Source organism: Gossypium arboreum, chromosome 3 (assembly GCF_025698485.1).
Source record: "Gossypium arboreum isolate Shixiya-1 chromosome 3, ASM2569848v2, whole genome shotgun sequence".
In the NCBI taxonomy this organism is placed as follows: Eukaryota; Viridiplantae; Streptophyta; class Magnoliopsida; order Malvales; family Malvaceae; genus Gossypium; species Gossypium arboreum.
Window position 1 is genome coordinate 119976414 of NC_069072.1, and position 72089 is coordinate 120048502.

The 72089-nt window shown below is 32.7% G+C and overlaps 1 protein-coding gene and 1 pseudogene across 1 annotated transcript; one reads left to right on the top strand and one right to left on the bottom strand.

Moving 5' to 3' along the window:
* Positions 1-3308: 3308 nt before the first annotated feature.
* Positions 3309-29997, bottom strand: LOC108477461 (receptor-like protein kinase 7; annotated as a pseudogene).
* A 6426-nt stretch (positions 29998-36423) lies between these two features.
* LOC108478528 (receptor-like protein kinase 7) lies at positions 36424-39861 on the top strand. The gene is made up of 2 exons (XM_017780989.2): positions 36424-39097; positions 39170-39861. The coding sequence occupies exons 1-2, from the start codon at positions 36562-36564 to the stop codon at positions 39559-39561; spliced, it is 2928 nt and encodes a 975-aa protein (XP_017636478.1). The 5' UTR covers positions 36424-36561; the 3' UTR covers positions 39562-39861.
* Positions 39862-72089: the final 32228 nt, after the last annotated feature.

The window sequence follows — 72089 nt, forward strand, 5'->3', positions numbered from 1 at the left end:
CAAATAAACTGTCTTACAATCCTTTCTATCTCGTCACACACCTCTTTTGGGACTAACAAGGACTGCATGAAATAGTTAGGAATAGCTAGAAGGACAGATTGTGCAAGAGTAACCCGTCCTGCAAAGGAGAGTTTTCGGGCTTCCCAATTTTGAAGTTTCCTCCTCACTTTTTCGACCACAAAATTCAGAGTACTCTTAGTAACACGATCATGGAGAAGAGGTACCCCTAAATAACTGCCAAGATTTAAAACTTTCTAAAAGCCAAAAAGTTGGCTAATCTGATCACCTAGAATAGTGTTAACACCTTTTGAGAAAAAAATTTTACTCTTCATTGAGCTAATCTTATGACCAAAAAAATCACAGAAATTATTAAGGATTTCCTTCAACAAAAGGACTTGGTCCATCTGTACTTTGCCTAAAATGACTAGATCATCAGCAAAAAAAAGATGGGATAAATCCGGTCCCGATCTAAATAACCGAATAGGATGCCACCTACCATTTGTGATCTCAGATCTGAATAGATGACCTAACCATTCCATACAAAGTACGAAAAGATAGGGCGATAAAGGACAACCCTGTCTAATCCCTCTTACAGGTTTAAAAGAATTAGACGGGACTCCATTCCAAAGAATCTGCATGGTAGAGGAGGAAATAGCATCCATAATAACCTTTCTAAGTACCTCAAGAATCCCAGCAGCACCAAGGGATACATCGATGAAATCCCAGCTAATCTTATCATATGCTTTCTCCAAGTCCAACTTAATGGCCATCGAGTTCCTATCAGCTTTCCTACGACGCATTGAATGAATAACTTCCTGCGTAATAATGACATTATCCGATATGTTCCTCCCAGCAATAAACCCTGCTTACTCAGGTGAAATAAAATTCGGAAACACCACTTTAAATCTATTGGCAATCACCTTCATCACCAACTTGTATAAAACCGAACAAAGACTGATTGGTCGAAATTGACTGAAGTCTTCTAGACGATCCTTCTTCGGAATAAGCACAATAAAAGTGTTATTAAGAGCCTCCTCAATTTTATTGCCAGCAAAAATTCCCTGAACCCACTCACAGACCGCTCCTCCAAGTAAATCCCACTGACTTTGGAAGAAGTGCGCATGGAAACCATCACTTCCTGGAGCTTTCAACGGAGCCATGTCAAAAAGGGCCTTATTGATCTCGTCATTCAACACTGGCTTTTTGAGAAAATCAATATCTTGCTCCTTAAAGAGGGAAAAAATATTTAATGGAGTAGACTTGGCACTTGGTTTTTCACCATATAATTTCTTAAAAAACTTGGCGGCCTCATCACTGAGAATAGACTGATCCGAACACCACTCCCCATTACTAATGCGTAAGGCTAAAATATGATTAAATTTCCTCCTTTGCATAGTGCGACTATGGAAAAAACTGGTATTTCGGTCTCCAAACTAAAGCCAATCACACCTAGCCTTTTGCCTCCATAAAAGCTCCTCGTGGTTAAGCACACTCTCCAATTCATCACGAACCTCCATTTCCAAATTAGCTAATCTTCTAGATGTGGACTGATCCATGACCTTTTGAATGTTCGCAAGTGACTTCAAGAGTTGCCTTTTACGTGTTCTTAGATGACCATATACGGACCTGTTCTAATCTTTAATGTGAGAGGTAAATTCAGATAATGATTCAGCCATATTACCTGAAAAACTCTATTTGTTAGAATCAAAATCCTTGAAATTCGAGTGCTTCGTCCAACCTGCAAGGAAACGAAATGGTCTCCCTCTCCGACCACTGAACTTAGGATTGGTTTTTAAAAGAATGGGCCTATGATCCGATTTAATACGAGGCAGATGATAGACAAGCGTATACGGAAAGACAGAAAGCCAATCATCATTCACTAGGGCTCGATCTAACCGCTCACGGGTATTACCTCTTTACAAGTAAAAGAAGGCCCTATAAATCCAAGATCCTGCAAATTACATGATTCGACAAAATTACCAATAAAATTAAATCTCTTACCTTTTGACTGGTCACTTTTTTTATCCATGGGAGAGAGAATGGCATTGAAATCGCCCATCAACAACCATGGAAAAGGATCTTGAGGTAAAATACCCATTAAATCGGTCTATGGGGATTTCCTCTTAGCTCTGTCTGGACTTCCATACATAAAAAAATAAAAAAAATCATTATAACAATTATTCCCATGAACACAAAGAAGCATAAACTGAGGATGGTTATGAATAATACTAATGTAAATAAAATCCTTCCATCCGACCCATATGCCACCTGAAAAACCAACAGACTCAATGTGATGAAAACGATCAGAACCCAATTTATCAATGATAAAATTAGCTTTATTACCACTGACTCTTGGCTCCAACAGACACACAATGTTTGGTCTATACTCAAAATTATACTCACGAAAAGCACGGAGAAATTTGCTACTCGCACAACCTTGGCAGTTCCAAGAAAAAATTGAGAGATTTATATCCATAAAAAAGAATTAGAGAAAAACTAACAAACTAAAGCTTCAACAAACATTCCAAATAGAAAAATACAGAGCAAATTTAAAAACCTTTACCCGTACTAGGATCAGGGCCACCTGAATCATAACTTTTAGGCTTGGAAACAGACTGAGCCAGCCTGGACATAGAATGACTCAAAGGAATTTTAGAAGAATTTTTATTTTTAAAATAGTTCCTTTTTGCATACGTGATTTTATTTATTTTCCTAGTGGCCCGAAAACTCCCATCTTTACCTCCCATTAATTTTTCCATACTCTGATTCTTCGTAGCACCAGTTGCTGGTCCTTTTTCTTTAAAAGAAACAGCAGTGTGTTTATTTTGATCTGAACCACCAGAAGAATCAGTTACCTGAAGTTCAACCAGGTCTGACATCAAGGTAGCGGACTTAGAAACCATTGAAGATTCGTCAGTCACATTCACCTCATGTACAACAAAAACTGGATTAAAACATGAATTAATAACTGAATTTGGAATGGAAATATTATCTTTGATATTAAAACCACCCTCTACAGTCTTAAAATTAAGACCCGAGTCAGTCGAGTGTAAATGAGTACTCCCTGCTTCGAAGCCATTATGATCTGCTTTTGTGCGGGTTGGGCCCACCGCAATTATAGCCTGAATCTCTTTATTCTTTAAATAGTCCACTAATGGTCTACTTGATGAAGGCCCGTCTGTAGCATAGGACTCTACACTTGCGCCTATTAACTGTCCCATTAGGCCATTAGGTCCAGTACCTGCCTTATGAGAATTCAAAGGCCTAAGATCCATTTTATCTCCCCTAACTGCACGCTTTTAGAAATGCTAGGGTTCCTTGGTATGGCCATACTTCCCATAGGTAAAACAAATAGTCGGTAACGCTTCATATTCTACTCTTTGCTTCATGCCATTAACAAGGACTTGAGCAATCAAAGGCTTGTCCAAATTGATGTAAACAACCATCCTGGCGAAGCGACCTCTAATCTTGCTGTTTGTGTTAAGGTCTAGCCGAACAACTTTACCAATAGTCCCTCCAATTTCCTTTAGGATTTTTTTCTTGTATAAAAACCCTAGAAGGCCTGGAAACCAAATCCAAGCCAAAACCGTGCTTGGATAGGGCTGTAATGGACTAAACTCTTTTGTCCAAGGTTGAACTGTCAAATATTGACCATATATCAACCAAGGACCTTGCGTCAAAACTTTTGTATAATCGTTAATGGATTGAAATTTAGCCAAAAAATAACCATTCTCTATATCCATGAAATGGAAAGGTTTAGAAGGGTTCCAAAGGCTACTGATTCGGTTATTAAGAGCCTCATACCCAATGTTTCTTCTAAGCAATTTTAGAACTACTGTGCGTTCCATTTCTTTGAACAGAATGTGTTGAATCCTCTCCGAAAAATCGATTGCAGGAATGCCATTAACGATGGATCTGTGAATATTGCCCTCCAAAATCTCAATATCTTCATTAGAATCGGCACTTGAAGACCCCAACTCTTCCTTATCAGACACTCCAGATTTAGTTCCCAGAAGTTTATCCTTCCAGGATAATTTTGGACTCGAATCAGATTCAACCATCATATTCGTGGCTTCCTCATCAGTTCCTCCTTTAAACCGGACTTTCTTGGTAATGCGATCCGCCTCCAAACGAGATCCATCTCCAACATCGACTTCCAGAAGAGGAGTGTTAACACCAGATTTCAGAGAAAATTCTTGCATAACTATCAGATCAGTAATGAAATCAAGTATTTAAGTCTTCTATATCTAGTTAATGCAGCTTATAGATAAAACGTTATATTATTTATTTTAATTACTTTATATAAAATTAGAAAACAATGGATAAAATCATTTTTCTTTCCATTGTTTTTCTCTCTCCACCAAGTCATAATTAATTACATAAAAGTTTGTATGTTAAAAAAGCCTTTTTAAAAAATGTAAAAAAATTAATTAAGTTTTTATATTAAATTTGCATCTAATTAAGTCTATTTAGATAATAAAAAATTCATTAAGCTCTTTTGTTAATGGTTTCCTTCATTGACCACATTGATTGTTAAAAAATTAACAGACTAATCGATGATGACATGTGATAACTTTTAATTTAATGTAATATTTTCTCATAAAAATTATTAAAAATTTTTATAAAAATATAAAATATAAAATTTATTAAACATTAAAAATAATAAAATTCATATAAACTTATAAAAATTTTAAAAACATATATTAAAAATATAATAAATTTTAATAAATTATAAAATTTTATAAAATTAATAAAACACATTTCAAATATTCAAAATTTTATAAAATGTATAAAAATTATTAAAAATTATATAAACATATAAAAAATCATAAAAAAATAAACTAGAACTGATCAATCGGTTAGACCGAAATCGACAAAGGCACCTGTCTGAAGAAGGACATTAGATTGGTTAAGCTAGGAGCCAAGTGGTTGAATCGATTTTTTTTAAATTTTTTTTATTTTCAATGTCTTATTTAATTAAAATGGAAGGACCTGTCGAACTGGCAAATCAGTGGCATGATCGGTTCGACCATAGGTTTATTCTGAAAGCCTAGGTCAGAATATTTCATATTAACATATGCTAATAGTTGAATAATGAAATTTTATAAAATTAATAAAATATATTCAAAATTAAGTATTTTTGGTATAGTTAGACCAGCGGTTGAATCGGTCAGGCCACTAGTTTGCCAATTCGACCGGTGAATCCAATTTAATTAAATAAAACATTGAAAATTAAAAAAAATAAAAAATCGGTTCAATCTTCCGGCTCCTAAGTCAACCAATCTAATGGCTTTCTCTCGATCGATACCATTGCCGATTCTCGATCTAACTGTCGATCAACTGATTTGATCTAATTCAAGGTTATATGATTTTTATAATTTTTATAATTTTTATGACTTTTCATAAGTTTTAAGAATTATTATGTGTTTTTCCTAAAATTTTAAATATTTAAATATTTTTATTAATTTTATAAAATTTGAATAAACTATTAGAATTTATTATATTTTTATGATATTTATAAGTTTTTATTAAATTTTTATAAATTTTGTAAGTTTATATTAATTTTAAAAAATTTAATTTCTTTCCTATTTTTACAATTTTTTTTTTATTTTTTATTTTTATCATTTTATGGGAAAATATTATACTAAACTGGAAGGTGCCATCTGTCACCATCTGATTGGTCCATTAGTTTTTTTAACTATCAATGTGATCTATGACAGAAACCATTAATAGAGGAGCTTAATTTATTCTTTTTATTAATGGTAGGGGCTAAATTGAGTGCGAATTGAATAAATACTTAATTGATTTATTTGTATTTTCTTAAAAGCTTTTTTTTACATATAAGCCTTACATAAATAAGTAGTTAACGCAAGCTCACTTTTGACACTTCCATGTTTATCTAAGCCCAAACCATTGGCTCTTTAATATTATTATTAGGATTAAAATATAAATTTATCATTATACTATTGGTGAATGGTGAAGCTAGTCATTATAATTTATTTTGATTAATACTTGTCATTAAATTTTGAGAATATGGTTAAACTTGCCACACAATTTTTATGTGATTGAATTTTCTTGCCATATTTTGAATTTTGCCATTATATTGGTTTTTAATTAAATTTTACAACTTAATATTGATTTAAATGATTTGAAAATAAAATTTAATAAAAATATTATTTTAGATATTTTATTTTAATAATAAAAATAAGTTAATTTATAAAATATTGAAAATCAATATATTAACTTATAATGTTTATTTAATAAAATTAAGACTTGAAAAAAGAGATTAACTTTACTTTTTATAAATAACGTATTTATAATTAACTTAATGGATGCATTAGTAAAATGTTGAATAAGGTACTGAAATTCATGAATTAATGCTTGGGATATTGGCTGAATGTCAAATGCTTATTTTTGGTAGTTAATTTAAAAAGTTGCAGATTGATATTCATTTAGAAATTGCAGAAATAGCATGTGTTATCACGATAAGATTTGAATTCTAGGTTACGGTGTAATGTCGAACTTGCTCGCCGTGATGAGACTAAAATAGTATGTCACGTCGCAACGAGAAACTTCTAACATTGCAACATCAGTTGGAAGTTTCTCAACATTACAATTCAGTCTTAATTTGAAATCGTGTTAGCATTAGAGCTTTTGTAAGCTCATATAAAATCCAGAAATGATTATATGTCGTATCATATGCTTATATTAATTGCATTTACATGTTAACTGGTATTAATTGAATATATTTTTATCGTGGTTGCTTCGACAACGAGTGACACCTTGTAGCTCGGACCTAACGATCGGATCGGGTTTAGGGTGTTACAGTCTTGAGTGTCGGAGTGGATGACTCCTAAAAGATAGAGACATAGATGTGACTGATTAGACTGACAGTACATTGGATAAAATCCAAGTAGAATAGATCCTAGATCTGTTTATAGATTTATTCACTTGTGATGTTCATATTGTGGCATACATTAATCTTGAGTGGATAATGAACTATGTATGCGTGACTCGTATACTTTGATGTAAGTAAAAATCGGAGTTCAAATAGATAAGGAACCAAAAATTGGTGCAGCAGGTATACAACTTCTGCAGTAAATGGAATTCTCTCATTAGATTACATGATAGATGAAAAGTAAATATGGTCACAAGTAATTTGTTTTTGTGATAAATGACTTGATTACTATTTGATAGTAATTGACTTTTCATGAAAGATGATGTAATGGTTACCATGAGACAAAATAGGATCATATTAAGAGAACAAATTTATCCTAAAGAGATTAAGAATATCCTATGAGGGTAACACACCGATAGAAAGGTCATTACGTGAGCATTGAGTAAGTAGCTTTGGTAATTGTATGTAACAAGGGCGAGCTCAGTCACGATCCTATAGTGGAATGACTTCGTGACTAAATAAGTTTATTTGAGCACTAATTACATAAGTCCAATCGATCCCTACACTAGCTCGTTAAAACTAGAAATAAATTGCATGTAAATTCAAACGAACAAAAATGAATAGAAATGATAAAGTTAGAGAAATGGATCACATTAGCAAATTAATGTGTTTTCTCACTAAGTATAGAAATGACTTGACCTTAATTTAAGTTTTTCAATTATTATTTAATTAAATAATTGAAGTTCAAAATGGAATTAAATTAATTAATCATTGTGAATCCGTTAAATACGGAAATTAAATATATTTCTTCATAGATTTTTTACGGTAAAGTTGTCATAGCTTTAATAAAATTAGAATTTGGTTAAAAATAATTTATCTAATTAAATTAGTTAATAAATACTATTTATTTTGGGAAAAAGAAAAACATATATTGGGTTGGATTAAATTATAAAGTATTGGGTTGAAAGTCCAAGAAGCACATATAATTGGACCAAATACAAAAGACGCCCAAATTCCCCTCATATTACGTATAAGGGGTGGCAACCCTAGTGTATTTAACTAATATGTGTTGCTCCCTCTTTTTGTTAGGCTAGAAGACTTATTTTTCTATTAAATAAATATTATTTGTATTTTACTAATTGAATCATCTCTCCCTATAAATAAATGGCACTGGTAGAACTTAAAAATACAAGTTTTACAGAAGTTTCACATAACTTTGAGATATAATTATTATGCAAAAAAGTAGAGAAAATTTATTTTCCAAGTATAAATTTTATTTTCTGGAAATAATAATTATGTCGGTTTCTATTGAGAGAGAATTACATTCCTACTGAAAGTAATAATTTTTTTTTGGTTCTGTGTTTGATTCATGATTCTTCAAGCCCATATTAGAACCGATTTTTGGTACAAGAATAGCGGAGAAGGTTGTTCAATTGAAAAATGAAAACATCTAGAATTTGTCTCATACAAAGCACAAATACTTTTCGGGAAAATTTTATTCTTATAAATAGCACAAACTAACTCGGTTTTTAAAATTTTAATTTTTCGCTGTGACAGAAAACCATTTTATTAAACTATATTTTTCCAACACCACCTACACCCATCAGTTTCATTCCAATACTCGCCCACGTATAGCGTTGGATTTGAAATGGTCGCTTTGTAGTCCACTAACACTTTTAATCTGTAGTCCTTTAATGTAGAAACACAGGACTCCTTATCTAGATATCGCAATCCAACACAACACTCTTTCATTTCCCTATCCTCTGACAATATTTTGAATACTCTTGGAATTTAAGAGCATGTGTCGCATCAGGGTCGACGGTCGTTAAATAATTGGTGGGTTGAAATTGGATTACCATGTCATCCAAATAAATAGTCAAGTACCACGATGAGAAAATGTGTATAATTTAGGTATCAATTTGTAGGTTAAGTCAAAATTTTAAACAAAATTTTTAAACAATAAACATGGAATAACTTTAAAAAAATAAAGAAAAAGAAGTAAAAAATAATTTACCCCATTTATAAATAAATACTTCAAATAAAGAATATCATACATTAAAACCTATAATATGAACATAACTATTTTTTAACCTTATGTTATTATAATATATATAATATTTAAAAAGCCAATTTCTATAATTTCTTTTCTTTTAAAATTACCATCTTCCTTAATTAATCACATCTCTCTCCATAAGCAGAAAATTTTAATAAAATTCTCTTTTAACTCTTACCCCTACCTTCCTCTTTGTCGATGATTTTCTTTTTTAAATTCTTTTGTTACATAAACTTTTCGAAACTCAATATATCCAAAACTAATTTATATTTCATTAAAGATTAAGCTTAAAATCATTTTCTTGGCAACTTGGTCTTAACAATAACAACTACAATCTAAAACCTCAAATCTAAAATATTTTTTTAACAATCAATCACGCTTGCAAATAATATAGTGTAACGCCCCGAAAATGTAAATATTTGATTTGTTAAATTTTATCATAAATAAACATTTGTTTTAGTGGTTAGGGGTTTTAATTGAGTGTTTGGGGTCATGGGTTCAAGTCCCTATCATTATTCTTCTAACTTAAGCACTATTTTCACTTAATTTGTTTTAGAATGAGCTTGCTAGTTCTGGGCTAAGGTGTTAGCTTACTCGTTGATCTTTTGTTCGAATCCCTGCTTGAGTGAATTGGTAATATTTTTATTATTTTCATTTGAGCCGACCACTAATTCTGGCTTTGGAGAATTTGATAAGATATCATAATGTTGGGGCAGTTTAAATATTATTTTATTTTTATCTTATCTTATCTTATTTTTATTTTATTTTGAAATTAGAGAAAAAGGGATTTTCTAAATAAAACTATCCCCACTTTGCACGTTCCCTCTTTTCCCTATTTTGTTCACATTGTTCGTCTCCCTTTTCATGTGAATTATAGCAAGGAAGGTCTTCAATTTTCTTTTCTTTTCCTAATTTTGTGTCCCCAATTTCCTTGTGTTCTTGATTGGTATTTACGCTACTCAATTTCGGTGGTGGGTGTCGATTGAATTGTTGATTACTCGGTTTTTGCGTAAATATGATCATTATTTGTTTCTTCTGTAATTGAAGTTTTTCCTTCCATTATTTTTTATTTTGCTAAGTTGGGGTTTTTAGTGTTGTGTTTCCGTTATTAATCTTCTAGTTTATTTAGGTGAAGGTCACAGAATGATTAATCCACCAAAGGATTAAGGCTTGAGAAGGTGTTGTTTACGTCTAAGGGTAAGGATTTTTTTTGTTAATTTGGAACTGTGGTGGTTGTTGGGTTAATCGCTTTGTGGGTTGGATTGGTAATTTAGGAAAATCGAGAGTATATCCTCTTAAATCTACTCGCTATTGTTGGCTAATTCGCTAAGTGTTTGATGCTTTTAGGTACTGGAATACTCAATTTTTTGGTTTGCATAAAAAACTATCCAGGTGTAATGAAAACCCGAGAAAACAATGAACGACGAAAGCTGAAATTTGGGAATGTCAACGCCATACAACCATGTGCTAGGTTGTGTGGTACGCCGTGTGACAGGCTGTGTACTAAACTGTATGAGCTGCATGGGTGTGTGTGAGGCCACGTGCGAGACGCGTAGGCCCAAATTTTGAAAATTTTCCCTAGGGTCGTATTCATCGTACGAGAAGAATGTAGGCCTTTTGTAGGGTCCGTACGGTATAAATTAGGCTATAAAGCATGAGTTCTAATGTTCTGTTAGTGGTAAATTCGATTTATGTACGTATGATTAATAAGTTATATGTATATAATCTGTTATATGTTAAACATGATCTATATTTTTTATAATAAGCATGTATGTCATATACATTTTTGATATTAGTTTTTTTTGCATGTGCATTGGGGTGGGACATATGTTTGCGAAGGAAGTATGGGTAGTTTAATCTATCTGTTGTATCTGGTGGCTTAGCCACATATATTTTTGTTACTGGCGAATTCTCGCCTTATGATCTGGCAATTAGACTGCAAATGTTCTGAAAAGTGACATAAAGTAACTAAGCAGTATGTAGGACTAGATAGATAAATAATAACCTATATTGTGTGTAGGTATGGTCGAAGATGGTGTGTAGCGGATGAGGGTAGGATTGTGATGCTCGATCTGATATGTTCTATTTCTGCTTTGTAATAAAATATGTCTAAATGATGTTTGAAAGCATGCCTGAAACTAAATCTATGTTTCTTCCTTTTTATAAGTTACACACCGAGCTTGAAAGCTCACCTCTGTCTTTGTTTACTTTCAGGTAACCCCCAGACTTAGGACAGGTCGGTGCGACGGGAGCTCGCTTAAACATTTTTTGTTAATTATGCTATTTTAAATTCCAATTTACTCTGTTTTTGTTTTGTTGAACATTTTGGGACTATTTGGTTTTGGACTTTTATTTGTTGTTTTAAACTGTTTATCGTATTTAAATCAAAATTTCACTATCAATAAAACGTTAAAATTTTCAAAATATGACTTGTGTTCTCCAAATTGATTTTAACTAAGAGTTTCACTGCAAACAAGAACATTTTGTAGATATAAATTTAGTTGAAAAAAATAACAAATTAAATAAGAAAGATATTTTCACTTAAAACAAACCGAGATAGTTTTCGTTAAAATCTGGCATTTTTCTACAAGCTTAAATTATTTCTAGGTTTTCAAGGAGCATCATAGTAGCTTCTTCAGATCTAGCCGTAACATTTAGGCCAAGTTTGGGGTGTTGCATTCAATGGTATCAAAGCTAGGTTCAAAACTCGGGCTGTGATTTTGGGTTCAAATTTTTGTGAAATATATTTCTCAAACAAAATTTATTTTTCTTTAAATTTGAAAAAAAAGACTTCATAGAATCCCGAGTCTCCAATGTCGATCCTATAAGTACTTCTGCCTTAACTAAACTTTTAGTTTAGAAAAGTACTATGATATTAGAATTACTCTGTGGTAGTTGGATACAGTGACAACTCTGTAAACTCTTTTGATAAAGTTTTGGACATAACATATTTGATAATAAACTTCAAAACTTATACATAAAATTCTAGTAATGTAGATAACATACAATGAGTGTGCGTGGAACTCGTGGACGATGTACCCGAGGGCGTGGTGGGGGCCGAAGAGGAGCTCGAGCTGAGCCATCCTCGATGGGCAACATGTATAATCTAGATACGAGCAAAACTTTGGGTATACCTACTGCTGAGATAGGGTCTTAGACTTAGACGCTGGGGACGACACATTATCCTAAGCCATGTTAAAAGTCCTTGAAAGGGTCGCTGGGACCCATTCTGGATGTAGGAGCCGAGGGTTGGTAACTGAACGACTGCAGTCTTATAGAGCAAAGATATTTAGGGGCGTCGCTTGGGTTGCCCCGACTGTGACCGAGCAGTGGTTGGTGCCCATAAAAAGGATTATGAATATAAAATAAACTTTACTCCTAGTAGAAATTAAAAGGTGCAGTGTCCTTACTTCGCGATGAAGCTTATCAATGGTGGTTGACTGTTAAGAAGGGTACTCAGCTTGAGAAGACTACTTGGGATTATTTCAAGAATGATTTCTAGAACAAGTATGTGGCGGCGAGTTATGTTGAGGCCCGTAGACGTGATTTTGTAGGGCTAACTTAGGGAGATAGGACTGTGGTTGAGTATAAGGCTAAATTTTTTAGGTTGAGTAGATATGTTCATGGGTTAGTGGAGATTGACTACGATAAGATTATTCAATTTAAGGAAGGGTTACATTATGACATTAAGGTATTGGTGGCTCCTCAGAAGGAGCGAGGCTTCAAAAATCTCGTAGAGAAGGCTAAGATTACTAAGGACATAAAGCGCACGAAATGTGAGAAGAGAGAAAAAGAGAGGAGGCAAAATAAGAATAAAAGGGATTTAGGTCATTTTGGCTCTGTTCAGCGGCCTAAGAAATAAGCCATATCTTATGAGCCTCCACGGGTTGAGGCATTGGTTGTATCTACTAAGATTCAGTTATGTGGGAACTGTGGTAGGCGTCATATAGGCGAATGCTTGAGGAGGTTGGGAGCTTATCTACGATGCGGGTCTATGGAACATCACATTATGAATTGTATGTTCCATTTTGATTAGGTGCAAGCTCCAAGTCTAGGTTTGGTTCAGCCTTAGAAGGCAGTTTAATAGCCACCTAGGGGTCGTGGGCAGGCTAGAGGTGGTAATGGTTTAGGTAGAGGTCAGAGAGCACTGGATAGAGGTGCAAATCAGACTGAGACTAGGCAACCTTTTTTGGTATATGCAGCAAAATACCGCGAGTATACAGACGCTGCTTATCTGATAACCGATATGTTCTTTATTAATTATATTCCATACTTTGCACTGATAGATATTGACTCTACTCACTTGTATAGAACTAGTACTATTTCTGTGAATCTGGGAATTCCTGTTGAGAGTACTTCTAATGAGGTTTCTTTGATTAGCCCACTGGGTCATTCGGCACCGGTAATATTTTTAGGAGGTGTCCATTGGAGATATAAGGTGTTGTGATTCCGACTAATCTGATAGAGTTACCGGTTAGAGAGTTTGATTTGATATTGGGAATGGGCTGGCTTGTAGAGCATCAAGTCAGCTTAGACTGTGCTACTAAGAGGGTAACTCTGATATCTGAGGATGATATGGAGATTGTCATGATCAGTGAGCATTGAGATTACCTCTTCAATGTGATCTCCACTCTAGTAGCCAAAAAGTTAATTCAGAAAAGGTGTGAGCCATTTCTGGCCTTTGTGCATGATTTGAGTTCTGTGGGATCTCTTGTTAGGAATATTCGAATAGTTAGAGAATTTTCAAATGTCTTTCTTGAGGAATTGTTAGGGTTGACTACGGATAGAAAGGTTGAATTTGGTATTGAGATTTTATCAGGTACAGCTCTAGTGTCCATTGCTCCCTACCGCATGGCACTGAATGAGCTTATGAAATTGAAAGCCAGATAATGACCGACCGATTCTGACCTACTTTAACAAAGTGGTCTCGGGACCACAAATTCGAAGATAGAAAGATATTATTATTTTCTTTTGTTTATGAGGTTATGGTACGATTATATTAGTGCATGTAAAATTTGTTTAGTTAATGTTAATGTTTTCAAGCCCGATTGCTATAAAGGACTAAATCGCATAAAAGGAAAAAGTTGCATTTTAGTACCCAAATGTGTTAAATAGCTAGAGAATCAAAATTTGGAGTATTTAAAGGGCAATTAGACCCTTTTTAGAGTGCTTGGCCAGCCATGGGAGACAAATTGGTCAAAAAGTCCAAGTTTGGTTAGGTTTGGTGGCTAATATGACTAAAATAGAAATAAAATAAGAAAAAGATGATATCACCTTCTCATCTTCTTCTCTACCACCGAAAATATCAGCCAAAATAGAGGTTTGAAAGCTCAAAATATGCAGCAACTTAAAGCACTCATAAGTAAGTAATTTTAATGAGTTTTCTTCAAGTTTTTTTATATTTTTGAGACCCTTGAAGTATGAGCTTTCAAATGAGGGTGATATCTTACAAAATAGTCAAGAGTTTAGGATTTTACCATGAATGTATTTGTGTTATATGCTGAGTTTTTATGGAAGAATATGAGTCCTGGTTGTGTTATAAACAACTTTTGTGAAGGGTGTTAGCATGAAAACACCTAAAAGGACTATTTTGCATAAGTTGCAAAATAGGTGGTTAGTGTGTAAAATAGTGAGAATTCGAGATTGTCATAGTAGTAAAAAGAGTTTATCTAGGCTTGAAATACGAAGAAATTCGATAAAAATCGATTTTTGAGCATAGGGGTAAAATGGTCATTTTGCCAAGGCCTAGGGGCAAAATAGTCATTTTACCAAAGTTGTGAAATTATGAATGCCTAATTATGTTTTGTGACTAAATGGTGTATATTGTTAATATAGATAAAGATTTTCCAAAACCGAGCCTAGACAGGGGCAAAGCCAAGCAATCCAATTAAGCCGTCTAGTCAAGCACTTTTTGTAATCTGAGGTAAGTTGTATGTAAATAATACAACTACACTGTTAATACTTGTATTCATATTTTCATTGAATTGATATTGTACGAGTTGTTAAGTTACAAATTGAGAATGCCTTGTAATATTTGAGATAGTAGAAATATCCCGTTGAAACCTTAGGATATGAACTGAATATTCGTGCCAAGACATTAGGTGATTTGTACGCCGGTGTAAGACATGTCTAAGACATGCTTCTGCCACATTATGAGAGCCAGTGTAAGACCATGTCTGGGACATGGAATCGGCATCCAGACGAGGGCTAGTGTAAGACATGTCTAGGGTATGCATCAGCCATATTATGAGAGCCATTGTAAGACCATGTCTGGGACATGGCATCGGCACAGAGATGAGTGCCAGAGTAAGACATGTCTGGGAAATGCATCGGCCTCGACAGAGATAGCCAGTGTAAGACGTGTCTGGGACACACATCGGCTAGGAGTTGTGCTAGTGTAAGACATGTCTGGGACATGCATCGGCATGCATTTATGAGAGCCAGTGTAAGACCATGTCTAGGACATGGCGTCGGCAATATATCCCATGTTGAAGGTTCATAGAATATCTAGTAGTATTCCAAATGGTTCAATGGTGAAAGTTATAGTTCAATTATGATAAAGAATGGATGATCATGTTACGAGTGTTACAGGTACCTATATGATAGGCATGAGTAACGAGCTAATTTAGAAAATGAGACTCGAGTAGATGATAATGAGTAAGTTAAGTTATGTTTACCTTTGAGCTTTAAGCATGATGGTAAATGGTGAGATTGTTGTATATTTATTTATATGCAACTTACTAAGCTTTATGCTTACTCCCTTTTCTTTCCCTCTTATTTCAGTATCGCCAGGCTAGCTTAAGGGTTCCATAAAGTCAGAGATATCGATCACACTATCAGCCGCAACACTCGGTATAGTTTGATTTATATTTTAGAAGGTGGCATGTATAGGGCTAGACTAGGATGTTTTATTAAGAGAATTATTCATGTATTTTGGCTCAAGTCAAAAGCCCTTCACTTTGTATTAAGCCTAGAATAATGGCTAGTATTTATTTTGATGAATGCATATAATGTTCTTTCTATAGATGAATTGGTGTCCATTGTGATGAAATTTGTATATTGATAGGATCTTGTATAGGTTGTGCAAAATGGGTGACAAAATGGCTTGGGAAATAGCCTAGTTTGTCCACACGGCTCTTACCCATGGGTGTGTGTTATGGCTGTATGTCCCCTACACTTAAAATTTTAAAGTTATTTTAGTACACGGGCAGGCCACACAGGCGTGTGCCCATGCCGTGTCATAAAGTCAGTATGCATACTAGTGGTACACGGGCAAGAGACACGACCGTGTGTATCGGCCGTGTGAATGACACGGTTATAGGGCACAAGTGTGTGCTTGGGCCGTGTGATTTTGGTAGAATGCCCAGATTTTCAGACATGGGTTCGGGACATGGGCGTGTCCCTAGCACACGGTCGTGTGTTCTATATCCATACGGGCGTGTGGTGTCTTGATGCATGAAACTTTTCTAAGTTTTTCATAAGTTTTCGGTTGGGTTTTGAACCACCCCAGATGTATGATTTGGGCCTCGTAAGCTCGTTTATGAGATAAATTGCATGTGAAAAGAGAAGTTTTTAAAATTTTTTTATGGCCTGATTTTGTATAGTTGGTTGAGTTAAGTCAGGTAACACCTTGAACCCTGTCTAAGCGTCAGATACGGGCGAGGGGTGTTACACTCAGCTTCAGGAACTTTTCAATTGAGGGTTCATTAGGCCTAGTGTACCCCTGTATGGAGCACTTATTCTATTCGTAAAGAAGAAAGACAGTACTATGAGAATGTGTATGGACTAATGTCAACTGAATAGATTGACGGTAAAGAATAAGTACCCATTTCCAAAGATTGACGACTTGTTCGATCAGTTTCGTAGGGCATCTGTATTCTCGAAGATTGATCTTTATTCTGGGTACCATCAGCTAAAGGTTAAAGAGGCTGATGTACATAAGGCTACCTTTGGGACTCGTTATGAGCACTACAAGTTCCTAGTCATGCTATTCTGTTTGACGAATGCTCTGACTGTATTCATGGATCTTATGAATCGGGTTTTCCAGTCGTATTTGGATTAATTCGTCATGGTTTTCATCGATGATATTTGGGTATACTCTAAGATAGAGGATGATCATGATAAACATCTAAGAGTAGTTTTATGGATACTCCGTGAGAAAAAGCTCTACACTAAGTTGAGCAAGTGCGAGTTCTAATTAAGTGAGGTCATTTTTCTAGGACATGTGGTGTCTGCTTAGGGAATTTGAATCGACCCTAAAAAGATTGAGGTTGTGCTTAAGTGGAAATAACCTAGGAATGTGTCAGAGATTTTCAGCTTCCTTGGTTTAACGGGTTATTATTGGAGATTTTTTTAGGGGTTTTCACTTATCAAAGCTCCTCTAACTAAGTCGTTGCAGAAAAATACACCATTTGTATGGACTGATGAGCAGCAAACGAGCTTTGAGAAGCTCAAGTCTGTTCTAACTCAAGCACTCGTTCTCATACAGCCTGAATTCGATAAAGAGTTTGCGGTTTACAGTGATGCTTCTCACATCGGTTTGGGTTGTGTTTTGATGCAAGATGGCAAGGTAGTGGCTTACCCATCCTGACAGCTTAAGTCACACAAATGTAATTATTCCATGCACAATCTTGAGTTGGCTGCTGTTGTCTTTGCCTTGAAAATCTGAAGGCACTATCTGTATGGTGAGAGGTGAATGTTTTTATTTTTATTTTTATCTTGACATCCATGATAGGATTTAGATTTCTAAATTTAATTTATTATTTATTCATTTAATGAAATGGATAGAAATTATTATTTTTGGATTAAGTGAAAAGGAATATATATATCAAAATCTATTTGCTGGTCAATTATCTTCATCTTGTAGTGTATGATGCATATATTTCTTCTTTACACAATATCTATATGTAATATCTTAAACTCGGTCTAGATGTTACGGCTAGATCTGAGGAAGATACCATGATACTCTTTGAAAATCCATAAATTATTTAAGCTTGTAGAAAAACGCCACATTTTAACGAAAACTATTCTGATTTATTTTAAGTGAAAATATCCTTCTTATTTCATTTGTTAATTTTGTCGATTAAATTTATATCTACAAAACACTCTTATTTGCAATGAAACTCTTAGTTAAAAAATTCTGGAGAACACAAATCATATTTTGTTGATAGTGAAATTTTTATTTAAATATAATAAATAGTTTAAACTGCAAATAAAAGTTCAAAACCAAACAATCCCACAATGTTCAACAAAACCAAAACAAAGTAAACCGAAATTTAATATAGCATAATTAACAAAAAATGTTTAAATGAGCTCCTGTCGCACTGACCCATCCTAAGTTTGGGGGTTACCTGTAGCCGTTTGCATCTAGCATGAGTACACCCCCTATAAGGTGCATAATGTAAGCTCGAACGGCATGCATCACCTCCCATTCACTGGCAGTACTCGACAAATGCTCGAAATTGGCCTTTAGCCATGAAAACTTCAAACCCGTAAATTTTCCCTCACTAGGCGAGTGTTTAAGTAAGTCATAGCAAAGGGCGGCCAGCCTAGAGATCAAACTTATACTCGTGACCGCATTCTCGTCGATGGGGAGCTCAAGCTACGGTGCAACATCCTGTAGAGTGATGGTGCACTCCCTACACGAAAAATGAAATATGTGGGTCTCCGGACGCATCGCTCGACTAAAGCGAAAATTAAGTCGCATCGCAGATCGAAGGTCCAGATCAGTGCCGCTGATTCGAATCCGGCTAACTCCAAGTATGGCATTACGTGTTCATCTAGCAAAAACCCTACACTATTAACACGGCCTCTCAATGCGTGATACAGGCCCTGACATTATTAAATTAGCAAAATAGTTAATACAATCTAATTTAATTTCACAAATGACGTGAGTATCAAATAACAATTTTATTACCATATCATTAATAGTACTTGATATGTGATTACCATTATTAATAAAAGAACCCATTTGTTGTAAATCGCAATTAAAAAATAAATTCATTTAATTTGTTGCAAAAATACAAGAAATAATTTGGAATTTTAGAAATAGAAAACACAAGAAATATCTCATAATTTCCCATAATTTACCTACAATAAAAAAACTTTATGTTAGTTTAAAATGATAATATAATTTAAATAAATATAAACTATCTAAATATTAAAAACATACAAATCAAAAAAAAAAAAAAACATATCTGTTTAGTTTCTTTCAAACAACCTATAAAATTATATAACAACAAATTTAATCATCATTTCAATAAATTAATAAAATTTTCAAATAAATAAAATAAATTAAAATTACATTATAAAAATTGACATTAATAAAAAATCACAAAATACTAAACTAAACACTAACAATTTATATAATCTAATCATAAATTACTAACAAAATAACTATAAATTATTTTTAAAAAATTACATTACTAAAAAATCACAAAACCCTAACCTAAACAATAACAATTTATAAACTAATCATAAATTACTAACAAAATAACTATAACATTTTTAAAAAAATTTACATTATTAATAATTCACAAAATACTTAACACTAACAATTTATAATCTAATCATAAATTACTAACAAAATAATCAGTAAAATTATTTTTTTAAAATTTACATTACTAAAAATCACAAATCACAAAACACTAACAATTTATAACCTAATCATAAATTACCAACAAAATAATTAACAAAATAATTTTACATTAATAAAAATCACAACATACTAAACTAAACATAACAATTTATAACATAATCCTAATTACTAACAAAATAATTTTAAAATAATTATAAAAAATACATTCATAAAAATTATTAAACCAAAACCATAAACACTAAACTTAAACAATTTATAGATAATAATTAATAACAAAAAATTTCACAACATATTAATCAAACTCTTTAAATTAAAAACAAATTATTTATTAAAATAATACATACCTTTTTTTCTTCTTCTTTTCTTCCCCTTTCTCTCCTTTCTTTCCCTCATTTCTTCCCCGGTGCCTTCATCTTATAGGGGACCATGCTTATAAGGTCTAGACTTGCTCATGGGTCGGGCCACTTGGCCTGGCCCGATGGCCTGCTCGAAATGTGAGAGGGTTTGGGCAAAAATATAGGCCTGAAAAATGGGCTTGGACAAAAAAATAAGGCCCGTTTAAAAATTGGCTAGGCCTCGGGTAAGGCATTTTTGACCCGAGCCTGACCTAAATTCACTAAAGGACAAAAAATTCTACGTTTTTTTTTAATATTATTCTCTTGTTGTTTTCTCTAGTTTGCTACCATTTTACTATTATGTTGTTATTGTTTGGATATTATATAAAACTTATTTTATTGTTAATTTTTTATTATTTTAAAGGCATTTGTTAATTTTTTTAATTATTTTAGAGGCATTTGCTTGTTAAGTTGCATCTATCTTAATGTTATTTAAGTCTACATATTTTTTAAAATTTATTTTCAATTTGTTGAGAAATATTTATTTTGATGTTTTTAATATTTTGATGTATTATATATATTTAAAAATTATATACAAATAATATAAAAAATTAATACAGGTGGGTCAGGCCGAGCTCGAGTTTTAGCATTTTTATCCGGATTGGGCTTGGACAAAATTTTAGGCATATTTTTTAGACCAGGCCAGGCCCACGCCTAGTAAACGAGCCTAAATTTTTAGTCGAGCCCAACCCATGAGCACCTCTAATAAGGTCCTCCATTTCAAAATATTTTCCCTTTTCAAGGGACACAACACTGTTTAGCAGTGTGCACAGCAGGAACGGGGAAGGAAGGCTGGGGCGTGGGCGTCCGGCGCAGGGGTGCAGGGGGCGGATGAGATTGGTCGGCACTAGTGCCGCCTATCTGACAAGCACAACCGGTGCCGCCAGTCCAGGTGGCTTGACACGCATCACGGGCATTTTCAACCCATATTTTGACTCGTTGACTGTATTTTGACCTGATATATATATATATATTTTAAAAAATAAAAATATTTTTTATAAAAAAATAATTATTATAAAAAAAGTGGTGGCGCCTATGAGAAAAACTCCACCCAAAAACATACAATTTTGGTAATTAATCCCACGAACAACCCATTTTAGAAATTAATTTTTTTATATTATTTATGCAAATTAGCCTATTCTCACCTTAGGGCTTGAAATTGTTTTTGTCTAAATTAGTCTCTAAACTTGGTAATTATTCTCACGTTGAAACTTGAACTTGGCAATTGTTCTCATATTAGGGTCTAAAATTTCGGGTTTTCAATGACTAACTTGGACAAAAAAAATTCAAGTCCAAATGTGTGAAGAATTGACAAATTCACGGTCTAAGTTGGACAAAAAAAAGGTTCAAGACCCAATGTGGGAACAATTGTTAAGTTCAAGACCTAACTTAGACCCAAAAAAAAGTTCAAGCCTTAATGTGAAAACAATTGCCAAGTTTAGGGCTTATCTTGGGAAAAACGTTTTATTAAGACCCGATTTCTGGTGGTGTCGAAAAGGCAGTTTCAGGACCCTGCTTTCGTAAACCAAGCTTGTAAGTATTTTTAAATATTTACGTTATTATTTAAGTGAATTGGATTTCGTATAAGTAATTTAGTTAAAATTTTGTAACCTTCCAAATCTGGCCTAGACGTTAAACCTAAATTCGAGAGATTACATCAGCCACCGAAATGACCTAGCAAAACTATCGGAGTTTAAAAATCGATCATATTTAAATATTTGATAAATTTTAGAAGAAAACTTAGTCTAATTTTAGAAAAACTTACAGTTTAACCAAAAACCGATTAAATTAATTTTTATCCTTGTAATCGTGTCTACTTTTGAAAAGTTAAGTAATTTTTCAATTTAATTCCTTAACAAAACATATTTACAAATTAGGAGCGGAAAAGTGATATTAACGTAATTTTAATGAAAACCATGTTTCCATGCATAGTAAATTTAAAAAAAAAATCATATTTTAATAGTCTAAATGAATTAAATGTCATGCATTGTAACACCCCTAACCCGTATCCGCTGCCAGAACAGGGTTTCGGAGCATTACTACCATTTACAGATCACTAAAAAAAATTTAAATACTTACCGATTCAATGCATCATATAAATAAATATATTACCATTCAATCAACAGTTTGACAGTTGTATAAGCATCAAACAACAACATTGTTAGTATACTTGCACATATCTCATATAAATTCAACATCGATATATCTATTTTCTCGACATATCGCACTTGAGTTTAATAATAGTCTCAATTACATAATTTCCTTGTATCAACATATCAAAGATAATCATATATGTACATGTCATGAAACATATCATGCTCTTACCGCTTTCTTCATAAGCATATATCATTCATTTCATTATATCAATATTTCATGCTCCATCATTTCCATATATTTTATGTATATTTATTCCGGTAATAGCTTATATCAAACTTAACATAAATTATATTTCATGTACTTGTACTTATTTCGTTTATCTATCTTCATAATTATTTCATATAACCATTCGTCATCTGATACATATTACCTGAATATCAATTGTTCAACAGATGCTAGAGCGTCTCCCATCCACGGTCTTATTTATCTTTGACATGATGCCATAGTGTCTTTCAACTATGGTCTTACTCATTTTCTGTCATGTTGCCATGGTATCTTTCAACCATGGTCTTGTTCATTTCATATCACGTTGCCATGGTATCTTTCAACCATGGTCTTACACATTTCATATCAAGTTGCCATGGTATCTTTCAACCATGGTCTTACACATTTTATATCAGGTTGCCATGGTATCTTTCAACCATGGTCTTACATTTCATATCGAGAGCACACTCATGAACCTCATCCTTGCAAAGGATTACCATCGAGCTAAATCCTCGCAACGACAATTACTCTAATGAGCTTGGATCCGAATTACCACCCAAAGCTAAATTGACCCTAATTCGGATTACCCGTCCGGCTAAATCCATTTTACACATATTCTTCGGAGGGCTATATCAGATAGGATCACCCGTCCTGCTAGATCCTTTTACCGTCAATTCCTTTTCGAGATCCATCGAATTTTCCTTTCATTCAACCGGGATTTCTTCCCATTTTATCAAATATATCAATGTTTTATAAATTTTCATACAATGAACATTCAAATCATATTCACATCAATAACATACAATCTCAAGCATTTCAGAATATAATTCAAGTTACACGAACTTACCTCATTGATTGCTCGTGTTTATTATTTCATTATTCTGATATATTTTCTTTTCCATGATCAAGTCTCGTATTTGTGTCGTCCGGATCTTTATAAATAAATTTGATCATCATTTTCATTCATTTCATATTCTAATACATTTAATTAATGCTCTAGGCAAAATTACCATTTTGCCCCTAAACTTTTAATTAATGACGATTTCATCCTTAGGGACAGGAAAGTAAAATTCTTGCAATTTAATCCTTATTTCCAACTATTATTCTCATATATAATGATAACAGTCCATGAATTCTATAAAATATCAAAATTTTTCATAATTTCAACACTTTTCAATTTAATCCCTAAAACATGTTTTCCCCCGATCTTGAACTAAATTGATAATTTCGTTAAATTTTTGTAATTTAAATAATAAAATAATCTATTTCATGCAATTTAGTCATTTCGACATTTTTACAAAATTGCCCATAAAATTTTACTTTTATTCAATTTAGTCCCGAGCCTAAAACATGCAAATTAGCCATGCTAGATGAATATTCATACATATTTTCCTCCTCCTCCTCTCCATTCCACATCCTTAATTTATATAACATACAACAAGTAACATTATCAATAATTTCACTATTTACTTATATGTACATTCAAAACTGTCCATTTGCGTCATAGTCACTAAATTATTTATATATTAAGCTACAGAACTCGAAATTAAGATCAGTTAATTTTTCCTAAAACTAGACTCACATGTATTCTTATCATAAAATTTTCAGAATTTTTGGTTTAGCCAATTAGTACAGTTTATTCATTAAAGTCACCCCTGTTCTGCTGTCTGACAGTTCTGACCCTTCTTCACTAAAAATTAGTTATCTCCTTTTACAGAATTCAAATGATGTTATAGTTTGTTTATAATAAAACTAGACTCATTCAGGATTCTATAAATATAAATTTAAGCCTATAATTATTTTTCTTCATTTTTTTATTATTTTTCAAAGTCTGAACAGGGGAACCCGAATTCATTCTGACCTTGTCTCACAAAATTCATTATATATCAAAATTTACAAATTCATTGCTTACACTGTTTCTTCTATGAGAAACTAGACTCATTAAGATTTAATTCCATATTTTTTTCATCTTCTAATTCAATTTATAAAATTTATGGTGATTTTTCAAAGTTAGACTACTGCTGCTGTCCATAACTATTTTAGTGCAAGATATTAATTACCATGTTATAACACCCTTATTTTCTTTTTCTACACCATTTCTCATCACTTTCTCTTATTTTCTCTTCACTAACATATCAAGAACATAGGACCTTATGTAATAAAACTCTACTATAACATTATTTCCATGATTTATCAACAATAACAAACTTAAAAACATATTGAAATCTTGATGTACTTACCTTATTCTCTTGATACCAATCTTTAACTTTATTTTCTCTCTCCTCCAGCTTCTATTTCTTGAATCCAACTTGATATTCTAACTCCCCATGTTCTCCTTAACATTTTTCTCTCTTGGTAGCTATGGAAATTCATTTGATTTTTGGGTGAAAATGGTGAATTTTGGTAAAAGGACCAAATTGTAAAGAAAGTAAAACTTTCTTTCTTCCTCTCTTTCTCTCACGTTAGTTTGCATGGAAAGGAAAGATGATGAAAATTCTTCATCTTTCTTTCCTTATATACTAAATAAATAATAAAAAATAATATTAAATATCTCATAAAATATTAATAAAATAATATTTATCTAAGTAATTAATTTAAAATATCATTAACATAATCATTACATTCTAGAATTCTCTCTCTTACTAATTGACCATTTTGCCCTTCATGATCTTTTAGAATTCCATCCTTGAGTCATCATTTAATTTGGTAAAATTGCAATTTAGTCCCTCATAGTTCTTCACTTATTCAATTTGGTCCTAATTCATCCATTTTCCTTAGTTTCTAGATCATTCTACCCTTAAAATATTTACACTATTGGTCCTTCAACTTTTCATATTTACACTTTAACCCTTTAAGTCTTGAGTATTTACTCTTAGGCAACAAAACTTTTCTAACTTTTACAATTTAGTCCTTTCCTGAATCAAGATATCATAATTTACTTCCCAATGTTGCCATAACTCAAAACTTCCCTTTTTATCATTTTATTTCCTTATTTTATTATATCAAGGATAATATATTACTGTAAAGATTTTCAGGGTATTACATGCATGCCTAAGTAAAACCCGAAAACTAAGTCCTGTGCAACAATTTAAATAAAACAGTAAAGTTTCAAATAACAAAATTTGTAAATTAAAAAGTCTAGAATACTTTTATATAAAATTAATAATTTGAATCAAGCCCTTCGAATGTCGAGTCTGCATCCTAACCTTGTGGGTTATTTATAAATAAGAAAAATAAGGGGGTGAGCTATTTAAGCTCAGTGTGAGGCCCATCACAAGCAAAAACTGTGCAAACTGTAGACAAGACACATGAATTTAACAATTTCAAGAATAAACACATTCACAAAGCACTTCAAATTAACGGTTCTTCACATAAAACACTTCACCTCACTATCTCAGAACTCAGAGTAATAACTACCAAATGACAATTCGGAATATCATTATTTCATATAAACTTAGGACAGGAATAATCAGTGCAACAATTTATTATACAGAAACACTATTCATAGAATAATTTGCAATACCAATTTCAACCTATCAACATTTTAGATCATTCAACAATGTGCATGTGTATATATATGTATCATCTTAGAAATTATTAGTTTTGTATGCACATGTTTCATGAATGTCATATAGTTCCGCTTTAACAGAAAAAGTCGTACCCGATCGCTACACACCACATTGAGAGTTCCTTAGAACTCCATCCACCAACACACTAGGTTTGTGGTTAAACCACTACTGGTTCGCAAATCACAACTGTCATAGGTTGCGGTCACACAACAATATTTGCATATGAGAGTTGTTACATGGCTGTGAGTACACAACGAATCCTGCATATGGAATTTGCTTTCGACTGTGGATACACAACAAGTACCCGTAAATGGAATCTACCATTGGCTGTTGATTCACAGCAATACCCAACAGATGGAATATACCTCTGGTTGTGGATTCACAGTGGTTTGTAGATGAGAACTGCTGCATGGTTGTGACTTGCATAACCATTTTTATTTTGCAGATAAATTGCCAGATCTTCCTCCCTACATATCGTCTTACCCCATGCAATGCAATATGTAATGCTCAAAATAAGTCAATATAATAGCATTTAATATGCCTTTAACGAAACAATGCACTGGCAAACAATATGCTCATAATAGTTCGATTCAGTAGCAATTAATATGCTAGTGACAAATTAATTCAGTAACTAAAGTCATGCTTTCTATGTGATCGGTTTAACGGCATAAGGCCTAATATACATACAATCACCAAAATAGTTATAATAGAGATATCTGTTGTTAACTTGGAATTTAGTCATATTGTTAACAAGATTTCAATTTGGTTTGTTTAATTTTTTAATTTAACTTAAACAAAATTATCCGAATTGAATTTCATTTCACTCGACTCTATTCTAAAAATTCACATCGAGTTAGGATAATAAAATAAGACTTGTCAACTTGACTAACTCAAAACAAAGTTAAGACAATAAAATAAAACTTATCAACTTAACTAACTCAAATATTTTTCACTCGATTTGATTGAACACTCACATGTGGTCTTAACCTTGCCATTAAACTAAGACCTAATTTCTTTTTAAAAAATTCATACAATAATTATTTTTTCTTTTTGTTTTTAAATTTTCTTTATGTAACTACATGTAATATATAAAATTTAATTTAATTATAATATTAACTTTAAATGAATTCAATTTTTTTATTTTTTATTATATATTTCAATTCATTTCTTTTCCATCAAAACCTTTTAAACAATACTACTTAATTACTTTTTCATCAAAATAATCTAATGAATTCGATCTTGAGGTTAATATAATATTGAATTAGATATATTTAAAATATTTAATTTTAATTGATGTTAAATAATTTTTTATGAAACAAAATAAATATATTTAATTTTATAACTCTTCAATATGTAATTAAAATTTCATTATTTTATAAATAAAATTGATAAATGAATAAATCAAATAGAAAATGCATAGATAAATAATAAAAATGGCACAATCATTTCAATTTTTTTTGGTATACATATAATTGTATTTTATTTAAAATTAAAAAAATCTCAAGAGGTTATAAGATCTTCAAATCAAATGTAAGTGATAAGTAAGCATTCTTAGAAGGAGAAAGGATTGTATGAAAATGTGATTCCACGTCATCCTTATCCTTTTCCAATGGGAGAATGACAAATTAGATTTTTGCTCGCCTGATTTTCAGCTTTTTTCTCTTAAAAAAATTCAAATCCAACTAAAAATGTTGAAAATCAGAAGGAAAAATCTGATTTGTTATTCTTCCATTGGAAAGAGATAAAGATGACATGGAATCACAGTTTCATACAATCCCTTCTCTTCTTAGAAGTGTATTTACACTAAATAAGAGAGAGGGATAAGTGTCTTTTAGAAGAAAAAAAATACATAGTAGTGTATATATATATTAGGATCGATGTAGTATGGATATAAATAGACATACATATATATCAGACTGTATCTAATATTTTACAACTAATAAGCTGATAAAGTGTTTAATATATGTTATAATGTTTGCAAGATTCTTTTTATAACAGTAGATTGAACTTGTCTACTTCATTTATCTTGTGCTCACCTTCTTTACTGATAACAATTCCGACTAATTTGTAGGTTTTGCCTCTTCCAGCATATGCACCACTGTTTCCATGGTAGGTCTAATTGCCAGTAATTTCATAGTGCACAAAATGGCTACCCTCAATACCTTGATTGCATCTTCTTTCAATACTTCAGGAATTCTTGGGTCCACTATGCTTAATATGCTCTCTTTGTTGTTTATTTTGCTGCAAACCCTAACTCACAATATCCTTATTATCTCAAAACTCTGGCTTGATTGGCGTCTTCCCGCTCATTAACTCCATTAATACACTCCGAAGTTGTACACATCACTCTTTTCGTTCACTTTGTAGGTGTAACTGTATTCTACCATAGTTTACTATTAACAAACATATGCATGTAAGAAATGAAAAGTGACATATAGATGTATACCAGGAGCTATGTAACCATGGGTGCCTGCAATGACATGGGTCGTGTCTTTAGCTCCATTGCTCTGAACTATCTTGGCGAGTCCAAAATCAGCAATCCTAGGCTTCATAAACTCATCCAACAATATGTTACTAGATTTGACATCTCGATGGATCACCAATCTTTCTCATCTATGATGAAAGTACTTTAGCCCTTTAGCTGCCCCAACTACAATCTCGTACCTTGTATCCCAATCAAGCTCCATTTTATTACTCGTATGCAATCGATCCCATAAGCTTCCATTGCGCAAGTACTCGTACACCAACAAGCATGAGTCTTCATTAGTGATGCTGCAATAGAGCTTCACCACATTGACATGCCTTATTAAGATCAATGTTTGCACTTCCATATCGAATTCCTTTTCCTTTCTGGCACTTTTGCTGAAAATTATGGACGTACTCGGGCTCTTTTTGTGGCTTTTCTGTATGTGTTTCACAGCAAGTTCGACGCCATTCAAAAGTGTTACATTGTATACGTTCCCTGATCCTCCTTTTCCAATCAGATTCTCTTGCTTAACAAAATCAAGGATTTTATATTTAGTGAAAGTTAAATTATGGAAAGACTTTATGTTTCAAGATTTTTCCTTCAAAGAAAAGCTATTGTCTTTTTATTTTCTCCTTACATATAAGAAGCATCCTAGAGAAATAAGCAAGACGGTTGCCCCGAGCGTGAGCTAAACTATAAACGTATGAGTATCTTTAGACATGTTAAAATCTAGTTAACATTGCTTGAAATGTCGGATCGTTGAACTACAAAGGTCAGTGTTTCCAGTAAAGCTGCCATTATATGTTTCAATAGAGAAAGAATTTGGTATAGGACCAATTAACCAATTATAATACAGACCAACAAGGTTCAGCTTGAGTAACGACAAGTTCTTTGGGTTTTTCCTGGAAAGTTGATTTCCAAACAAGTTCAAAGAGTTCAATGTCGGTAAAGATCCTAAAGATGATGGGATTTTGCCAGAAAGAACATTATCATCCATGTTTATGTTACTGATGGAAGCACAAGAACCTAATGAATTTGGTATTGAACCAGACAACCTGTTGTTCTGCAAGTTAAGGTTGCTAAATTTTTTAAGCTCCCCGATTCTATGAGGGATTTTTCTGAAAAATTGATTGTCGTTTAGCTCAATTCTAACCAATGATTTAGCTTCTGAAATCACCTGAAAATCGATTGTATTTAGATGACAGTATCTCTATTTTTTTCGCGTTCTTGATATCAGTTGTAATTGGTCTTTCAAGTTGATTGTAAGCAACATCAATTATGTCAACTTCCTGCAATCCCCATATTCCTACCGGAATGATTCCGGTAAGCGAGTTGTTACTGACTCTGAACCATTTCAGAGTGGTGAAACTTGCATAAGTCATCGAAATTTCGCTGGAGAACTTATTTTGAAGCATAAGAAATGCTCCCATGGTCCCTTTTTTGCACATGTCCGGCGGGATTGGACCAGTCAAGAAATTATCTGATACATCGATGTAGTTAAATTCAGCCCAAGAACCAAGTTTTTGAGGCAAATGACCCGTCAACAAGTTAGTGTAAAGAGGCAGGTTCACCAGTTTCTTGAATTCCCCCAACTCCGGCCATCCATGATGTATTCCAAGTCTCTATGTTGAGACTATATCGGTCTGACCCATCCCATATTACATCTGTTGAGGAGATTGAGGTAAGACCGGATTTAACCTTCGAGGAGGAGCCGATTTAGATTCTGGATCAAGACGTTAAATTCTTGATAAGGAAGATGTTCTATGGTGAAATCATGGTACTGAGGAAGTCACTTGGGAACCTAAGGACTCGAATTGTCAGCAATACTCGTATTTGTTAGAATCAGGTAAATTTTAAGGCCAAAATTTATTTTAGGGAGAAAAGTTGTAACGCCCCAACAATGTAAACATTTGATTTGTTAAATTTTGTCATAAATAAATATTTTCTTCACCAGTTAGAGGCCTTGATTGTGTGTTTGATGTCATGGGTTCAAGTCTCACCCTTTGGAAATTTTACTAATTTTGTTTCTATTCTTATCTATGTTCTTTTGACTTAAGCACTATTTTCGTTCAACTTGTTTCAGAATGAGCTTTTTGGTTCAGTGGTAAAGTACTAGCTTACTTGTTGGTTTTTAGTTCGAATCACTACATGAGCGAATTGGTAATATTTTTGCTATTTCCGTTTGAGCTGACCACGTAGTGGTTGTGGTTTAATCGAATTTTGGTTTTAAAGAATCTGATAGGATATATCATAATGTTGGGGCAATTTAGATATTATTTTATTTTTATCTTATTTTATTTTTTTAAATTAGAGAAAAAAGGGGATATTCTAAATAAAACTATCCCCACTTTGCACGTTCCCTCTTTTCCCTATTTTGTTCATATTGTTTTTCTCCTTTTTAACATGGATTATAGCAAGGAAGGTCTTCAAATTTCTTTTTTTTTCTTGATTTTATGTCTCCAATTTCTTTTGTGTTCTTGAGGGTTTAGGGTTTTTTTGTTATTCAATTTCGATGATGGGTATCGATTGAATTGTTGATAACTTGGTTTTTGCGTAAGTATGATCAATATTTGTTTCTTTTGTAACTGAAGTTTTTCCTTTCGTTATTTGTTATTTTGTTAAGTTAGGGTTTTTAGTACCACGTTTCCATTATTAATCTTCTGGGTTATTTAGATAAAGGCCACAAAACAATTAATCCACCAGAGGATTAAGCCTTGAGAAGGTGTTGTTTACGTCCAAGGGTAAGGATTTTTTTTTTGTCAATTTGGAACTGTGGTGGCTGTTCGGTTAATCATTTTGTGAGTTGGATTGGTAATTTAGGAAAATCGAGGAATATATCCTCTTAAATCGACTCGCTATTGTTGGCTAACTCGTTAAGTGTTTGATGCTTTTAGGTACTAGAATACTCAATTTTTGGGTTTGCATAAGAAATTATCCAGGTGTGTAATGAAAACCCGAGAAAACAGCGAATGATGAAAGCCAAAATCTGAGACTATCGACATTACACGATCGTTGTGACACACAGTTCTGTGACAGGCCATGTACCTAACACGGTTTGGGCCAATTAGGCCGTGTGGGCCACATGAGCGTATGTGAGGCCGTATGAGCCCAAAATTTGAAAATTTTCCCTAGGGTCATATTCATCGTACGAGTCAAATGTAGGCCTTCCGTAGGGTTTGTACGATATAAATTAGGCTTCAAAACATGAGTTCTAACATTCTGCCAGTGGTAAATTCGATTTATGTACATATGATTAATAAGTTATATGTGTATAATTTATTATCTGTTAAGCATGATCTGTATTTGTTATAATAAGCATGTATTTGTTATAATTTATGTGCATTGGGGTGGGACATATGTTTGCAAAGGAAATGTGGGCAATTTAATCTATCTGTCGTATCTGGTGGCTCAGCCATATATATTTCTATTAATGGTAAATTATCGTCTTATGATTTGGCAGCTAGACTGCAAATGTTCTAAAAAATGACATATAGTCACTAAGCGGTGTGTAGGGCTGGATGGGTTTATAATACCTTATATGGTGTGTAGGGATGGTTAGAGATGGTGTGTAGCCGATGGGGGTAGGATTGTGATTCTGCATCTGATATGTTATGTTTCTGCTTTGTTATAAAATATGCCTGAATGATATTTGAAAGCATGTCTGAAATTAAATTTGTGCTTCTATTTTTTTTATAAGTTACATAGTGAGGTCGAAGGCTCACCTCTGTCTGTTTACTTTTAGGTAACCCCCAGACGTAGGACGGGTCGGTGCGACAGGAATTTGGTTAAACATTTTTTGTTAATTATGCTATATTAAATTCTGGTTTACGCTGCTTTGGATTGTTAGGTTTTGGACTTTTATTTGTTATTTTAATCTGTTTATCGTATTTAAATCAAAATTTCACTATCAGCAAAATGTTAGATTTTTCAAAATATGACTCGTGTTCTCCAAAATGATTTTAACTAAGAGTTCCCCGGTAGACAAGAGCGTTGTGTAGATATAAATTTAGTTGACAGAATTAACAAATTAAATAAGGAGGATATTTTCACTTAAATTAAATCGAAATAGTTTTCTATAAAATCTGGCTTTTTTTTTTTTTTTACAAACCTAAATAATTTATGAGTTTTCAAATAATATTATAGTAATTTCTCCAGATCTGCTCATAATATTTAAACCGAGTTTAGGGTGTTCTATATAGGTATTGTGTAATGAAGAAATATATGCATCATACACTACAAGATGAAGATTACTGACGAGCAAAAAGATTTTGATATATATATATATATATATATTCCTTTTCATTTAATTCAAAATAATAATTTCTATCCATTTCATTGAATGAATAAATAATAAATTAAATTTAAAAATCTAAATCGAGGATAAAAAACATCATTTTATTTAAAACTGTTGGAAATTTTTATTTCTTTTAACAATCCTCATCTTAATTAACTTTTCTTTCCGCAATCTATTAATCTGAAAATTTTAAATAAATTCTTTTTTAACTCTCATAAAAACTAATTATAAAAAATAAAAAATGAAATAAGCACTTAGCATAGCTTGAAAGATGAGTTTTGGAGTTTTCTTCATTATTGCCAAACAACTTTCTTTTGCCCGTAAATTAAAGTTAATCTTCAATCTTGATCCGAAAGTTAACGGAGGAATATATATCTTTTAATTAAAAATTTTTAACTGTAGTTATTGATTTAATTTTGATTAAGGGTTTAATTTTAGGCTTAATTTTATCGAATCAAGTATTTAAATTATAATAAAACTATAATTTTGAATAATGTTATGTAATTAAAATGTTAAAATAATATTAACTTTTATTATTTATTCTAATTAGGTTTATTCAACATTATGTATTAGAAAACTACTAAATTTATTTAAAATTACATAATATAGTGTGTAATATGTATCACTTAAATTTTAATTTAATTTACATGTCATATTGAAAATAAATGTAATTGTAATGAGAAACTATTTGGTACATTGTTAGTAGAGTTTTTACATTTCACAGGAAAGGTCAAGGGGTTGATAGGTATCCTATAAGATTATAATAAAATAATGATAAAATAAATATTTTTAAAAAGAATACACTGTCAATGTATTAAATACTAACCCATTTTTAATATATATTAGTTAAATTGTTAATTTTAGGGCAGATTACAAAATATAAAATTTTAATATTTATTAGTTAAACATTGAAATATAATGATAAAACTTGAAAATTAATTAATTGAAGTTACATGTTAAGTACTAAAATCACAAAGATTAAACTGTTTATGTTATTTTCATAGAATTATGTCTAGTTTAGTTAACTCCACAAACGGATTAAGAAATTTCCGAGTGTCTCATTTAATTTATTTTTAATTTCTAAATATTAATTAAGGACACTTGAAAATTTTTAACTTGGCTTGTGGAGTTAAAAAATTCCACCTTAAATACATTAAATAATTACCCAATATTATAAAAGTAAGATTTTGTAAATAAAAAAAAAGAGGTGAAAATAAGACAAGTTTTTCTTAAGTAATTGAAAATATACAGGGACTAGTGTAGATAATATTATTAAGATGTTTTCGAATTGAGAATAACTATAATATTATAGGGACTAAATTACTAAATAGAAAAAGCAGAGGGCCTTATAAAAAACATGGAGAAGTTTATGCTGCAAATAACCCGTCTATTTATCTTTTAGATATAAAATTATACCACTTGTAGCCTTTCAACTATGCCAACAAAGCTTTGTTTCTATTTTTGTAAGAATCCTAACTTTAGTGTATGTATAGATGAAAGTACCTATAAAGAACTTATGTTATAGGAACAGTATTAAATTAATCAATTCAATCTATGCACGAGTAAAAGATTTAAATAAAATTAAATTGAAATCGAGTTAATATTTATTGTTTGGAAAAGGATATTTTTTTATTTGCATTAACTCTTAACAACATTTATCATTTATAAAACCATAAAAAGCTTTCAAAATATAACTCTTCTTGAACAATAAAAGATATTTTTATACGATAAATATCAACTTTGTTGAAATTCAATTTTATTTGATTTTTAATAGTATAAAATTAAATTAATTTATTTAATAGAAAATAAATTAATTTTATCTAATTCATATAATAAACACCCCTACTAAGTACATTCTCCGGTATTGAGTCACTTTTTCATTTTAAGATAGTTAATATAAATAATGCAATTTATTAATATTAAAAATGCTCTAGAGTAATTTATATTTAAAGTCATTAAAGTATTAGTAAATTTATATTTTGGTTATTTATTTTAAAAGTTACAAAATAGTCACTAAACTATTTGAAAGTTTTCATTTAAGTAACTAGGCTATTAAGTAATTATTATTATTTTTAAATTTGGCAAGCGAGCTTTAAGATACAATTTGACGATTGGTACAATAGATTTGTATCCATCGACGAGTAAAAGAACATATCTTAGATCTAAGTTGATCTGACGATCAGTGTCGAAAATCAAAGAAGAAAGTTGTTTGATTTCTAGTTTGTAGATTCATGATGTTAAAAGATATTTTATGAAAAAATTAAACTGTAGAAGAGAAATAAAAAAAAAAGCTTTCTATTAGTGTAGGTGATGTGAACAAAGAAAACAATACATCAACGATTTTACCACCCCGATGACTTAAATAAAAACTTTTGAATAGTTTAATGACCATTTTGTAACTTTTTAAAGTTGATTGACCAATATATAAATTTACTAATAGTTTAATGACCCTAGTTGTAGTTTACCCTAAATATAAACACAAGTTACCCTCACTATCAATTTAAGAAAGGATTAAGGCTCCATTTGTGTAATTAAAAGCAATAGTAGCATTGAGATTAATTAATACAACGGTAAAATTAAAATTAGTAATGAAATGCATTTTGATTCAAATGTAACGATGGAGGTGAGATGAAAAGAAAATGATCATTAAGGAAATTAATAAAAATATATCATTACATTACGTTTATATATTTTAAATAATTTTAATAACTTATAGTTTTAAAAAATTAAGCACAATTAATTTAAAATATATTTAAAAAGATATTACCAAAATTATATTTAAAAAAGCGTAAATAAAATTAAAATGGTAAAACAAATAAAAAGAATATTAAAACAATAGTTTCAAGTCTCACTAGATCTTTCCCAGCAGCTGAAAATCAAGGGGTAAATGGAAAATAATCCCACTAGAGTGTGCATCTAGAAGGAAATATCAATTCGTTTGAAATAAAAATAAAGTTTGATAAATTCTACTTCACTGAAGGAGTGAAGGTGTAGTAAAAGGGCGAACTACAAAATTGCTTTAAGGAGAGTTAAATTTGGTAAAAACGTAAATTCCAAAAGGACTATAAAAAAATTTACCCTTTTTCGGGGATAACTCCATTACCTACTTCGTCTACGGTCAAATCCGAAAGACACCCTATATCTGTAGCTATTCAATAATTGTTGGTTTAAGTTTGAAAGAGAGTCTATTAGGCATTTAAAAATAAACCTATGCTTCTTAATATCATCATTCACATAGCGGGGACACCCTTAGTTCATGGCTCTAAGATAAGATCAACCCAGATAAATATATAAATATTTTTAGCATAATAATTTATTTCATCCTCTAATTAAAAAAGTTTTATTTTAGTTTTTATTTATTTTTTATCTCTTTTAATTTCTTAATTTACGTCGTTTATTAAATTACCTTAAAATTAATAAAAATACATAAATTATCATATTAACAATTAATTAATTTTAAAATTTATAAAACTCCCAAAAAAAATAATGCGTTAATATCATATATATTAATTTAGCAGATGTGTATATAGTTATTTTAATAAAATTAAAAGATACTAATTAATTTACTCTTCCATTAGTGAAGTGATTTCCACTATCTTTTTACAGCCACCACCAAGTCATAGTTGTTTACATTACATTAAAAAATGATAAATCCAAACCCCACTATTGACACTTCCATTATTTCAGAAGTCAATTTGACTGATAATTATTGCATCGCCCACCAACTGCTAAGTCCACAGATTGTGACTTCACTTTGTTATAATTGAAAAAATCAAAATCCAAATCCCACCACTTCCTCCAATATAAAGAAAGCCCCTTGTATTAACTCGCTCGCCACCTTTCTTCCAATATCTCACTTGTCTTCTTCTTCGAACCCTTTGAAACCAAAAAGTCTTCTCTCTCGATTACCACTTTCAAATCCCCTGTATGTCTTCTTACAGACAAATCCTTCTCTGTTTTGGTCTCATGTTCTGTTTCTACTTACCTTGTTGTGTAAAATCTGATGAACTCCAAATCCTGTTGAACCTGAAATCCGCTCTTAATGAATCAAACACCAATGTTCTTGATTCATGGGAGGCTACCAGTTCTGTTTGTAGCTTCAATGGAATCACTTGCAACGCCCAAGGGTTCGTTAAGGAAATCGAGCTTTCACATCAGAACCTGCTGGGTGTTCTTCCTTTGGATTCAATATGTCAGCTTCAATACTTGGATAAGCTTTCCCTGGGGTTCAATTTATTGTATGGTGAAATCACTGAAGAGTTGGGTAATTGTTTAAAGCTTCAGTATTTGGATCTTGGCAACAATTTTTTCACTGGTTCGTTCCCGGATATATCGTCTCTTAGCAATTTGCATTATCTTTATTTGAATGGAAGTGGATTTTCCGGAACTTTTCCATGGAAATCGCTTGAAAACACGACGAATCTTGCTGTTTTGAGCATTGGGGACAATCCTTTTGATCGAATGGAGTTTCCTGATCAGATTTTGAAGCTAAAAAAACTGTACTGGCTTTATATGGCGAATTGCAGCATCGAGGGGAAGATTCCGCCCGCCATTGGAAACCTTACTGAGCTCATAGAATTGGAGCTTCAATACAATTATTTGTCCGGTGAAATTCCGGCGGAGATTGGTAAGCTTCATAAGCTATGGCAGCTGGAGCTTTATAACAATGAATTGACTGGGAAACTTCCCGTTGGATTAAGAAACTTGACGAAACTCGAATTTTTCGATGCCTCGGCAAACAATCTTGAAGGAGATATTTCAGAAGTGAGGTATTTGACAAACTTGGTAAGCCTGCAATTGTTTAAGAACAAGTTTTCCGGCGAAGTTCCGCCGGAATTGGGTGAGTTCAAGAAACTGGTGAACTTGTCTCTTTACACTAACTTGTTGACGGGTCTTTTGCCTCAAAAGCTTGGTTCTTGGGCTGAATTCAACTACATCGATGTATCGGAGAATTTCTTGACTGGTCCAATCCCGCCGGACATGTGCAAGAAAGGGACCATGAGAGCAGTTCTTATGCTTCAAAACAAGTTCTCTGGTGAAATTCCGACGACTTACGCAAGTTGCACCACTTTGAAACGGTTCAGAGTCAGTAACAACTCGCTTATCGGAATCGTTCCAGCGGGAATATGGGGATTGCCGGAAGTTGACATAATTGACGTTGCTTACAATCAACTTGAAGGTCCAATTACAGCTGATATCAAGAACGCGAAACAAATGGGGATATTGTCAGCTGAATACAATCGGTTTTCAGGTGAACTGCCAGAAGAGATTTCAGAAGCTAAATCATTGGTTAGAATTGAGCTACATGAAAATCAATTTTTTGGAAAAATCCCTCGTGGAATCGGGGAGCTTAAAAGATTGAGCAACCTTAACTTGCAGAACAACAGGTTGTCTGGTTCAATACCAAATTCATTAGGTTCTTGTGCTTCCATCAGCAACATAAATATGGCTGATAATGTTCTTTCTGGCAAAATCCCATCATCTTTGGGATCTTTGCCGACATTGAACTCTCTGAACTTGTCTAGAAATCAACTTTCTGGGAAAATCCCAGAAAGCTTGTCGTTGCTCAAGCTGAACCTTGTTGATCTGTCTTATAATCGGTTAACTGGTCCTATACCAACTTCTTTCTCTATTGAAGCATATAATGGTAGCTTTATCGGAAACCCTGGCCTTTGTAGTTCAACGATCCGACATTTCAAGCAATGTCAACCAGATTCCGACATGTCTAAAGATACTCATACACTTATACTTTGGCTCACGCTCGGTGCAGCCGTCTTGCTTGTTTCTCTGGGATGCTTATTATATATAAGGAGAAACGAAAAAGACAATAGCCTTTCTTTGAAGGAAGAATCTTGGAACATAAAGTCTTTCCATGTTTTAACTTTCACTGAATATGAAATCCTTGATTTCGTTAAGCAAGAGAATCTGATTGGAAAAGGAGGATCAGGGAACGTATACAAGGTAACACTTCCGAATGGTGTCGAACTTGCTGTGAAACACATACGAAAAGGCCATAGAAAGAGCCTGAGTACGTCCACGGTATTCAACAAAAGTGCCGGAAAGGAAAAGGAATTCGACATGGAAGTACAGACATTGAGCTCAATAAGACATGTCAATGTGGTGAAACTCTATTGCAGCATCACTAGTGAAGACTCATGCTTGTTGGTGTACGAGTACTTGCGCAATGGAAGCTTGTGGGATCGGTTGCATACGAGTAATAAAATGGAGCTTGATTGGGATATAAGGTATGAGATTGCAGTTGGGGCAGCTAAGGGGCTCGAGTACCTTCATCATGGATGTGAAAGACTGGTGATCCATCGAGATGTCAAATCTAGTAACATATTGCTAGATGAATTTATGAAGCCTAGGATTGCTGATTTTGGACTCGCCAAGATAGTTCAGAGCAATGGAGCTAAAGACTCGACCCATGTCATTGCAGGCACCCATGGTTACATAGCTCCTGGTATACATCCATATGTCACTTTTCATTTCTTACATGCATATGTTTGTTAATAGTAAACTATGAATTCTGCAGAATACGGTTACACCTACAAAGTGAACGAAAAGAGCGATGTATACAGCTTCGGAGTGGTATTAATGGAGTTAGTGAGCGGGAAAAGGCCAATCGAGCCAGAGTTTGGAGATAATAAGGATATTGTGAGTTGGGTTTGTAGCAAAATGAACAACAAAGAGAGCATATTAAGCATAGTGGACCCAAGAATTCCTGAAGTATTGAAAGAAGATGTAATTAAGGTGTTGAGGGTAGCCATCTTGTGCACTACGAGATTACCGGCAGTTAGACCCACTATGAGAACTGTGGTGCATATGCTAAAAGAGGCAGAACCCTGCAAATTGGTTGGAATTGTTATTAGCAAAGAAGGTGAGCACAAGATAAAAGAAGCAGACAAGTTCAATCTACTGTTATAAAAAGAATCTTGCAAACATTGTAACATATATTAAACACTTTATCAGCTTATCAGTTGTAAAATATTAGCTATAGTCTGATATATATGTATGTCTATTTATATCCATAATACATCGATCCTAATATATATATACACTACTATGTATTTTTTTTTCTTCTAAAAGACACTTACCCCTCTATCTTATTTAGTGTAAATACATTCTAAGAAGAGAAGGGATTGTACGAAACTGTGATTCCATGTTATCTTTATCTCTTTCCAATGGAAGAATAACAAATTAGATTTTTCCTTTTGATTTTCAGCATTTTTAGTTAGATTTGAATTTTGTCAAAAGAAAAAAATTGAAAATCAAGAGAGCAAAAATCTGATTTGTCGTTCTCCCATTGGAAAATGATAAGGATGACGTGGAATCACAGTTTCATACAATTCTTTCTCCTTCTAAGAATGCTTACTTATCACTTACATTTGATTTGAAGATCTTATAACCTCTTGAGATTTATTTATTGTTTTTTTTGGATTATATTATTCTAACAATTTGTTTTCGTAGATGGAGCACTAATCTAGGTATCGAGAGGTCATACGCGGTTCTGATATACTGTTTGATGATCGAGAATCATGCTAGAGAGGGGGTAAGTTTTTCTAATATGAACTTAATTTTATTATTTTATCTCACTCGACCCGAGTTAATATAACCATGTTATTAACTGTGCAGTTCATTTGGATGTCGTATTCTATTTTAGAAATTATGGTGGTTATTCTCTTGTCTACCTACGTCTACTCAAACCTATGGTGCATTAGCGCACCCATTATCAATTTTCAAACAGTGGAGTGTTATCATGGTGATCGAGTACTCCAAAAGTTCGGTTGCATACAGTACATCTGGACACTGCTAGTACGATTAGGGGAGATCTATAGGATTAATAAGAGGAGGAAACATAGAAATGATTGGGCGGAAGTGCATGAAGAATATATTGCAATGTGGAACAATCGGTTGGGGAGGGTACCTTAGATGGATCATGCTTTGAATCTGCAGCCATCGTTAGAGTACATACAGAGGTACTTTGAGATAGAGAAAACATTTTTGTTTGGTGGGTGATCAATGGTAGCCTCCTCGCATATGAAACGTCTTGGGCAACCCCTTCTAGATCCGTATCATGCACCCGAGCCAGAGGCAAAGCCGGAGCTACACTCTGGGAATAGTTCTTATCATCCAGATTTGGGGGCGATAACTATTTCCCGGGCTCGTCAGGCCACGGATATCATTCAGAGTTTGATATATTCAACCCACTACCACCTCAGTACTCCAGTCATCCCGACTCGTATCCACCTTAGTACTCCACTCCTCTCGACTCGTATCCACCGCCGTACTCCACTCTTCCCATCTCGTATCCACTGCCTTACTCTACTCCTCCTCGCTCAAGCTCATTGATGATGTTTGAGACATATGAGTTTTCATCTATGTTTCGCTTACCTTCTATACGGGTGAAGAGATTGTTGATCGCTGCAATCATCCGCAACGTGAATGTCGAGCTCTACAAAAATATACCCTTAGGACTACACCATCAAACCATCAATTTTGGGGGATTTTTTAATTTAAATAACTTTATATTTATGTAATGACTTTTTTTCCATTTTAGTTATTAAATTTAGGGGTTTTTTTTCAATTTAAATAGTCAACTTTGTATTTATGTAATGACTTTTTTTCATTTCAGTTATTAATTTTAGGGGTTTTTTACAATTTAAGTAATAAACTTTGTATTATTTACGTAAAAAACGTTATTTAATTCAACAAAAATATAAACGCAACAGGTTTTAGACTAACTTTGTAATTCAATTAGATAAATTGCAACAAATTTTAGAAATAAATTAGATTCAATCCTCTCTACATGTAGTGAATGTAATTAATAGGGCTTGAAAAGCATCTCTATTCCTACCCGATTGTGACGATTGTCCAATATGGTAGTTTCTATAACAGCCTATTTTTGGTAAAATCGGAACAGTAGTTTCGGGACCAAAAATCCGAAGTAAAAAAAATTATTTTAATATTTTTTTGATGTTTACAGCATAATAATATTATAGTATAAAAATTTCGTTAAGAAATTTTATCGTTTGTATGTTTAATTTATAAAAAAAGACTAAATTGCGTACAGTACGAAAGTTGCGTTCTAATAGCTAAAGGTATTAAATAGCTATAGAACTTTAAATTGAGGTCCTTATATGGTAATTAGACCATTAAATGAGTTAGTGGATAAGCATGGCTTGGCAATTTGGTTATTTTTAATGTTTGGTAAGGTTAAAATAGTAAATAGTCAATTAATGAATAAATTAAATAAAATAAAAGAAAAAGCTTCATATTTCTTCATCTTCCACCAATTTTCACCAAGTAAATAGCCATAGGAGAGCTCAAAATTTCAGCATATTAAGCCTCTTGCATATAAGTGATTTTTAAGCTCGTTTTTGATGATTTTTATATTTTCGGGATTGTTGTAGCCTTTACCTAGCTAATTAGGGACTAATTTACAAAACCATTGAATAGTTTGAGTTTTTCCATTGATAAAAATATTAGCGTTTTGAAGTTTAATGGAAGAAAATGAATCTTTTTTGTTAGTTAAACAATTTTTGTTAAGTGATTTTTAATGAAATTGTCAATTAGAGGCTAAATTGAGAAATGTTGATGAAGTTGTATGAATTTCATTTTACGAGCTCAAGGACTAAATTGTAAAAAGGTCAAAAGTATAGGGGAAAAATGATAATTTTGCCATAATATGAATTTTGGATTGAATTGAGTAAAATGTGAATTAAATCAGTTAAATTTGATTATTTAGTTCAAGAACAGCCACGTTCGGAATTAGATTGAGGCAAAGATAAAGTAGTGGAGTTATCGGTCAATTTCCTTCGTACTAATTCGAGGTAAGTTTGTATGTTAATAAGAATTAAGTTATATGTGTTTTAAATGCTTTATTATTATATCCATGATGATACGACTCCACGAAAATACTCAATGAAGTTTCAGCGACTTATGGATCCCGGTTGAACTTTAGGAATAGATAGGATACAAATGACATGTCATTAGGGGTTATTGTGTTTTGGGCACAATTCAGTTATGAGGATATATGAGTTCGATATGAACTAGTATAGTTATGTACACAAAGTACGTGGAAATGGTATATATATTTATGATATATGAATACATGGTAAACTTGGTTGATGATTATGTGTTAGGCTTTTGGACTAAATTGAGTTGTGATATGCTTCGTTTGACTCACTTAAATTGTGGTTCAACTAATATGAGAAAAAGGTAAATATCGACAAATTCTTCGATTAGAATTGCTATGAAAGTATGGAAAAGTATAGAGTTTTTGGATGATTGAAATATATTTTGCCATATGTTTGATATATGAATGCACATAAGTAATGTAAAATTATGTTATATTGTTTTGTAATAATTTTCTAGTTCATGCGATATATAAAATTGAAAAACTAATGTTGTTTAGGCGAAGGCCAACACATGTTGGAGTGACTTAAATGGATTATGCTTATAAATTGAAGTTATAAGCTTTATTTCTTTGAATTACGAGCTTACTAAGCATTTTATGCTTACTTTGTGTTAATTTCTTTGTGTATCTAGATATTGGAAGTTCGTTTGGGTAGGAAGGTGTCGAAGAAATCATCACACTTCGTTTGGGTTGGAAGGTGTCGAAGACATCATCACACTATCATCGGCTATTTTGGTACTCATGGTTTTAAAATTTTGGTTATAATGGCATGTATAGGTCACTTTGGCTAATGATTGCCCACATGTTTTGTAGTGTTTTAGCCATTTGAGTTGGCTTGCAATTTTAGGCATATATTTTGTTTTGTATGTAAATAGCCCTAGGTATGAGTTGAATGAATGGCATATGAATGCCTTGGTTGTGAATGGATATTTTGGGTACCAAATAGTTCATATTTATATGTGGCATACATGTTAAGTTTAGGCACAATGTCTCATATATGAGTGTGGCCATTAGGTATATTTTGGAAGCATAATTGGTATGTGTTAAAGTGGTCAATTGATGTGATTATGAGTATCATGTTGTATGTGTGAAAGTATATGTTATAAACTTGAGATTGGTTGGTTTTGAGTGCCTATTTATGCCATGGTTATCTGCAAATTGATGTGTATAGGTTGGTACCAATGTGGGTGAGGAATATGGCTAGGAAATTGGCCTATTTTTGTCCACACAGGCAGAGATATGGGCATGTGTCTTAGTCATGTGTGACACACGGCCAGGTGACACGGCCATGTGCCCGCTGGTACTTCTATAGAAATCAAGTCAGTAGCTTCACACGGCCTAGGACACAGCCTAGCAGACGGGCGTGTGGGTTGGCCGTGTGACCCAAGTCAGTGAGTTACACGTGGTCAGACACGGGATAGTATCATGTTGCTTTTATAGAAAATTTTGCTTTTAATGAGTCCAAACTCATTAAGGTATGAATAAAAGTTCATAATATTATGTTGATGATAAATGTTATGTTATATGTGTGTATATGTGAGAGTCAAATTTTGAGGCTTTACGACCTTCACCCTCTCACCAGTATAGTATTATACAACGAAATTCACAAGATTTAGATTGAATAAGTTCACAAGTGTGAAATCAAAGAGTTCAAGGGTTGAATGATTTATAACGCAGTCAAATATGAGAATGGGTTAGCAAGTAAAGACAATTCCAAAAGAGATATCAGATTGTTTTGAAGATCATTCGGATTACGCAACGTTACTGTTAAAGAAGAAGGTATTAATTGGAATTTCTTCTAAATTGATTTCATTAGTGAATGGAATAATGTGGGATTATTGATGACAGAAATAGTCAGTGGAATAATGTTTGAATTGTAAAGATATATGAATGCAGCAATTATAGTCGAGTAGCTTACGACGATCTCTTCTGGGTATTCTATATGTTCATTTATTCTTAGAGATATATGTAGCTGTTCATTTTTAGATGAAATTCTTATCGTATGAGAATGCTAGCTAAACATAATGTTAGACGAAAGGATTGTTGGTCTGGTTGTTTTATGATTGGCTTTGCTCTATCTTTCTTTAGTATTCTATTCCATTACGTTTGGTAAAAAAGTTGACGGTAAAATTCATATGATGCTATTATTCGATTCCTATTGGTTGTTGCCCTGCTTTATATATATGGAAAGTATATTGCCTCTGTCACAACAAATTTTAGTGCGTATGAGCGGTGTTGTTCTTCTTGATTTTCTCTGAGAAATCATCAAGATCTCTATAATCCAATATGGGTTATATTCTCAGAAATTCAGTAAAGCTTCACATCTTCGATGTCATTATCTCGATTTTCTTATTATTCTTATTGTCTAATTTATCAAACATGGCTCATTTGTAAATGATATTCAATGGCCTAAGATAATTATGTCTATTGCGATTATAATTTCTAGTTTGATCATAGGAACATGGTGATACTTATCTCAGGTTTTTTTAGTTTTCGTGAAAGGGGTTGACATCGGAAAAAGTATAGAAGGTGGAAAATCAAGCTCAAATTTGTATAATGGTTTTCTTTTCTCAGGTAAGCTTAATTAAGGTCAATGAGTTAAATCGGGATGTTATGTTTCGTTTGAGCTAATGCAAGTTTGTAAAGATCTTTAACTAGCATGTTAAGGGAATTATAAAAGATTGTATGTTTGAGTTGTCCTAACAACAAGAAGAAGTGATTAATTTGAAATGTTATTATTTGATAGTTATGATAGACTCAGTTGTTTTAATCAGAGCGGGTTATTCAGTTAAAAAAATAAATTGAGTTATATGCATCTAAGTTTACCTTCAAGTTTGGAAATAAATTTTGTGCATTCACGGGTAAATAGACGGATAGTCTGAATAAAGAATTCATATTCTAAAAAAAAACATGATACAGAAATATATCTATTAGATTATTTCTAATCGAAAGACGTTATTATGAGTTAAAGTTGTTCTAATTGACAAAGTTATCGCGCTTATGAAGTTTGAATGGTTTGATACATGTTAATAAAGTTATAAACAGTTGAAAGCATTGTTAATTGAAGTACTAGTTCTGGTTCAACTTGAATCAGGTTAAGAATTCATGATTTTCAATGATGCGACATTGAACGGATTTTAATGAGTTTTAGTACAAGAATGTAAAGTGATAAATTAAGATTCCAGACAGTTAAAGCCACATTAAAAAAATTATCCGACACGCGACTTAGAATTGGTCGCTATTGTGTTTGCGTTGAAAATTTGGTGACACCATTGTTTGGTGAAAAATGTCACACACTTACTGATCACAAGATTTTAAAGTATCTGATGTCACAGAAAGATCTGAATATGAGATAGTGTAGATAGCTCGAGCTATTGAAGGATTGTGAGTTAGTCATTGATTGACAATTGGGAAAAGCAAATATAGTTGCAGATGCTCGAGTAGAAAATCTTTGTTTACTTAGTGAGCGATAGTTACATGATTCACCTTGTCTGATGATGGTTCGATCTTAGTTGAGTTAAAAGCTAAAATGATGTTTTTATTGCAAATCTGAGAAGCTCAGAAATGTGATAGTGAATTGCAAGCTAAACGAGTACAGTGTGAGTCGACTTCTGATTCTGAATGTTTTGTTAGACTTGATGACTGTTTATTGTTCCGAGGTAGAGTTTGTGTACCGAAAAATCTAGAGCTTATATCGAAAATTTTGCATGAAGCTCACAGTGGTAACTTGTCTATTCATCCAGGGAGTAATAAGATGTACAGTGATTAGAAATAGATGTACTGATGGTTGGGTAGGAAATGCGACATTTTTAATTTTGTGTTTCGATGTTTGATTTGTCAACAGGTCAAAGTTGAACATAAAGTACCTTCAGGACTCTTACAGCCAGTGATGATATTGGAGTAGAAATGGAATAGAGTTATGATGGACTTCAAATCGGGGTTACCCTTATCTTTGAAAAAGAAAGATGATATCTGAGTTGTTGTTGATTGTTTGACGAAATTTACATATTTTATTCTAGTACATAAAAATTTCTCATATGATAGATTGGTTGAGTTATATGTTTCTGACATTGTCAGATTTTACACAGAGTGTCAGTCTCCATTATTTCGGATAGTGATCCGAGGTTTATATCATGATTCTGGAGAAAGCTACAAGAAGCTCTGAGTACGAGGTTGTATTTTTAGCACTGCATTTCACCTTCAGACTGACGAGTGAGTGATTCAAATTTTTGACGATATGCTTCGTTATTGTGTTTTAGACTTTGAAGGTAAATAGGAAAAATTTTTATTGTTGGTCAAATTCGAGCATAATAATAGTTTTCAGTCGAGCATAAAGATGGCACCATATGAAGCTTTATTTGGTATTAAATGCCGAACCCCTCTGTACTGGACTGAACTCAGTGAGAAAAAAGATATACGAAGTTGATTTGGTTCGCGAGACTAGGGAAAAAGTGAAAGTAATTTGTGAAAGTTTGAAAGTAGTTTCATATCGACAGAAATCGTATGCAGATTTGAAACGTAAAGATATTGAATTTTAGATTGGTGACAAAGTGAGTATCACCTTGGAAGAGGATTTATAATGTATTTCATGTATCCATATTATGATGGTACCGATCAGACACATCACATATAACTTCTCCGACAGATGTTGAGATTCAGTTAACATGTCAGATAACGAAGAACCGATCAGAATTATGGCATGTGAGATTAAAAAGTTAAGAAACAAAAGCATAGATTTAGTGAAGGTTTTATGGCATCGTCATAGGATATAGGAAACTATGAGGAAACAATACCCTAATTTATTTTCCGATAAAATTTTAGGGGACGGAAATTTCTAAGGGGGGAAAGTTGTAACAGCCCGTTTTCGATAAAATTAGAATAGTGATTTTGGGACTACAAATCCGAAGTCAAAAAGTTTATTTTAATATTATTTTGAGGTCTACAGCATGATAATATTATATTATAAAAATTTCATTAAGAAATTTTATCGTTTGTATGTTTAATTTATGAAAAAGGACTAAATCGTGTACAGTGCGAAAGTTGCATTCTAATAGCTAATGATATTAAATAGCTATAGAACTTTAAAGTGGAGATCCTTATATGATAATTAGACCATTAAATGAGTTAGTGGATGAGCATGGCTTGGCAATTTGGTTATTTTTAATGTTTGGTAAGGTTAAAATAGTAAATAGTTAATTAATGAATAAATTAAATAAAACAAAAGAAAAAGCTTCATCTTTCTTCATCTTCCACCGATTTTCACCAAGGAAATAGCCATGGGAGAGCTCAAAATTTCAGCATATTAAACCTCTTGCATATAAGTGATTTTTAAGCCCGTTTTTGATGATTTTTATATTTTCGGGATCGTTGTAGCTTAACCTAGCTAACTAGAGGACTAATTTACAAAACTATTCAATAGTTTGAATTTTTCCATTGATAAAAATGTTAGGTTTTTGAAGTTTAATGGAAGAAAATGAATCTTTGTTGTTAGTTAAACAACTTTTGTTAAGTGATTTTTAATGAAATTGTCAATTAGGGGCTAAATTGAGAAATGTGAAAATTGGATGTTAAATGTGAGAAATTGTGAAATATATGGGCTGGTATAAGTATACAATAAATTTGGCTAGGCTTATATGTGGATGAAATTACATGAATTTCATTTTACGAGCTTAAGGACTAAATTGTAAAAAGGTCAAAAGTATAGGGGCAAAATGGTAATTTTGCCATAATATGAATTTTGGATTGAATTGAGTAAAATGTGAATTAAATCAGTTAAATTTGATTATTTAGATCAAGAACAACCACGTTCAGAATTAGATTGAGGCAAAGATAAAGTAGTAGAGTTACCGGTCAATTTCCTTCGTACTAATTCGAGGTAAGTTTGTATGTTAATAAGAATTAAGTTATATATGTTTCAAATGCTTTATTATTATATTCATGATGATACGACTCCACGAAAATATTCAATAAAGTTTCGGCGACTTATGGATTCCGGTTGAACTTTAGGAATAGATAGGATACAAATGACATGTCATTAGGGGATATTGTGTTTTTGGTCCTGGTCCCGTACGTTCTATCGGTGGCAGAGTTTTTCGGCATGTGTTGCGATTACTCATCAGCTTGTATGAGTAGCATCGTGTAGTTACGTCTTGACCTTCAGCTTGTATGAGCAGACCTTGTGAAGACTCGAGAGTGAGCATCTATATAAGATATGAGATAGAGATGGTTTTGACCTTGTATTGGCACTTACTGTGCAAGGTACCCGAGTGTCCGATAGTATTCCAAATGGTTCAACGGGTATAGTTCAGTTGTGAGGATATATGAGTTTGATACGAACTAGTATAAGTATATACACAAAGTACATGGAAATGGTATATATATTTATGATATATGAATACACAGTAAACTTGGTTGATGATTATGTGTTAGGCTTTTGGACTAAATTGAGTTATGATATGCTTCGTTTTACTCACTTAAATTGTGGTTCAACTGATATGAGAAAAAGGTAAAGATCGACAAATTCTTCGATTAGAATTGCTATGAAAGCATGGAAAGGTATGAGTTTTTGGATGATTGAAATATATTTGGCCATATGTTTGTTATATGAATGTACATAAGTAATGTAAAATTATGTTATAATGTTTTGTAATAATTTGCTAGTTCATGCGATATATAAAATTGAAAAGCTAATGTTGTTTAGGCTAAGGCCAACACATGTTGGAGTGACTTAAATAGATTATGCTTATAAATTGAAGTTATAAGCTTTATTTTTTTTTAATTACGAACTCACTAAGCATTTTATGCTTACTTTGTGTTAATTTCTTTGTGTATCTAGATATCAGAAGTTTGTTCGGGTTGGAAGGTGTTAGAGACATCATCACACTATCTATCGGCTATTTTGATACTCATGGTTTTAAAATTTTGGTTATAATGGCATGTATATGTCTTTTGGTTAATGATAGCCCATATGTTTTGTTGTGTTTTAGCCATTTGAATTGGCTTGCAATTTTGGGCATATATTTTGTTTCGTAAATATGTAAATAGCCCTTGGTATAAGTTGAATGAATGCCATATGAATGCCTTGGTTGTGAATGGATATTTTGGGTACCAAATAGTTGAGATTTATATGTGGCATACATGTTAAGTTTAGGCACAATGTCTCATATATGAGTGTGACCATTTAGGTATATTTTGGAAGCATAATTGGTATGTGTTAAAGTGGTCAATTGATGTGATTATGAGTATCATGTTGTATGTGTGAAAGTATATGTTATAAAATTGAGATTGGTTAGTTTTGAGTGCCTATTTATGCTATGGTTATATGCAAATTGATGTGTATAAGTTGGTACCAATGAGGGTGAGGAATATGGCTTGAAAATTGACCTATTTTTGTCCATACGAGCAGAGACACTGGCGTGTGTCTCAGTCGTGTGTGTCACACGGCCAGGTGACATGGTCGTGTGTCCCCTGATACTTTTATAGAAATCAAGCTAGTAGCTTCACACGGCCTAGCACACGGCCTGGCACAAGGGTGTGTGAGGCCATTTCGAACTGTATACAGCCTGGCACACGGGCGTATGGGTTGGCTGTGTGACCCAAGTCAGTGAGTTACATGGGCTGAGACAAGGCCATGTGATCCCATTTCGAATGCCCACACGGCCAGAGACATGAGAGTGTCCCTTGGCTGTATGAGACATACGACCTGGCCACATGGGCGTGTGTCCCTTGCACTTTGATAAATTTTAATATTTTTCTAAAAATTTTCTTGAGTACTTGGTTTAGTCCTGAACCACTTTTAATGTCAATTTAGGTCCTCGAGGGCTCGTATTAGGGATTGTATTAATGTATTTTAATGGTTTTTATTTGAATGATAATTGATTTTGAAATTTATTATTGTTTAAGTTATAAATTCGGTAATACTCCGTAACCTTATTCTTGCATCAGACACGGGTTAGGGGTGTTACAGTTTCAAAGTGGGCATTTACTCTAATTATGACCGTTTAATCTACATACGCTATACAACTTCCTGTCAGATTTCTCCTTAATGTCCATTTCATTATGGATTCTTGATGATTGTGGATGACCTCTTAGATTCCTACGTAACCTTTTGTCTGGGACAAGCTTAAAAGTTATCGGAGGCATCTCCTATGTAGATACGTTAGATAGCACGGGGAACTCATTCTCACATACATGCAACGTGCATTCAATGGTGTACACTTCATCGATAAGTTGTTCAACATTGAGTGAGACTTTAGCACAAGCTGCCACGACATATGCATAGGGATAATGAAATGTCTGGAACTTCCTGCAATTGCACCGTTTGTTTTGGAGATCAACTCCGTAGGACCTAAGTAGTATACCGGGTTGACGACCGATCATCTTTGTAACTCGAAACGTTTTATTATGTCATGAATATACTTCTACATTAATCGATCTCACAATCCATCTGTTTGCAACCATTGTATTCCTGACATCTTCGACAAATACGTGTCCTACCACCATCTAGTTGACTTGGTACTACCCCATTCTTGGCATCAAGGTAGCCAACTTGTAGAATGTAGCTAAGAAGATAAATGAAATCAGAAGATGTCATATTTTCATCAACATAAAGTTAACCCCATTCGCCAAATTAGTGGTCATATGACCATAGTGAAAGCCTTTGTCGAAACTTTGAGCCTATTGCCACGGCTCCATAGTACACAACCATTTTCGGAAAGATGTGTTCGTGTGACCCTTCATGTCACTCTCAAGTCGAGTCATTCTTTTCCAAAAAATGTGTGGCTCTAGTTCGTGTGTTGTGTATGTATTAAGAAAATATAAGTTATAGTCTCGCCCTAAAATATTAGGTTATATATTGAAAAGATAAGGTTATTCTTTACCCATTCTCATAAATTATCTCCGCCAGTCTGTATTCTTATAATCTCGGTGGAAGTTAGTCGTGATGTGCCAGATGCAGTAAACGGATCTCCATGGCACACTGGAATGCCTAATGGTGGCAATTAATCATTACCCTCTGTCAAAGATGATGCAAATATTATCGTTACTAATAACATACCTTCGCAGTTTGTAAGGAAGAATTCCCACTACTTTCTGTTCTCCTTATCTACCATGGAAAACGCTATCAGGAGCACGTTCTTATTCTCGTCTTGTGCAACCGTAAGAAGTAGAATCTATGTATATTTACTGTATAACCATGTTCCATATACTTGCACAAACAGCTTGCAGTGGGGAAATGCACACACACATGGATCAAACATCCAGAACATCCATTGAAATTTTTTTTTCCCGGTTATAGTTGGTCATCTGGGCTGTAATAAGGTCATGTCTGCAACTCAATGACAGTCCTTGGCATGTACTCCCGCATAGCGGCTATCCTTCCCTGTAACTCATTATACGATGCATCGAAATCTCCGTATAATTGCTCCATTGCTATTTGTTTAGCTATCCATGCCTTCCGGTGTGATACTCGATACTGGAATCGTGCTTGCATTTCGGCAATCAATACCGAAACTTTAATGGTCTGCATGTCTTTCACCATTAGCATGATGCACGTATAGATAGTTTTGGAATCAAGTTTTCGATGATCTTCTGTCATACGTGTTGAAGTGTATGTGTGAGGCCCAACAAATTTTTGTTTCTCCTACATTTTCGACTTCTGGATATATGCAGCTTGTACCCACTAATTGCAACCTTTCACCGACCTCCAACACTCCCCAATATATAATGTCAGTTTAGACACGACGACTTTATAGTCCATTGATATATTCATGCTATACCGTTTAATAGCAAATACACACTCTTCCTTACTTTCGAATCTCTAGCCTATTAACAACTCCTCATGATCGAAATTTACGGCCAGCCGGTGAGTAAGTAGTATTTTAGGGTACTTTGGGAATTTGGCCGCGTGCACCGCATTGGGTTCTATTCGCGATATGTGTGCCCTAGGATTATTGTGTATCGTAGTACAACAAATCTGCTTCCTGACTGAAGACGGGTTAACATTTCCATCGTCATTCACGCCTTCGTCGTCAATATCATCTGGAAACCCGTCCAAGTCAGGATCACTCTCACTATCGACCTCGTGATCAGAAGGATCACTACTATGGTATACATCATCATCAACCACATCAGTCTCAGGTGCAGCATTAAGATCGATGTTGATCCTGTGTATAGTTGATTGACTATTAACATACGATATCTGTACCACCATACACGGCTCTTGAGCTCTGTGTTCTTCACCTAATGGAGTGGGATCTTTAGTTGGCTCCACACCAGCTAACTCAGCAAATAAATGAATCGGTACACTTTGGTTGCTCCGAGTCCTACAATAAAAAGCGACCATTGTCTCAATGTCTTCATCGTTTACAAGTTCCATTTCGGTAAATTTTATAGGATCTGTCAAAACTGGGAACTTGTAGAAAAGTTTCGAGATCCTTCTCCCACAACGTCTATCAACTTTTGCACTAATCCTTTCCTTCATATCATCAAACGAGATATTTCTATTAAATCTCATTGCTATTTGTTGGCGACATTCAAATATACATCTCACGGTTGTTGTCAAAATTTCTCCATCGAAATAAACGCATATGAAAATTTGATTCTCCATCTCCAATACTAGATCTGTTAAAAAATTAAAATTCTCAAAACAATTTCGAATAGCAAAAAAGTTACTTACATAAAAATTTTAATGAATAAAAAGAGACCAAAATTATAATAATACGCAAAATTTTTCATTCAGAAGCTAAGAAAATTAATAACCTAACAAAATAATTTTCAAATAAACAAAAATATCTTATCTTTTTTTTTGTTCTCCTTTCTTTCTTTCTTCTCCCTATCTTCTTACTTCTATTCTGCTAAATATTTTGGAATTCTCGTACTCATTTCATGTTCAGATAAGTTTAAATAGGCGAAAAATTAAGCACTGGTGCCGCCTATGAGATAGAAGTCACTAGCGGCGCCTAGCAGATAGGAGACACCAGTGACGCCTACCAGATAGGCATCACCTCTCTCATACCACAATCCGGAAAAATAATACATAGTGGTGCCGCCTATGAGAAAAGTACCACTTATAAAATAATATTTTAAAAAAACTTATTATAAAAAAAGGTGATGGCACCTATGAGAAAAGCTCCACCCAAAAAACATACAATTTTGGTTATTAATTCCACTGACAGCCTATTTCAAAAATTAAATATTTTATATTATTTGTGTAAATTAGCCATGAGAACAATTGTTAAGTTTTTTACCTAACTTCAAAAAAAAATTCAACAAATTGATTGATGGAAAACTCAAAGTAAAATTTAGTTTATGGATTTATCATTTGTTTTTAAAAATTGATGCTTTTTTCAAAAATATTTTGAATTATTTATTTATTTTTGAATTAAAATATAATTATTTTACATAAATACATATCTAAATTTTATTAAACATCTAAATAAAATTATATATATAAAAATTGAAACCTTGGGACATCAGCAGTTCAAATTTATTTGAAACATTAATATCAATTGTAGACATAATTTTAACAAAGGAAAAATAAAATAAAGGTTTGATTTGAAAGTTAAAATTTTGACACAATGCTAGATGAGTCGATGGAGGCATGCATGATTTCAACAAATTGATGATAAATTATGTACAAATTTTATTATTCAAAGTTAAATTTGTTTAAATATTTGAAATTTAGGTAAAATAATTGTGTATGAAGTATTATTGTTTTTCAGATATATTTTAACTTAATAATATAAGAAAGAAGAAACAAGTAATAAAAATAATAGAAAAGGAATAAGTTGGACTTTGGTACTACAAAACCAAAAACCCAATATTTCATGCTCCATTTGGGCTACAATTAATTATCCTAAATATTTTTGTGGACATTGCTTTTATATCAAACTACACCCACTAAAAATAATAAGAAATATAAAAGGAATAATCCTGAATTACAAAATAAATATATTACGAATATTTTTAAAAAATTTACTCAATATATCTAAATTTAATTCAAATAATTTATATATTAAAATATTTTAATAAATTCTTTTGGTTTAAACCTGTCAAAGTTCTCTGTACTTTTTTAAATTTAAAATTTAATTACTATACTTTAAATTTGAGACATGGATTTTTCATACTTTTTATTTGAAAATCTTGGTCTCTTCTTTAGTTTTGCTATTATAATTAATAACTCGGTTATTATTAAAAAGGTAAAACAAATCTTTTAACCCCATATTTATATTTTTTAATCAATTTTGTCCAAATTCTGTAAAAGTACATAAACAATTATAAAAATATTTTAAAAATTAAACGTTTTCATATTTTCAATAAAACATAAAATTTTGAAATTTTTTAAAAAAGTGTTATTTGCTGCATGAATGGTAATAAGGTTTCTTCAAACTTTGAACTATTCATCCCATCCATATTAATTAGATTTGAATGTGTTTTTTTTATATATTTTAAGTTGGATTAATTATATGTAAAAAATATTTATATGTAATTATGAAGTATATAAAGTATTAGTATAAAATACTTTTTAAACAATAATACAAACTATGAATTGGTTCAAATTAAATTTAATATAAATAATGATTTAATATAATAGAAAGAACAACAAAACTGAAAAAAAAAAAAAAAAGAAATCAAATTACGCAATGTGTAATGTCGATGGTTAATTTTTTTAGAATTAAGATTAAGTTGACATAATTTATAAATGTTAAGGGTTAAAGTTGCTATTATACTAATTAAATCCTGATACTATTTGCCAACTAGTGACTAAAAAAGATAAAATTGAATAGTTGGGCGACCATTTTGTAACTTTTCATAGTTGTGTGACAAAAAATAAATATACTAATAGTTGGATGACTACTACCCAAATAAATATAAGAAAAGAGGTTAAAATATGCTATAAGTTTCTACTCTTCAAAAATTTGGAATTTAGTTCATGTAAATTTCTTTCTAGGAAATTTGTCCTTCTAATTAAATTCTAGTTCATTAAAAGGTCATTGTTTTAGTTACATTGCTACAAATGAGTATTTTCTTTATTTTAAAATGCAACACCAACCAATTTCACAAAAAAAAAAAAAGAAGAAAAAGAAATGTGTTAACAATTGGACTTGAAATTTGAAATCTAAAAAGTAGAGGGACTAAATTTTTGAGAATAAAATCATATGGACTAAATTTCAAATTTATTAAGAGTACAAGGACCTATGGTAAATATTAACCTAGAGTTAATTACACCATACATCCCTAAACCATAACATTCATTTTAAATTGGTCCCCAAACCTCAAAATATTATAATTACCTCCCTAAACTATTGATGTTATATTAATAAGGTCCTTCCATTATTAAAATCTTTAATTTAACTATTAAATGAGACGTCAAATTTTATGTGTTATAGTTTAAGATGAAAAGTTTAAAGAAAATGAATATTGTAAAAATGGATGTTGTAGAAATACTAATTTTGAGGTTTTCAAAACTTTTACAAAAACTTTATCGTCCAGTCTCTCTTATGTGGGTTTTACTTTATTTTTAGTTTTTTTGAAAGTTATTCGAAACATTTACTTTTCTTTAAATTTTCACTTAACAGTTAAATTAATAGTTTTAATAATTGAAGGACCTGATTGATATAAGATTAATAGTTTAGAGATGTAATTAAAATATTATAAAGTTTAAGGGCCAATTTAAAATGAGAATCATAGTTTGAAGATGTCGATACAATTAACTCTTTATCTGAATAAAATAATAAAATATTAATGAACGTATGTAATTCAATGATTATAATTTAGTGAATAAAATAACAATATATCATAAAAAAAATTTAAATTTACTTAGTTTCACTTCTAATGATGTGTTATAATTTGATTTACTCTTAATACATAAAATTACATAAGTAAATATTAACTCATAAATAATATATTAAATGTTAAAATTTTCTATTAAGAATTGTAGTATATTTTCTATTAAGAATTGTACTATGGTAGGGTAAGTAAAATTTAATTTGATTTGAAAATATATTTTTTTAATTTTGAGTTAATTAAATCGAGTTATTTGATTTTTCTAAATCAATTAAAATAGGTAATTCGATTTTTGAGTTTCAAGTCGAGTAGGAATTTACAACTCAAATAATATGAATAGCTCGAATAACAAATTGATGTAAATATCCCTTAGATTGTTGACAATTTTGAAAATATGAAAATGTGTCCCACTAAAAAATTACAAAAATTCAAAGTATTTATAAAATATTTTTTTCAAAAATTTGTAAATATATATTAAAATATTAAAATTACTAAAAATATTTAAAATATATAAAATGCTAAATTATAATTTAAAAAATCCCAAATGATAAATTTGAGGCCTTAAATAAGTAAATTATCAAATCAACTCTATCATACTAATTATCTTATTTTTTCTCTTATTTTATTTTAAAAGACTTTTCTAGTATATTTGGTCTTTACGCTTTTTACCTTGGAATTTAGTCATATTGTCAGTAAGATTTAAATATGGTCAGTTTAATTTTTTTAATTTAACTCAAACAAATTTATTCGACTGGATTCGAAAAAATTTCAAATCGAGTTAGGATGATAAAATAAGACTTGTCAACTTGAAAAATTTTCACTTGATTTGACTTAATTCGATTAGATACTCACCCCTAACTATGTGTAGGTTGTAGATTTAGTCATTGTACTTTAATTTATTCAATTTTAATCCTTATACTTTTTAAAATTTGAAATTGTCGCTCAAATTGTAGCCATTAAATTTATTCATTTAAATTCTTCTATTTCCTAAATTTATATGTAGTAAACATATTATCACATGTGTAATACCATATCAAATTGTTACTTTTTAAATGATACTCACAAAAGTTATACCATTTTAATTAATAGATTTAATGGCTACCATTTGAAATTTCAAAATTTGAAAATTGTATGAATTAAAATGATCAAATTAAAAAACAGGACTAAATTCACAAGACTAATAAAAGAATTCAACTTAATAAACTAAAATTTCAAATTTTAAAAATACAAGTAATACAATTAACTAAATTAAACTATAGATATTAAATTCATAATTTACTCATAACATTAATATTAATAATAAAATTTAACCTATATTAAATATAAAAATTTAACAAATAATATATGACTAAAATTGTAAATAAATAATTTATTCATATCTATGTGCGGATTAAGTGATATTGTCTGCTATTCCTCTTTGACTCTTGGGCCTTGGTCGTAAATTTCGGTATGTTCATTCATGAAGAAAAGTGGCTGTCAGTTTCGCACAAAAGCAAAGAGATTATTTAAGCTTTATTTATTATCCGCTCCATGCGCTTTAATTTTGCACTTACCAATTACCATCATCATCATCATCATCATCATCATCGTCCAATCTACAATTTGAATGTTTAATTTCTTAATTTTATATTAAGTTATTGATGGACTATGTATTAATAGAAGTGTTCACTTACATCACTACTGTGACATAGTGATATTTGTTATATTTGATGTTAATAATTTATTAGAACAAAATCTTGGATTTTGTTTGATTCTAATATTCTGAAATGATTATAACCTATCTATGAAAATTAATCTATTTGGAGGAACATATCTTAAAAATTGAATCAGATCAATCATACCAAATTCCTTAGATCAAGGATGTTGAATCGGGATAAAACTTGAAGACTTATCTTCCAACCGTCCACCTTACTTGGGTTGTTATTATTGTATTGTGCTTAGCAATTTTAGTTGTTATTTAGAATGAATTTTAATTGATATTTGATACATTAGCAAGTCTCGAAAACTTCTATATATTTGGAAGACTTGTATAATTTTATGTACTGAGTATTTGAGAGCACTTATCAGTTCATTAAGAAACATTATTGTGAGAGTGCATTTGAAAAAATAAAACCTTTTGTTGGTGATTTTACAAACTAAATCCTCCCTTTGAGAATTTAGTGTGAGAGATCTAGTCTTCAAGTACTAAATTCTCCCTTTGAGAACTAGGATCACTTGTTTCATTGAGTTTGAAGATAGTGGTTTCATTTCACTGAACTAGGCTTCGCAAATGTAGGGAAACTGAATTGCATAAATGATTCATCGTCTCAAGTTTTTCTATTGTTTATCGCAATGTCATCAGAAGTGCCCATTTCTATTCATACTTCGTCTTTTAGTATTTTAAGAATTGGTTCAAGTCAACAATTGACATCAGGCTCTCACATAACATGATTAGTGGTGCTTCATGATGTTGTTAATTGCTAGATATGTAATGATCTTTAACGACTCATCCCTCTAAGCTAGAATATGGCAACTATGCCTCTTTGAAGGCCAAAATAAAGGCTTACATCAAGTCTATTGACAAAAGGGCTTGGTGATCCATACTTACAGGATGACAATCTCTCATGGTTGAAAATAAAGCTAAAAGAGTTTTAAAATTAAGTTAGAATGGACCATTGATGAGGAACTTCTTTCTAATGCCAACTCTAAAGCTTTGCATGGAATTTTTTTGTGGAGTTGTCCAACATGAGTTTAAGAGAGTCTCAAAGTGAACTATTGCAAAGGAGGCTTGTGCCATTCTACATATATCACATGAAAGACCCTACACTGTCAAACAATCCAAGATGCAAATAATAACCACTAGATTCAAGACTTTGAGAATGCAAGATTTAGAGACCATAAGTGAATTTTTTGCAAAACTTTGAGATCTATTGAATCGAATTTGCTCTTGGCAAGGAATATTCAAAGACCAAATTGATTAGGAAAGTACTAAGATCTATACTTGAGAGATTTTCCATAAAAGTCATTACCATTGAGCAGGCCAAAAATCTTGAAAGTTTGAATATTATGAACTCATATAGTCTCTGCAAATATTTGAAATGAACATGGATGAAGTCAAACGAAGCAGAACCAAAGGTGAAAAAAATTGCTTTACAAGTAGTTGATGAAGTGTTAACTTCCAACTCTACTGCAATTGAGTGACTTTAGGAAAAAATCGTGTTTCTTACTCAAAACTTCAACAAAGCTTTTAAAAAGAAAAAAACTCAAGAAATTTGAGACCACCAAGAGTATTCCTAAGAACAAATCTAAAGGTGTTGTTATCAAAGAAAAACTTGAGAAAGAAAAAAAATGATAGATATCTAGTTCCATGAGTATGATGGATATGGTCACTTCCAAGCTGGATGTGCCAATACATTAAATAAAAAGAATTCATTATGTGTGATCTAGAGTGAAATGATTCCACCAAAAACTTTGAGTTAAATGAAGATCATCTAAGTAATTATGTGACATTCATAAAAAATGTCATTATGGGATCAAACAATGAAATTGATGTCGAATCAGAAGAAGACTCTAGAAAGAAGTTCTTGCAAGTATATAAGACCATGCTTGGAAAATGGGAGCAAGTATATGATGTAAATGCTTAATTGATGAAAGAAAACATCCACCTAAATGAGGAAAATGCAAAGATGACTAACTACGTTGAAGCCAATGAGTCCTTACTTGCAGCAGAATTATTGACCTTGGAGAAAGCTCAGAAGGAACTATACAAAACCAAGATGATGATTGAGAAGTTTAATTACAGGAGTAAAAAGTTGGATGAAATACTTGCAGTTGGTAGGAAAGATCCAGGAAAATAAGGTATTGACTATGTGAACAAAAGGAAAGCTATTACAAAGAAACCTACAGTGTTTGTTAAGGCAACAAACTATGTTGATAAAGTAGAATGCTCCAACAAACCTGTTTTCCTTAAGGTTGACAAGAAGGTAAATACAAATCATAAAGTAGTTTACCATTATTGTGATGTTTCTAGACACATCAGACCATGATGTTTCAAAATGTTGTATGATTTAATATGAAGACACGTAGTTTCTATAGAAGTGCCCATTTCTTGTGGCACATTCCTATGAAGAAGAAGAAGCTGGTCTAAAAGAAGAAATAGTCAAAGTGTATACTTGTGGCAGATCGATCCTTGAATACAACTATGTATAATGTGTGGTACTTCGAAAATGGCTGCTCATGACACATGACAGGTCATCCTACATACTTTTCTAACTTTAAGGATTATATGTGGGTAAAGTTATATTTATAGACGGAAAGAAAGGTCACATCCTTGGAAAAAGTATTCTAAATGTCATTGAGATGCTTAAGTTAAAGAATGCGCTTCTTGTGGATGATCTAAAAGCTAACTTGGTAAGCATTAGTGAACTGCGAACTATGTGACCAAGGCATGCTTGTTAGCTTTACCAAAGACAAGTGCTTAGTTTCATTCAAGTCAAAATAAAAGATCTTAGAAGGGGCTTGCATATTTGACAATTGTTACAAGGTGTTCCAATTAGTCAAATTCAATAATGTTAGTATTTCATATATAGAATTATGGCATGAAAACCTTGGCCATATGCACTATGAAGAACTTCAAAGGTTGGTTCAATATGATTTTTTCATAAAGATTGCAAAGATGAGTGGCTCCACTCCTAAAGTCTGTGGTAGTTGTTTAATGTCTCACATTAAAAAAACAACACGTGAGTTACTTCAAATGAATCTTATTGGTCCTATGCACACTGAAAGCATATGTGGAAAATGATACGGCTCTGATTTTTTGAGGTTTACTTCGGCAAGATTCCTCACAGACAAATCTGATACCTTTGATGAATTAAAAAAAAAAACAAACAATGCAAATGCCTTATGAATGAGAAGGGCCAAGTCATTAGGGTGATCAAAAGGATTAAAAGTTATCATTGGCATGAGCTTAAGAATGAAGAGTTTTCAGACTTCTGTGATGAGGAAGAGTTTAAGGATGAGTTCTTTATAACATCTTAAATGTTTGGTTTTACACGTGGCGGTATTTCGATAGCATGTAAAGCAAATTATTGAGAAATTTAAAAAATTGTCAAATAGAGGAATTTTCATAAAGATAAAGTGATTTTGGTTATGGGACTTAATGAAAAGAACTTTAGAAGTGAATGTAACACCCCTAACTTGCATCCATCGCCAGAGTAGGGTTATGAGGTATTACCGTTCAATTCACAATATAAGGCATACATTTATCAACCTAAAGCATTCATTCTCATAAATAATTCAACACAATCACATTGTCCCTTATAAGGGCCTACGAGGCCTTAAACATGCTTTAGTAGTGGTTCGGGACTACACTGATATCATACGAAAATTTTGAAAACTTAGAAAAATTTCAATCATACAAGGGTCACATGCCCGTGTGAACAGGACGTCTGCCTCACACGGCTCCAGGCACGCTCGTGTCTCAGATCGTGTAAAAACAGGGCATACATATTGACTTGGGTCACAAGGCCAACCATACGCCCGTGTGTCTAGCCCGTGTGCCCTTCGAAATAGCCACACATGCCTGTGTGCCAGGCCGTGTGCCAATTAGGGGTTATATTGACTTGTACCACACGGCCAGTCATACGCTTGTGTGTGAGGCTGTGTGGAGCATATTAACTTCATTTTAATAACCACACCAGGGGACACACGGCTGTGTAACATGACCATGTGTCACACATGGCTGAGACACACGCCCGTGTCTCTGCCCGTGTGGACAAAAATAGGCCATTTGCAAGGCCAATTTGCCACCCTTACTCATGTTCAAATAAGCAACCCAAATGGTATCATTTCATCATTCAATTACGCAACCAAAATCATTAACCAAATGCACAATTCATACCATATCCATTTCAACCAAATTCAATAATCAATTCAATACCAATTACCTATTCAAATATTTATCAACTCAACTTTCAAAATCATACTTCATCAATGCATTTCTCAAGCATTAAACACCACAATCAATCAACCATTTGCAACTATAAAACCATAACTATATTCATACCAAACATGCCAAAATAAGTCATCACTCTTGGCTATATACACAACCAAAACAAATACATTTACAAGCCAACTCTTATGCCTATAAACACAACCAAAATACCACACCTAGCCTATACATGCCATATACCATATATACACAACTCAAAAGTACCAAATAAATGTCTGATAGTGCGATAATGTTCCTGATGACTTCCAAATCCGAGCTAGCCTTGATTCACTATAAAACATAGAAAATAACACGAAGTAAGCTTCATACCTTAGTAAAGTCGTATGTAAATAACTTAATTCAACAAATAAATACAAATCAACCAATTATACACATTAACTACAAACCTTTCTCATGTCTCTAAACATGATCAAATACCATCTCATCGAACTTTCTCTATTTAATACTCAAATAGATTCTGTATATACCTGTATTGCCTTGTACTAACCTCTTTCTCAACCATCTCATTCGTTTACCGTTGAACCATTCGAAATAGAAATTAGATACTCATAAGTCTCGTACGATAAGTACCTATACCATGGCCCGTAGCCAAATCATGGTAACTTATCCAAAGAACTATTTTCCATGGCCTGAAGCCAAAAACATCTGATATGCATGGCTCGAAGCCAAATCGGTATAGCTCGCACCCGAAGTGCTAATATCATAGCTCGAAGCCAACTCATCCAATATGCATGGCCCGAAGTCAAATCGGTATATCATCTTATAACATGTCACAAATATCTAAATCTATTCCTAAGGTTCAACTTGGATTTCTAGCTTATCGATTCCATCTTCGAATAATTCCATAGAGTCGTATTTACAATTCGTACATTAGTGAAAATCTTATAATTGCAGTTTAGGTAATATCAAAGAATTTAACATACATTTATAATAAAATCGTCACATACGAACTTACCTCGAGTATGAAAACAGTGAAATGAGTCAATTACTCAATAATCTTGCCTTTCCCCCGATCTAATTCTAGATTCCTCTTTTATTGATCTAAATATATTCAAAATTAACTTATTCAATCTCATATTCTTTCAATTTAGTCCAAAACATACATTTAGGCCTATTTGCATTTTAGCCCTAGACTTTTACACTTTTAACAATTTAGTCCCTATTTCACATATACACAAAATTCTTATAATTTCATTAAACTCAAGCTTGGCCGAATTACATATAGGTCTCTAGCAGCCCAAAACTGAAACAGCCCAGTTTAAACCTTAGTCGAAATAGTGGTTTCGGGACCACAAATCCTAGTTTGAAAAATATTTTAATATTATTTTTCGTGCTTATTGTATGTGAATTAGTATTTGTGAAAATTTCGTATGAAAATTTGATTGTTTATGTGCTTAATTTGATAAAAGGATTTAATCGCATAAAATGTAAAAGTGGCCTACTATTTGAATAATGGCTTAATTGATGTGCCTTTATTATTAAGAAGTCCTTATGCTGATATTTAACCATTGTAAAGGTTAGTGGACATTTATATCCATGGTTTATATGTTATATATTAATGATTTAGTAAGGTTAATATAGTAAATGATGAAATAAACTTATTATTAATATAACAAAACATGAAATTAGCCATTATATTCATCATCCTTGCCAAAATTATTAAAGAAAAAGAAATAAAAACTGAAGCTAGGGTTCGACCATTGATTTATTTGATTTAGGTATGTGTTTTGTTCGGTTTTTGATAATTTCTACGTTTTTGTGATTGTTACTTAGTGTACTATCAAGCCCACATCTCAATTTCTAAATTTGTTGATGATTTTTAGTTATTCCATTGATGAAATTATGAGTTTTGTAAATTTTGATGATAGTATATGGAAGCTTGATGTTGGGTTATGTTTTGTCTTTGGATTTTTGATGAATTTGAGTAATTTGGGCTAAATTGTAAAAATAAAATTTTGAGGGACTAAAATGTGAAATAAATGAAACATATGGGCTTATATGAACACCATTTATATTCGGCTAAGCAAGTGTGTATGGAAATTTGGTGTATTTTGTGATTTTATGAATTAAGGACTAAATTGTCAAAATGTGAAAATATAAGGGGTAATTTGTAAAATAATCTAATTATGTATTTTTGGATTGGTTTGATTGTATTTGAGCTTGAATAAGTTAAATTTGAATTGATTTAGATCAAGAACCAAAGAAAACAAAATTAGATCGAGGGAAAACGAAAGTTGTTGAATAGTCGACTCTGTTCGTTCAAATCCGTAGAGGTAAGTTGATATACAAATAAATGTGTTTTGAATTGAATTATTATTATTTATATGCTTTTGAACAATGATAAATGATTATATGAGTTGAATATGAGATATCCGAGAAAGTTTTGACGTTTGAAAAGTCCCGTACGAACCATAGGAATAGTTAGGATACATATGTCATAACATAGGATCTGATATGTGTTTTCGTGTAGGACTACGTCTAGGACGTTGGAATCGACTTATGATTTACATGTAAGACCATGTCTGGGACATTGGCATCGTATTTGAACTCGTGTAAGACCCTGTCTGGGACAGTGGCATTGATATTGATTACATGTAAGACCACGTCTGGGACGTTGACATTGTACGAGCTTTCCGAGCTATTCGAGTATCCTTATTGATTTCGGATGGTTCAACGGGCATTCCGAGAAAATAGATGACTATGTGAATTTGTATCCGATCCAGGTATGTTTTGAATTGTATACCATATTTGAGAATGAAAGGTAAGTACATGTACCTTAGTGAACATATGATATAATTATGAGTTGCTGTGAGAATGAGATACGATATATATATGTGAATCATGATCAAATAAACTATAAGAGATATATAACTATGTGAATGTATTTTGCCTTGAATTATATGAATGAATTGATTTAGATTGATGTTATGTGTTAAGTTTATTTGTATATGGCTTACTAAGCTTTTGAAAGCTTACTTTGTGTGTGTTTTCAACTGTTTTATAGATATCGAAGCTACTGGGAGCTCGGGGATCATCGAGGATCATGACCACGCTATCGAACTATATTTTGGTACCTTTTAAAAATGTATATATTGAAGTATGGCATGTATAGGCTAGAAGTGTGTGAATATGTTTTGTAATGTGTATCTAGCCATGTGATATGGCTTGGTTATGTATGTGATTATGAATGAATTTTGGTATTTCCTTTTTGTTCAAAAATGGTATGTTTTGATGCACTTTTGAATGACCAAATGAAATGGTCAATTTTGGTAAGTTTTGGTATGTGCTTAAATGGGAAATTGGTAAGTTTATGGCATGATTGAATGAAGTAAATTGAGGTTATGAAACTTAATTTTTGGTATGACTTTGAATTATGATTTGGCATGATTTTGGTAGGGTTATAAGCATGAATTTGTTTGTTTATGATATGGCATGAATGGTGTATGAATTGGCTGGAAATTGGTATGAAATGTTCTTGGTTTTATGTTTGTAGGGTTGACCCAAAATGGGTGGCAAATTGGCTTTGCAAATAGCCTATTTTTATCCACACGGGCAGAGACACGAGCGTGTGTCTCAGCCGTGTGTGACACACGGTTATGATACACGGTCGTGTGTCCCCTGAGGTACCCTACGATTTAAAGTCAGTGTATACTACAGTTTTGGCACAGCCTAGACACACGGGCGTGTCTATTGGCCGTGTGTGGCACACGGGTTGGTACATGGGCATGTGGTCGACCGTGTGACCCAAGTTAGTAGCCTCCCTAATATTCACACAACCTGGCACACAGGCGTGTCTTGTGGCCGTGTGGGACAAGCTAGTATGTATGCCTTGTTTTTCCATGGCCTAGACACATGGGTGTGTCTAATGCCGTATGAGGCACATGGCCTGTTCACACAGGTGTGTGACCTTTATAACTTTGAAAAATGTTTAAGTCTTGAAAAATTTTGTATGAGCTCGGTTTAGTTTCAAACCCTTTCTAAGCATGTTTAAGGTCTCATAGACCTATATAAGGGACTTTGTATTGATGTATGACTAAGATTCTATGATGATAATGAAATGAATGTTAAATGTTTCGTTATGTCTCGTAATGCCTCGTAACCCTACTCCGGCGACGGATACGGGTTAGGGGTTTTACAAAAAATTTCATTTACTTCAAATTTCAACAACTCAATTTTCATATTTCATCATTAAACATCAAAGAACATATAAACTCATCAATGGACACTCTCAAAATCTTTAACAGTTTCAAAATTAAAGGTACGGGCTAGCTAGATTGAGCTGTAACGATTACAAAAACATAAAAATCATAAAAAAAGGATCAAAAACCATACCTTAATCAAGGATACAAAGTGGCCGAATGGAAAACCCTATTCTTTGGCTTTCTTCTTCTCCAATTTCAGTTCCAAGTGAGAAAGATGATGACAAATTTCATTTGTTTTTTATTTTATTAACCTTTATTTATCTTTTTACTAATTTACCATTAAAATATTTCATATTTACACAAATGCCAAACCAAATATCATCCACTAACTCACAATTGGACTATTTACTTTATAAGGACTTAAACTTTAAGGTTCTATAGCTATTTAACGCCTTTAGCTAATAGAAAGGTACTTTTGCATTTTACGTGATTTAGTCCTTTTTCTCAAATTGAGCAATTAAACGATAAAATTAGCTCATGAAATATTCACACATACATGCTATCATGCTGTAAACACCAAAAATAATATTAAAATAATTTTCCAACGTCAGATTTTGTGGTTCCAAAACCACTATTCCAATTTAGCTAAAACCGGGCTGTTACAACTCTCCCTACCTAGGGATTTTCGTCCCCAAAAATCCTACCAGTGAATAGGCTTGGGTATTGTTTTCTCATAGCATCCTTGGGTACCCACAGAGCTTCTTCAACCCCGTGTTCATGCCATAACACTTTCACTAGTACAAATTTCTTATTTCTCAGCTCTTTGATCTTACGAGTTAGAATTCAAATTGGTTCTTCACTGTATGATAAATTTGACTGTATCTCAACTTCAACGTGCGAAGGGTCTGGTTGATATCTTCGTAGCATCAATACGTAAAATACATTATATATCTTTTCTAACTCATACGGTAATGCCAACTGATATGCTACTGGCCCAATTCGCTCGATAACCTCGTACGATCCTATGAATCACGGACTCAATTTTCCTTTCTGGCCAAACCGTAATATCTTTTTCCACGATGACACTTTCAAGAACACTTTATCTCTGATCTGAAACTCAATATCTTTCCGTTTCAAGTCTGTGTATGATTTCTGTCGATTCGATGTTACTTTCAAACTATCGCGAATTACTCTCACTTTTTCTTCAGTCTCTCTGATTAAATCAACCCCGTGAATCTTATTCTCGGTAAGCTCAGTCCAGTACAATGGTGTTCTACATTTATGACCGTATAAAGCTTCACATGATGCCATCTTAATACTCGATTAGAAGCTATTATTGTAAGCAAATTCAATCAGTGGTAGATATTTCTCCCAACTACCTTCAAACTCAAGAATGCAACAGTGCAACATATCCTCAAGTATCTGAATAACTCATTCGGATTGACCATTCGTTTGCGAGTGAAATGTAGTGCTGAAATGTAACTTTGTACCTAAAGCTTCTTATAATTTCTTCCAAAATTGCAAAGTGAATCTCAGATCTCTATCCGAAACAATAGACAGGGGAACACCATGTAATCTCACAATCTCTGAGACATACAACTCAGCCAATTTATCAAGCGAGAAACCTGTACGTACTAGAATGAAATAAGCTAATTTCGTCAATCTGTCAACAACAACCCAGATCGCATCTTTCTTTCTTAGAGATAAAGGCAAACCTGATTCAAAGTCCATTGTTACTCTATCTCACTTCCACTCAGGAATCAAAATAGGCTGTAATAAACCTGACAGCACTTGATGCTCAGCTTTGACTTGTTGACAAATCAAACATTTCATGCCATGCCACTAATAATGTTGTTTCAAATCGTTATACATTTTCGTACTTCCCGGATGTACTGATAAACAACTATTGTGTGCTTCATTTAAAATCTTCTGAATCAGCTGAGAATTTATTGGTACACGTATTCTATCACGAAACATCAAACAGTCATCAGGTCCTATTTGAAACTCTGAAGCAGAACTCGATTCACACTGAGCTCGTTTTGCTTACAATTCATTATCAAATTTTTGAGCCTCACGAATCTGTTGTAGAAATAACGGTCTCACTTTCAACTCGGCTACAATTGAACCGTCAACTGACAAAGCTAACTGTGTGTTCAAAGCATGTAAAGCAAATAAGGACTTTCGACTCAAAGCATCAGTAACTATGTTAGCCTTCTCCGGATGATAGTCAATCACTAATTCATAGTCTTTTAACAATTCTAACCATCTCCGCTGCCTCAAATTCAAATATTTTTGAGTCATCAGATATTTCAAGCTTTTGTGGTTAGTATGAATAAGGCATTTCTCACCAAACAAATAATGACGCCAAGTTTTCAATGCGAACACTATCGCGGCTAACTTTAGATCATGCGTCGAATAATTCTTTTTGTGTGGCTTCAATTGTCTCGAGGCATAAGCTCCAACTTTGCCTTTCTGTATCAAAACACAACTCAAACCATTTAATGATGAATCACTAAAAACTAAAAATTCTTTACCCGACTTAGGCTGAACTAACACTGGTGTCTCTGTCAATAATGCTTTCAACTATTCGAAGCTCTACTGACACTTTTCTGACCACTCAAATTTAACATATTTTTGAAGCAATCTTGTCATCGGAGTCGCAATCATTGAGAAGTCTTTCACAAATCGTCTATATAACCGAATAGTCCCAGAAAACTACGAAATTTGGATATAATTCTCGGAGGCTTCCAATCTATAATCACAGAAATTTTGCTAGAGTCAACTCGGATACCTGCGGCTAAAACTATATGTCCCAGAAAACCAACCTCTTGTAGCCAAAACTCACATTTGCTGAATTTTGAAAACAACTGTTTATCTCTTAGAGTTTGTAATAGGATTCTCAAATGCTCGGGATGCTTAGATTAATCATGAGAGTAAATAAAAAATGTCATCAATAAACATAATTACGAATCGATCTAATTACGGCCTGAAAATCCAGTTCATCAAGTCCATAAAAACTACAGGTGCATTTGCTAGTCCAAAAGGCATAACTAGAAATTTGTAGTGTCCGTACCTTGTTCTAAATGCAATTTTTGGCACATCTGAGTCTTTAACTCGCAACTGGTAATAACCCGATCTCAAATCAATTTTCGAAAACACTGTTGCCCCTTTTAACTGATTAAACAAATCATCTATTTGTGGCAAAGGGTATTTATTCTTGATCGTCACTTTGTTAAGCTGTTTATAGTATATACACATTCTCATCGTGCCATCTTTCTTTTTCACAAATAACACCGGTGCACTCTAGGGAGGGAAACTCGGTCTAGTAAAACCTCTATCTATCAACTCTTGCAACTGAGCTTTCAATTCTTTTAACTCTATCGGAACCATTCTATACAGAGCTATTGATATTGGTGTTGTTTTCGGTACTAATTCAATACCAAACTCAACCTCTCTGATAGGTGGTAAACCCGGTAACTCTTTGGGAAATACATCTGGATACTCGCACACAACTGGTACTAATTCAATCTTTGTTTCTGTCACTTTCTTATCAAGTACATATGCAAGATAAGCTTCACACCCCTTCCTCACAAATATCTAAGCTAACATAGATGAGATCACAACTAGCAAACTACTCAGATCATCAAATTCAATTCTAATATTCTCATTATTCTGACATTTCAGTTCAATTGTCTTTCGTCTACAATTCACTATAGCCTTATGCGTTGTTAGCCAATCCAAACCCAAAATCACATCAAATTCATTGAATGGCAACAACATCAGATTAGCCGAAAAATAGAAACCCCAATGCATTAACGGACAATTCTTGTAGACTTTGTCAACCAAAACACATTTGCCTAAAAGGTTTGATACTCTAATCACAAATTCAATAAACTCTACAGGCAAAGTCTTATTGGATACTAAATTCATACATATATAAGAATGAGTTGATCCTGGATCTATCAATGCAATCACATTAGTATCATAGAGAGTGAAAGTACCGGTGATAACATCTGTAGATGATGCTTCTTTGCGAGCGCGAATAGCGTAGGCTCTAGCAGGTGCTCTGGCCTCCGATTTTACTGCTGAATCCTTTTTTTCCCCTCTAATACCACTTACATTTCTGGCAACTCTAGGTGGTTTACCTCTATTCAATGTGTTACTTGGTCTCACATTCTGAACTTTACTTTTTCAATCTAGCTTAGGGCAGTCTCGGATGAAATGATCTAACGAACCACATTTGTAACAAGCTTTATTATTTTTATTCCTGCATTCACTATAATGTCGCCTCCCACATTGCTGACACTCGGGTTTGTTGTCTCTCACACTGCCAACACTAGCTACTAATATGACTTGAGCTTTAGAACCTGAGTATTGTTTTCTACGATCTCTGTTCGAATATTCGTTTAAAGCATTTGGGCGAGCGTACGAATCTTTGAATTTCTTTGACGAAGATTGATAAGGCTTACTCATCGATCTTTTTCTCGAGTCTCTAACCTCTGAATATGCTTTTCTCTTTTATTTGCTAAGATCCTCGGTATTACAAGCCTTTTCAACCAGAACAACAAATTCTTTCAACTCTAAAATTTCGACTAGAAGTTTTATATCTTCGTTTAGCCCATCAACAAACTGCTTGCACATTCTTTCTTCAGTAGACACATACGCTCGAGCATACTTACTTAATCGTATGGATTCTCTTTCATACTCAACAGCAGTCATTCGTCATTGTTTTAACTCTAGAAACTCCTTAAGCTTTTGATCAAGGAATTGTTGACTTATATATTTCTTTTAGATCTCCATTTGAAAGAATTTCTAAGTATCCCATTCTTTTGGAACCACAGATATCAGCATGTTCCACCTTTGATACGCAGTGTTTCTTAGTAAAGATACAACACATTTAATACATTCATTAGGAGTGCAAGATAGTTCATTGAATACTCAAATCATATTCTCGAGCCAAAATTCAGCCCTCTCAGCATCATCATCAGCAGTAGCCCGAAGCTCTTCAGCCTCGTGTTTACAAATTTTATCTACTAGTGGCTTATTGCATCGTATCGAATCTACAACTTGAGGAACAACAGGGATTTGTTGAGGAATAGGTGGAGGTGGAGGTTGTTGAGTAGCCAGATTTGTTCGAACAAAATCTGTGAACCACTCGTTCATCATTTGGAAAAAGGCTTGTTTAGCCTCTCCTTCGTGGCTACTCGATACAGGTCTAGAATTTGATGGCGCTGCCCCTTGAGCGGGAACTGGAGCATTACTCTCTACATCATCTGCTACTGCTCTTTCGGGATCCATTTCTATATGAAAACATAATTTAAGCTGTCAAGAATTATCACACTATCGCAGAGTATATATGGAATGTATAGCTAAACTCTCACACACGCTATATTAGTCTTAAATCGACTAAACCGTAGCTCTGATACTAATTAATATGTAACACCCCTAACCCGTATCCGTCACCGGAGTAGGGTTACGAGGTGTTACTGATCAATTTAAAACATAAGGCATACATTTATCAACTGTAAAAAATTCATTCTCATAAATCATTTAACATAATCACATTGTCCCTTATAAGGGCCTACGAGGCCTTAAACATGCTTTAAAAGTGGTTCGGGAC

Coding starts and splice junctions, on each gene's coding strand:
- LOC108478528 (XM_017780989.2), top strand. CDS start 36,562: ATGTCTTCTTACAGACAAATCCTTCTCTGTTTTGGTCTCATGTTCTGT. Junction 39,098..39,169: donor CCATGGTTACATAGCTCCTG/GTATACATCCAT, acceptor TGAATTCTGCAG/AATACGGTTACACCTACAAA.